Source organism: Silene latifolia, chromosome 6, assembly GCF_048544455.1.
Source record: "Silene latifolia isolate original U9 population chromosome 6, ASM4854445v1, whole genome shotgun sequence".
NCBI lineage: Eukaryota > Viridiplantae > Streptophyta > Magnoliopsida > Caryophyllales > Caryophyllaceae > Silene > Silene latifolia.
In genome coordinates this window covers 7,541,677-7,613,765 of record NC_133531.1, presented here as the reverse complement: position 1 = coordinate 7,613,765, position 72,089 = coordinate 7,541,677, and the positions used below count along the sequence as shown (strand labels likewise).

The following is a 72,089-nucleotide window of genomic DNA, read 5'->3' as shown; positions in this document are numbered from 1 at the left end:
TATTAATAAAACTCATGAATGCAAAAAACACGTTGGAGGTCGGAGTTTTCACGGCTACTCCCTTCTTACCACTACCCTTGCTCTCCCCAATGATGCAAAGGTGCAATTTCATTTTAGACGGATCTTTTTGGCATAATATACTTAGTTACATAAATTTATTTGAAATAACACAAATTCTCAATTGTGGCGTTACAAGCTCCTGATGTCTGACAATTGATTAAAACTTCTCATGACTAATTAAAACAATGTCAAAAAGGGAAGGTGACTGTAAGATGTCACATATACCTTTTTGTCAGAAGCAAACATAGCTGTTAAAATAGATATCCTATAGTACGGAGTAATTGTTTTGATAACAAACGTGATAATGTACTTATATTTAGAGAGATTAATAATAAACGATTCAATGAATCGAATGAAGTATTATTTAAATTTTCTACTATGATGGAGTAGGATGTTTACATTTATTTTGTTTTTGCAGATTGTAGCAATTGACATAGATAGAGAAGCTTATGAGGTTGGACTGCCTTTTATTAAGAAGGCTGGTGTTGAGCACAAAGTTGACTTTGTCCAAGGAGGGTAGGAGAAGGCAGGTGGGGAAGATTGAGTTCATGGTTCAAGAGTTTTTCATGGAGAGCTTCGAGGGTAATCGGGTCATCACGAGCTCGAACTCCGTCGATAACGGGTTGGTAGGTTTTGTAGTCAAGGCCTTTGAGGACCCTGTCAACAATATCCTCATTGTCCAACGCCTTACCGAGGAGAGCAAGGTCCGTGACACAGGTGGTAATGTCTTGCATATGAAAGAGAAGAAGACAACTGTATGGCAATTGACACAAACATGGTTGCTACTCTTTGTGACAAGGTCTCCTTCAATCTTCATCGTCTGCATATTTTATCTTATCTATGTATTAATGTAGTTACTTCGAATGTTGTAATGATGTGCACGTACGTTTGCCTGGATTTTTCTTCTGAAAAAGGTTGATTTTGTCCGATCCTTATAATAAGAAAGCATATTCGGAGGTATAACTTTTGATAATTTTATACTTATTCCGCCTCAGTGATATGTTTCTCTATTACTTTTGACAAAGATCGGGGAAGAAAATTAAAATCATTTGTGCTTGTGTGGGCTAGCTTTGGAGTAGACATGAGACATAACACGATGGATAGTGTGATTTTACCCATTCCATCCTTCGATAGACTTTGGGGCTTGGGCGACACTAGCCCAGTGCCCCACCACCTCACTCGCAACCGTATATAGTTGTAACTAATTTTTAGATCCATGAAAATCACGGAATTTGTCTAGCTTGATCATATATGAACCGATGAACATTATTAATATTACCTTTATTTTAGCTCTGATCTGATTTTGTTGACAACTACTCCGTACTTAACTTTAATTACAAATGTTAATTCGTATTCTGTATTACTCCGTAGTTTTGAGTTTGTTGGTGAGTTAACTTTCTTGTCAATCATTTTCACCAAGTCGATTAAGACACATAATCTATATATATCATGCATATTTATAAACGGGAAAAGATCCTCTCCATTACTTTTTTTGGTAGATATTTGAGAAAAAGTCCAAATGAATTTGGGAACATATAATATGATCAAGTTAGCCCCAACTCCGAAATAATGCACTTTCTAATATCGGATTTTTTTTTAAAAAAAATATGCCCTAAGGGCAATTAATATAAAGAATTGAATTAATAAAGCACATTTTCAGTTTCCAATGCTATACTAGTTTTACCCCGTGCAAAGAATGCACGGATTGTTTTTAAATTTTTTTTTAAAAATTATAATAATTTCTTTTTGATGAAAATGATGTTTTTCGTTAAAAAAATGTTCATATAAAAAAGAATTATTTTATATCATTTTTCTATTTGTATCTTTCAATAAATTTTCTGGTTTATAAATGTATTGTATTATTTTTAATGTTGTACGGGGTAATCCGAAAACTACCCTTTAGGCGGTTCATAATTATTGGCGTTAACTGATGATAAGAGTCATAAGACTACCACATCCAAACCAATTCTTATACCATACACCCAGGTGTATGGTACTTCCTACTCTCACTATTAAAAATAAAATAAATAAAATTAAAAGATAAAAATTCACTCACATGATTAAGCAGTTAACAACGCTTACCATAAAACCCTTTTTCCTCCCCTTTCATACCTAGATCTTTCATACTTCCAAAAAGAATAATGCATAAAATTTTATTTTATTTTTCATTCAAACCTATTAGTTTTGTATTCTTAGATTTGTATTTTGATTGATAATCTTCTAACTCATCAGGTAAGTGTATTAATTGAATGAATTTTTATATTTTGTCTCTTATTATTCATGGTTAGTTTTGTTATTTTAGGAGTGTGATTCATCATATAGCAGTATCATATTCACTTTTAATTTAGTGAATATGATAATTTAGTTTGATGGTCATATTCATCATATGACACTATTATATTCAATTTGAGTTTAGTGAATATGATTGTGTAATTTGATGAATATGTATTATGGAATGTCATATTCACAATGTGACACTATTATATTCACTTTGAGCTCAGTGAATACGATAGTATAATTTGATGAATATGAGAGATTTAATGTCATATTCACTCAATGACCCTATTATATTCATTTTGATTTCGGTGAATATGGTGGTTTCATTTAATGATTATGAACTATTAACTTCGCAAATTTAAGTACGACTAGATGAAACTATAAATTTGATGAATTTGATATGATTTTAAAATTGATAAGTTGAGTAATTTGGAAAAGAAAAAGAAACGTAGAATAAGTAGTGGGTAGTTATTCATGTACTGGTTAGTTAACTATTTTTTTTTTTTTTTTTTTTTTATCTTTTTTATAACTCCTATGGGAGTATCATGCTCCCTACTCCTGGGAGTAGGATATAATTTACCCATCCAAAGAGTAGGATATAATTTACCCATCCAAACTGTAGACAAATAACATTAGGCATATTATGTGATTATGGTCACTAGTCACTACTTTTCACGTATGTACGACAGTACGAGTACCACTTAATCGTCCACTAGTATAAATAGAGTGCTTTTCACAGTTTATCTGACCACCCCAAAAATTCCAAAATTACAGTTGAGGCTCATAGAGCTCTTACCATTTGAGCTAACTTTTATTTTTGTTTTTACCGCAATTAAAAATCTATGTTTTGTATTCATACTGCCCTTTTAGGGCCAACAATAATATGTTATCTTTCATTAATATGTTATCACCTTATATAATTAGTGACTTGTATATATAAGGACATATTTAGAACCCGATTCGTAAATATCGACGACGTTTTTCATAAAAAAGACGTCGACTACCCCTACTCTCTCACTAACAAACCAACTCTCCTCTCTAATTCAAAAAACCCAAACAATAACATCAATCCACCAATTAACCACAGACACTCCACACCACCATACCACCACGGTTCCTGCTGGCCGCCGCCGCCACCAGCCGTCCACTGCTTCTACCACCACGACAACAACTACTTCCACCACTACCATAACAAGTAAGTCTCTTTTTTTTTTAATTTTTTTGTTAAAGTTAGCTAAATTATTGTTTTTAATTGTTTGTTTCCCTTCCCCTTTCCTTATTGTTGTTTTTAATTGATTATATGACTTTAATTTCGTTTTGTAATTGAACTAGTTAATGTGTTAGGTTTTATTAAAATTAATTCAATTAGTTTTGAAATAGGTTAGTTATTCTTGTAAATTTGATGTTAATTAGTTAGTATGATGTAAATTTTATTATTGTTTGTACTTAGGTTGATGTTGTTTGCGAAAATAGATTAGATTTTGAGTCGATATTGGTTGTTGTTAAATCGAATTTGGTCGATTTGGGGAAGAACCATGGCAAACATTGAACAATCACGTTTGGCCATGGTGTCGAACGTAGAAAAGGCACGTTTGGCCGTGGTCAAACGGTGAAACTAAACGTTTGGCCATGGTCAAACATTTGGGTTCTACGTTTGGCCGTGGTCAAACGTTTGGTTTCTACGTTTAGCCATGGTCAAACCCAAGAACTGCACTTTTGGCCGCGGTTAAAAAAAAAAAGTTTGACCATGGTAAAAAAAAACGTTTAGCCACGGTCAAGCAAGGTTTTTTTTTGTTCAACCGCGGTCAAACAAGGGGCTTTTTTGTTCGCCCGCGGTAAATTAAATTTTTTTTTTTAAAAAACCGTGTTTTATGCTATTATTTGCCGATTTTTGTTACTTTATATGATATTTAGTCGATTAACGTGTTTTCTAACAACTTATAATTTCCTAATGCAGATGGCAGATCGCAATGAGGGAGGAAAGACAATCATAAATGCTCCGCATCCGCCTAACATACACGACCGTACCGCTGGGCGTAATGTTACGGGCTCGAAGCGTCGTTTGCGAGTTAAGCAGGCCCACAAACAGCCACCCCCACTTCGAGAGACGTCTGGAATGGTTATGATGCCTAATCCCGGTCACGTCGTTAGCGAGTTGGAGGAGGCGAGGTCACGGGAGGTTGCTGATAGAGAGGATGAGCCGTCGGATGACGGTTCCGGGGAGGAGGAGGAGGATGCTGGAGAGTATGTGGTCCAATCGAACCCGCCACCGCTGAGAGTGTTGAGTCTGAAGTTGGGCCGGGATAGTAGTGGACGTCATTCGAGTGTTAGAGAGTCCTCTAGCACCGATAGGTCGAGGAGGGATAGTTCTTGGATCCTGAGAGAGCCCGTTCCTGGTGGTCCTAGGAACCCTGCCACCCTACGGAGTTTTGGTGGTCACGTTGTGTTCAACAGTTGGTCGGACCCTAACCCGGAGAATATGAGGTCGTGGATCAAGCTCTACGAGAGGCCGAAAGCTGCGAGGGAGATTAGGCACATGGTTCTCACTGAGGGTGTTGCAGCTAGGGTACAGGCGAGCGGGCTTGGGGTTTTAAAGGAGTGTTTTACCACCGGTCTAGATGATAACCTCCTTAGTGCTTTTATCGAGAGGTGGCACCCGGATACTAACACTTTCCACATGCCTTTTGGAGAGATTAGTATCATGCTCCATGATGTCCAGCATATTCTTGGGATAGCTGTTAGTGGTGATCGGGTGCTTGTGGGCGGTTCGGGCGAGGATGATGACAGTGGTCTGAGGGGTAAGATTGCGAGGTTTTATGGAGTTCCTGAGTCCGATGTTGTACCACCGCTCTACAAGAATGGCGGTTTACTAACATCGGACTTGAGGAATATTGTTTACCTAGGGAACGAGCATGACTCGTTACGGGCTTACCTCTTGATTTTACTGGGTCATACTCTTTTCATGGATAAGAGTGGTGATAGGGTGTCCGCTCAGTTGTTGCCCTTGTTTGATAGTCTTGAGCGGGTGGGTTCATATGCTTGGGGTGCAGCTTGTTTGGCTTACTTGTACCGACAACTAGGGATAGCATCGCGCCGAGATAGTACTGGTGTTAGTGGGTGTCTACCGTTACTCCAGGCGTAGATATACGAGTACTTTCCCAGGTTCCGACCCGGTGGTGGTTTCTTTTTTGAGGACCGTCCTCTTGTTCAGGCTTGGGCCACCTTGTCTCGGGGTAAGGGCGATTCTCATACTTTTCAGATGTATCGTCATAGTTTGGACGATCTTAGGTCGGAGCATGTCCGATGGTTGCCTTACGGGGACCGTCCTCAGGGAGCTTGCAGAGTATCGCTTTACTCGGGTTTTATCAGGCATCTTGATATAGTAGAGCCGTACCAGCCGGATCGGTGCATGCGTCAGTTTGGGTATATTCTGGCTCTCCCGGTCTCGATGCCTATTGCGGTGAGTGAGTCTCGGCCCGCGAACGGGACTTACAGGCTGGACTTCGGGCAAGAGTAAATGCTTGCGGTGAGTAAATCCTATGATTCTACGATTTTGCGATCCAAAAATGCTTGACCGATCCCGGATCCTACGATTCTATCATGTTTGTAGAATCTTACGATCCTATCTATTTATAATTTTCTAGAGGTAGAATCATAATACGATTCTACGATCTTACGATCCTACGATTAGACTGCATAGTAAACATATTAAAATATATTTTTATATAATGACATCGTAAATTCTAAATTTCATATAAGTTGTAGAAACATGTTCATGAAATGATACTAAACTCATTAACTATCGATATTTTGTGTATAAATAAGTGTTTTGATCTTCAATTACATATTTTTACCAAATAAAAAACTATATTTAGTGAATTTGTAGAATCTTACGATTCTACGATCCGATTCTACCGATTCGATCCTACCCTCTCCATCGATTCAAAGTAGAATCCCGATCCTGACAACATTGAATATAATAAATTTGAAAAACTTTATAGTTAGCTTTTTTATGGCAACTTTATTAACTTATATGGTCATTTTGGTAATTACATTTGATGGGGCATATTCTGCACCGCTGACCAAGTCAACACATTGAGCAAGGTCAAAGATATCCACAGCAAAGTCAACGACTTAGACAGTCTAGCCGATGCAACCCATCGGCCTGTCACCTGGGTGTCGGCCTGGCAACTGGCCAGCCGGGGCACATATCCGCGTACTCATATCCAAGACCCTCGGCCGGCCTGCCATGGGTCCATCGGCCGAGGGTAGAACGGTCTTTCCACCTGCTAGCCACTTGGCCACTTGGCCACTACGTGACAAAAGGTGAAAGTTTATAAATACTCCTCAACCTTCATTGAGGAAAGGATCCATAAATTAACCTAAGAATCACTATTCACCTGGTAATATCTTCCTTATCTCTCTACAATACATATACTTAGGCCAAGCAACAACTTACCTCTCTAAGTTTACTGACTTGGGCGTCGGAGTGAGTACGCTCGGCCAAAGCCGAGCCTTCAGTTTGTTCATCATTTCAGGAGACCGCAAGGAGGATTCAAGCAAAGACGTCATTCTACAAGCCACGGGTGGTAACAATACTTGCTCTGGAATTACACCCGGAACAACATTTATAAAATGGTCACTTTGGTAATTAGATTTATGAAATAGTCATTTTGGAAAATAGTTTGAGTTAAACGGCTATTTGGGCAAAAGACCCATATTCATGGTTCACAATACTTCACATGGAGAAAGATCAGATGGTCTTCCTTCAGTTCATAGACTATACAACTGGATGTACAATGCTATTGTACATCCAGGGTTATTTTAGTCTTTCTCTAATACAATTATTAAATCCTAAAATAACAAACCTAAAACAAATCAAACGTAATCCCTCTTCTCCATAACTGCTTCCCTATTCTAACTACTGATCTCCATCTTCTTCTTTTATACAGATTAATCATCTTCTCCCTCTAAATTATTCAATCGACTATTACAACTCTCATTCTTCAATCAAAATCATTAAGAAATTAATCAATTTTTACCATCAATGGTGGACGGAGCTTTATTGGCTGATGACCGATGGCTCGAATTCTTTATATATCCATCTTTTTCCATTATGCCTTACTTAATCATCCTCTCCCTCTAAATTATTTAATAAGCTATTATAACTCTCTTTCTTCAATCGAAATCAATTTTTACTATCAATGATTGATGACTGATGGCTCGAATTCTTCATATTTAAGCTCGAGTTCTATTGTCAATAACGCATCTAGTATGTGTAATAGCTCGACTTCTTAGATGACTTGCAAAAGCCTTGAGAAATTCAATTGGCAAGTCACGCATCAGGTGGAGCTTCAATGGCTAATGACTGATGGCTCGAATTTTTTTTATATAAGCTCGAGTTCTATGTTCAATAACACATGTATTATGGGTAATAGCTCGACTTCTTAGATGACTTGCAAAAGCCTTGGAAAATATAATTGACAAGTCATGTTTAATATCATACTATTTAGCAACAGATCAATAAGGATATAAAAGTAACTTAAAACTAGGTTGTATATAAAATTTCAACCAAAAACTCTACATTACAATTAGAATCAAAAGATTCTATATAGACTCAAAATCTCATGTAATTAAAATGTTGTTGAACCATTAGTAGATGTAATGCCAAGAACTCGAAACATATACTAAAAATATGAAGAATTGTTGGAATGGGTAAACATAAGCTCAAAATATATAGCTCGAGTTCTTTATATATTAGCTCGAATTCTAGCCAGTTGTATAATGAACATTATACAACTGGATGTAGGATCCTATTTGTGGTCTTCCTTGCTAGGTCTTCTTTGCTATGATGAACAGTTTCAATATTGCTACAAATATGGCGTTATACACTCATTAAACTTTTATGGTTATAGTGAAATTGTAACTAATTAATTATACAACTTTTCCTAAATTACCCTTTTTTTTCTAATTAGTTTAAAATTCAAAATTCAAGGAAGAAAAGTGAGAATACCAAAGAAAATTACTACTATTAATAAACACGAGATGGGTCTGGCCTTACCCGCGGTGGAGGAGAGAAGTCTAACTCACAAGCCCAAGAATGCTCTTATCTCCCAAAACCAATTGGCAATGGGAGAAACACCCCTAGGCCTTATAAGATAGACAATCTCTCTCTTTTTCACCGATGTGAGACTCACAAGTGGATTTATACTCCAACAACTATGCCCCGGGTGGCGCTTATTTTAAGTGTCACCCGGTGACGCCATTTCATTATTCTTGTGCAAAATACAAAGGATTGAGTCCATTATTCTTGTGCAAAATACAAAGGATTCAAAATCCTTTGTATAAATAAAACGGTCATGTTTATGCATGTAATTAGGAGTCCAAATAATGGAATGGACTCCTAATAAGTACGGGGTTGTGTAACTTTGGGTCGATTGTTAATAAGTCGTGTGTAAATGACAGGACAAATTCAAATTTAGGACAGTGTTATTCATCATGCCACAACCGTTTTATTTTAGATAATTTCATCCTCTTTTTTCTATCCTTACCTAGCAAATCGTACCATTCATGATAATATGTTTGCAATTATATTTCTCTATGTTTGTTTGACTTATAATTTAAGCAATGCTATCAAAATTGAACCAAATTTAACATATTAAAATAAGTAGAGCTTGAATGCCTTATACAGGTTACAATGAACCTTAATCAATTTCGGCTTTTCGGCCAATTTAGATACAAAATTATACTCCCTACTCTTACAAGTTCAAATTTATCTTCTCGGTTGTTAAATAATAAGCTGATCGAAAACGATTAATATAATCAAGTAACGAAAAGTAGAGACAAGTCTGGTAATTTGATTTACGCGAAAACCAATAATGTAACATATATATTGAAAAGAATTACGGAGTATTATTTTGGAATTGCTAAAATAAAATAGGAAGATTATATCGGGATGGAAGAAGCGACAAAGTCGTTAGAGACGGGTGTCCAAGGCATTGAAACATATCGGTCACTTTGGGTCCTGGGTCTGCATGCAAAACTCCCGTAGGTTGAGATACTCTTTTGTGCAATACCGAAATTTCTTACTTGCATCAATCGCGACACGGGCTTTGCAATATTCGCTGGTCTCATCTGTATTGCAGTATTGTACTAACTTCGAAGACTCCAATCAATATTATATATTAATTCCAGAAATCAAGGGACTTCAATGTAATTAAATAAATCTACACAAATTAATTATACTATATAGTTTTTAATCACTAGCGCCGTGTGATGGACCTGAACAAGGGACTTCAATGTAAATATTATATAGTTTTGAGTTGAAGTATAAATTTAGAGAACATCAGAATATGGTGAGTTTCCTTAAATAAACAGGCCATACTTATGGTATTAATTAGTATAAAGATAAAGATGTTAATTATTTAACATATACAAATATAATATAAGTCGTTATATTTTGGAAATTATTAAAAAATAAATAAATCATTTTAGATTTTCAAAAAAAATAATATTCCCATAATTCATTAGATTTGTAATTTAATTAGTAAATAATAATAATTGCTCTTAAATAATATTCTAATCTAATATTTCAGATTTATTTAAGTATATAACTTTAATACAACTATATAATCATCAACTAATATGATAGTAACCACCCATGTAAGTAGTAAAAGCAACAATAGTAGAAACAGTAGTGAAAGTCATACTATTAGCAACGAGAGTAGTGAAATTAACAGTAATAAATGCGGGAGTAGTGAAAGAAAAAATAATGAGGGCGGGAGTAATGAAAGTAATAGTAGTCGCAACATATGCAATGAAAGTAACAATAGAAACAACGGAGAGAGTATGAAAAATTAATTAACAATTCGATTATTAATTTATTTAAATATATGAGTTTGACAAAACTAACGGATTAATCGTAAAAATAGTAGGTAGTTAAAGAAACAACCGTAACCAAAAAAAGTACTGAACGTAATAGTATTAACAGGGGATGTAGTGAAAGTAATACTAATATTAACAGAGGAAGTGGTGAATGTGTCTCATAATTTGTTGATTAATTTTACATCTCATCATAATTTCAAGATATAAATTGTAAATGTATGTGTTAACAAATTTAGTGAATCATATTTCATATAAAATAAATTTTAAATTGTAAATAAAGGTAGCCCGGGCGTAGCCGGGCATCAAACCTAGTTTATTAATATTACTAATGACTTTGTCCATTATGCGACCACAGTTCGCTACCAAATAGTCAAACTTGAGATAATGTGTCATGCATTCCTTCACCTCATCTTCATCAAAACGTAGATTTATAAATTAGATTACAATTTCAAATTGTATTTTATAATTAAATCTTATATGTAACATCGAGTAAACAAATAAACACAGCACACATAAGATAATCGGAGGGTTACATCTGCACGCACACAAATAACTTTTATGATGCTCTTACAAAAACATATACTCCCTCTTATTCTCTAACATCTTCCACATTTCCTAAAACAACAAATTCACTAAAATCTTCCACTTTCCTTATTTGTCTATAATTTGTGGTTCTTATAAGTTGTGACCCCACTTTTTCTCTCTTACTTTTATTTTCCTCCATTTTCCTCCACATATTTCACTCCTCTTAAAAACACCCCAAAAACCAATGTGGAAGAAGATAAAGAATAGGAGGGAGTAATAAATTGTAATTTCTTTAAACTTTAATTCCTGAAAATATGAGTAAGTTGTTTATTTAGTCTCCCTAAATAGGTTGGTACGGATATCAGTACCACCCTAATTTAAAATAATATAATAAATATAATGAAAGTTTTAAGCTTTAATTTTTACTTTAAGATTATAAAGGTCTCCGAGACACTTTTTTGGGTCTTGTTGCAGGTTTTTCTCCGAAGCTTCATCAATTAAGAAAAGTAAAGATAAGTATTATCCTTCGACCAACGCTGTTCGTCCATTCAAGACTGTTGTGGATGGTGAAATTGTCTTCCGTGTCCAGTCAACCGTACGTCACCAACACACTACTATGACCCGATGTAGCTACTTTGTTATCCTAGTTTACCGTGTTAATTATATAAGTGCGTTTGACCAAATGAGTCAAATGCCACATGTATGAGAACCTTTCTTTACCGTTGTAAAAAAAAAAAAAGATTATAAAAGTCAAGAATGTAAGTAAGTTAAATATTACTCCGTATAAAACGCCAAAATTACAAAGGTCAAGGATGTAATTAAAATCAAATATTAGAAATTATGATTAGAAGTTAAAAAAAAAAATCAATTGTGGAATCAATCAAATTCGGTATTATTCAGCGTAGGTGAAATCTACACGTGTATGATTATTAATTAACTGAATGCAGTGGCGGAGCCAGGATTTGAACTTAGGGGGCGAAAATTTTTAGGGGGGGCGAACGACTAATTTCATAAGGCACCCCGAAAAAATTTCGAAAAATTTAACTAATAACTTCGAAAATTTCATCCGCCAGGGGGCGACCGCCCCTGCTAGCCCCCCCTAGCTCCACCACTGACTGAATGTTGATTGTTACATCATATTCATGTATTTTTGTAGATGAAGAACACTACTCCAAATGAAACATGAATGTACATTGTAGATAAACTATTGAATTGTATGCTATTATTCATGATTGTAAGTATTTATGAACATAATAGATAAATAAATGACTAAGGTAGAAAAGTAGTTAGTTTACCTTCAACTTCGGCTTTGGTAGTTGCTGTTGGTTGGGCAGTAGCTGTAAGAACATGAATAGCAAAGCTGCAGGCAACAACAAAAGTTACTACCATCATCCCACTAAAGTGCTTTCCCATTGTGCTAGATGTATATATGTATGTATGTATGTATGTATGTATGTATGTATGTATGTATGTATGTATGTATGTATGTATGTATGCAATGAGGGAAATGTGTGTAAGTCGTCCTCTACTTATAGTTTCACCAGTTAGCGTGGAGTTAAGAGTAAATATATTTAAAAAAAGTGAAAGAGAAGAATACAACTGTATGACAATTGACACAGACATGGTGGCTACTTATTTTTTTTTTTTTGGTTACAAGAAGCGGGTTCAACCCAAAACAAGATAAACGGGAACTAAGAAAGAAAGCAAAAACAAAACAAAAAACAAACGTCTTAAGCAAAGCATAAAATTAAACATAAGGCTTCTCCATCGGGACGATTCTCGGCCAAGCGACACCACCAATGTCTTGCTGCATTAAACGAGTTAATTGAACAGGTAGAATGTTCGGTTCCCAAATGACCGTTTGTTGGTCTTGTTCCACTCCCACATTCGCCAGCCAATCGGCACAATTGTTAGCCTCTCTATAAATGTGATGTATCTCAATCCTCCATGGATGATCATTCAAGAAGCACTTGCATATTTGAACCATATGCGCATGAGCTGTAGGCAACTCGTCTCGTGCATCTAACATTGAGACTACCACACTTGAATCCGTCTGAATGATAAGGCGCCCAATCTCATGTTCCTTAGCAAGCATCAATCCTCGTTTCAAAGCCATTAGTTCCGCTCTCGTTACCGTCGCCACTCCCAAGTTCTCTGCAAACGCGAGCAACGCATTACACTTGTGTCTCGAAATATGCCCCCCGCTCCCGGTGGGGGATTTCCTTTGGAAGCCCCATCAATATTGAGTACAATCCAACCCTCCGGTGGCGCTACCCAGCGGACAAAAATCTCCTTATATCGCACTTTATTGGTCTCCGCAATTAAGTCCCGTGATTCTTTTGCATGCCTAATTTCCCAAATTCTCTGCATAAGGAAAGAAAAAATATTGTTGGGTATCTCCCCTGCTCGACCAAAAGTCCTATAGTTCCGCCACCTCCAAATCCACCAGACAATGATTGCAAAACACGTCGGCCATGTATCCATGCCAATCGTTTTCCGGACACTGAGGTTCGACACGACCCAAGACCGTACTGAATTAGCTTCAAAAAAGTTGCTCGGTATGGAATTCAGAAGCAGATTCCACACCTTCCTTGCTTCCCTACAATCCCGCACCAGGTGGAGTGTTGTTTCCTCTTCTTCACCGCACCCACCACATACGGGGTCATCACAGAAGCCTCGCTTAGCTCGATTGACATTAGACATAACTCTATCATGTAGAAGGAGCCATAAAAACAGTCTAAGTCTTTGGGGTGCCCATGTCTTCCAAGGTAGCTTCCAAAAATCCTCATGCCCATCATTAGGTTCATCACGAATGAGTCTAATAGCCGACTTAATAGAAAATCGACCCGATGGTGTAGGTGACCAGTACAGAGCATCGTCATTATTAATATCTGTGATTACCTCATATGATGCAATAGTCTGTAAAATATTATTCGGGAGGAGATCCGCAAATAATTCCCATTTCCAACCTGTGTGCTCATCCCACATTTCATCCACATGATAATTTTGCACTTCTACTGGAATTTCAGTTATCACAAATTCACACAGAGGACGATTTAAAGCCCAACGTTGATCCCAGAAAAGGGGGTTGCGTCCATTCCCGATGTCTGCACTTATTCCCTTTCGTAGTGTATCCACCCCTTCAACAATTCCTCTCCAAACATTAGAGCATGATTGTTTGGGTTCGAACATACCCAAGTCGCATCTCCCTTGGCAGTATTTGTGACGAAGTACCCGAGCCCACAAAGGATTAGGCTCAGCTAGTATACGCCATCCAAGTTTGGCCATGAACGCCGTATTCGCTTGTCTCATAGATCGAATTCCGAGGCCACCCTCCTCTTTTTCTTTCGTGATAACATCCCAGGAAACAAGGCTAAGTCCTCTCTTCTCTTGGTCCCCTCCCCAAAGAAATCTCCTTGCCTTCTTATCCAGATCATTGCAAGTCGTACGGGGTAGCCATGCCGTCTGCATCGCATAGGCTGGAATGGTGGATATAGTGGATTGGATAAGTGTCGCTCTACCTGCTAACGAGATATGCTTCGCTTTCCAACCTGTCAGCCGTTTATCTACCTTTTGGACAATATAATCAAAAGTGTCCCTCGTAACTCGGCCATTTATTGTTGGCATACCCAAGTACATACCCAAATCCTCCGTCCTCTCTATTTGTAAAGTATTCGAAATACCTGCTGCAACCTCATCATCTGTATTAGCCGAGAAATAAATCCGTGATTTATCGCAGCTGACTTTTTGACCCGAGGCTAAACAGAATTCGTCCAAGATATTTTTAATACACACGGCCTGCATCATTGAGGCTTCTCCAAAGAGGATAATATCATCGGCGAAAAATAAATGAGTTAAGGACGGTCCCTCGCGACTAGTTTTGAACCCTTTCCAATTGTCTAGGCGATGTGCTTCCATAATTAATTGGCTCAATTTTTCCATACACATCGTGAACATGTATGGTGAGAGCGGATCACCTTGTCGAATTCCTCTAGTCGGAGTAAAATTTTCAGTTCTTTCTCCATTCCAAAGTACATTTAAAGATGAGGATTTGATGCATTTCATTATGACCCGCTGCATCCTTTGTGGAAGGTTCATATCAGCCAGTGTATGTTCTATGAACGGCCATTCAAGTCGATCATAAGCCTTTGCCAAATCTAGCTTAATGGCCATATAACCTCGACGGCCCCTTTTCCCTCTCATTGAGTGCAAAACTTCCTGAACCAAAATGATATTGTCCGTGATTTGTCTTCGGGGAACAAAACTGCATTGCATCGGACTAATGAGCACGGGTAGGACTGATTTTAACCGATTGACTATCATCTTCGTAATGATCTTAAAAGATACATTACAAAGACCAATCGGTCTGAACTGAGACGCCGTGTGTGGGTGTTCAACCTTCGGAATCAGAGTAAGGAAGGTCTCACATAAACCATCAGGGAAAATCTCCTCATGTAGTGCTTGAAACACCATTCGGCACAGGCTCGGTGACACAATCTCCCATTGGGATTGGTAGAAAATTGCTTGAAAACCATCCGGACCCGGCGCCTTATATGGGGACATTGGATTTAGGGCACTCTGTATCTCCGTTACCGAATAGTCTCGAGCAAGTCCTCTTTGTTCCTCCAATGTCAATTGTGGGAATGAACCAGTTAATATGCCATCCAAATTGACTTGTGACACTGGTCCTGCAAATGATTCTTTGAAAAAACTTAGGACCAAATTCTTGATCTCCGTTGTGTTCCAAATCCATCTGCCCTCATTATCTTGTAGGCCTTCAATACGATTTTGTTTCCTCCTTATGATTGTACTAAGGTGGAAAAATCTTGTGTTTCGATCCCCGTCACAAATCGCTTCCATTCGGGATTTTTGGAACCATAGTAGCTCCTCCTGTTTAAGGACTTCATCCAATTGTGCTTTGAGTTTCATTTCATATTTGAAAAGATAATTAGGTTCTCCTCTCGATAATCTATTTTGGACGCCTAATAGCCTTCGTTCCAGGCTCCTTTTACGTTCAAAAATATTTCCAAAAACCTGTTTATTCCAATTTTGCAATTTATCCGCGAAAGCATAGACAAATGGAATAAGAGGTTGTTCATTTTGCCAATTATCAGTGACAAATTGAGTGAATTTTTCATGGCACATCCACGCTGCTTGGAAACGAAATGGCTTAAGCATTGAAGGAATAGGTGCAAAACCGTTCGTGTTAATTAAAATTGGACAATGATCCGATTGGTTTTGTATAAGATGCCGAAGGGACCCCTTAGCAAACAAAACCCTCCAAGCCGAATTGCACACAGCTCTATCCAGTCTTGCCCAACTTCTCGTGGCTGGGGTATTGCCTCTAGTCCAAGTATAAGCTGGTCCCGAGTAATCAATGTCCATTAACTCGTTGGTCTCCAACCATGCATTAAATCTGGCGCATCTTCTTCTCATCCCGTCACTATTACTGTTCCTCTCATGTACAAAGCGGGTATCATTAAAATCTCCCATAATTAACCAAGGTCGGTTATGGGATTTGGCAAAATCTTCCAGGTTTTTCCATAATTCTTCTTTTTTAATATAGTCTGGACTTGCATAGACTGCCGTGTAAAACCACGGTATTTCGCCAGTACGTGATATCTCGACAGTAATATGTTGAGAATTGTGAATAATAGGGTTGACATTTACCTCCTCGGGCCTCCAAAAAAGCCAAATGCCACCACTGAAACCTTCTGCTTCAACCCGAGTCTTTCCACCAAAATTGATTTTGTCACAGACTCTTTGTGCTGTTGCACCACTGATATGTGTTTCAACAAGAGCTAACACTTGAGGTTTGTTGATGCGGATTAGCTCCTTAAGCATGGATAAAAAAGCCGGGCTTTCTGCTCCTTGCACGTTCAACGTCATAAGACTTAAGGGTGGACGTTGATTAAGATGGTTAGAAAAACGATCCATAAAAACAGTATGGGGTTTCGTGACCGAGGACAGATACGCCTCAGATAATTTGTTGAGTACCCTCATCAGCTGAGGAGGGACCTTTACTTCCATGAATAGGTCGGCCGAGATCGAAATTGGAGGAAGGACTGCCTCTGTCTCCACCTCTATCATGTGAGCTAGTGGGATTGCTACCGTCATCGCTGGGTTGTCCATCGGGGAGTCTATGAACAGGATCTTGGATGGGGGTATAAGGGAGTAATGGGTTACTGGTACTGGGTAATTGTGGTTCATGGTTATTCGAAATTGAGGAGAGAACTAGTCGGTTTTGTGCAGTTTTCTTTAGAGGTTTTTTGACAATTTTATAGGCCAAAGATATCTTCCTATTACTATCCCTATTTTCCTTATTAAAATTGGGATGTCTAGGAATTTGAGTTCTACTTGATGGGAAATTGTTTTTTGGGAATTTTGACTGAGCCGAATCCTTAACAAAAAGATTGTTAACCGATTTTACAGGAATTTGCACCAAGCTGGTATCTTCAAAAAATTCGTCTTCATTCACTGCCATCCTAATCATAGGAATAATTGTATCTTTATTCTTAAGATTATTTCCTAAATCCAGGGATTGGCTTCCTTCTTTGCTTAAACTTTCCTTGTTAGCTGGTATAATAATCTTCGGAATTGATTCTTCCACATTGATGGAAATATTTGATAAAGATTTTGGATTTCCTAAAGATTCGGTTTGACTTGCCAAAAAATTATCCTGACCCATATCCGCTTCCACATCGGTTCGACCATTTTGTTCTTCCACTTGAATTGCATCATGGTTGCTGCTCTGTTCCTCTGCTTCAAGTTGACCCAAAACGTCATATCTCGACCCAGAGACTCCCTTAGCCTTCTCCCTCAGTGGCTCTGCCGCCCTACTCCCCTGCTTAATTGCCTTACCATTGTTTAAATGGATCGTCCTTGAAGTTGATGCTCTGTTTGGGTTTTGGAGAATTTGCACAGGTTGCTTCTCCGGTTGCACCACTTGATCAATGCTCTTTTTTGTGGGTTCTATTCCCGTACTCTTGCGACGGATTGGTTTTTTGACGTGCATCCAAGATCCAAACGTCTCAGTAGGGACAACTCTCTGCTGGTTTGCACCTGTTTGAACTCTTAATCTCTCCCCTTCACCTACATTACCCCTTTCCTGTGCTGAGGCCTCTTCGGAATTGGGACTGAATTGTGGACAAATGTTTTCGTTATGTCCTAATCTTCCACACTTGTAGCATATTTGTCTCAGGCCCTCATATTGAATTATCCAAACTTTACCATTCATGCGAAATTTGGATAACAATGGCTTCGACAAATCCACCTCGACACTCATTCGAATGAATTGACCTCTTTCCGCAAGTGCAGTAGGTTTGTCAATTCTTATCACCTTTCCTACTTTCTCCCCTATTTTCCTCAAAATGTCTTCATGATAATATTCTACTGAGAGGTGAGGAATTCGAATCCATGTCGTTAATTGCTTGATGGGTTCATCAGTTGCAATGAAATTAGGAACCCATTTCCTTATGGTGAGGTAGTGATCCCCTATCATCCATGGACCTTGCGTTATAACAAATTCATAATCCTCGCTATTGGTAAATCGAGCCACATAATAGGCATGCCCTACATCCATGAGGGTGAGACCTCCCTTCAGAGACCATTTCTTCTTCAACTGACGGAGTAAAGTAAAGTAGCCTATGTTCTTATCAAACATTTTGATGATAAGAGTATCATTCCAATGTATACGGCTTTAGAGAGAGAAAATGCTCTCTCAACAAGAAAACCCTAGCGCCTCAACGCCGGAGGACGATCAAGCCACCCGATCAACTAAGAAAGTTAAGATGCATCAAGAACTGTAACACCCCCATACTCCAAGTGCCTTACCAGGACCACTCAGGTATGAAGACATCACCATCTCGGTCGCCCGAGGTATGATAATCAAATAGACAAAACGGAGACAACATTTATTATAAATAGTTTAATGATGAATACAATCCTCGAAACCAAACTGAAAGTACAATACATTATTCCAAACTCATATACTCTCAAACCCAACTGTTTTACATGACTCGAAGACACAAACGACTGAGAAGCCCCTGAATCAAACAAAACAACCGTAGGAACACCATTAACAAGAAATGTACCGGTGATAACGTGCGCATCTTCCTCAGCTGCCTTCTTGTCCATCATGAACAACTTGCCATCGGTCTTCCGCCCACCTCCCGGACAAGATCGGGCGATGCGGTCGGCTTAGCACCCGACCCTTGATTGTTGTTGTTGTTCGTCGGTGTCTTCCGATAAGAATTACCGCCGTTGCGGTTGCCTCCACTCTGGTAGCTCGACCTCCCGGTTTGGCCATGATCCCGCCGGTCTCGTTGCTCGCGAAGCTCTGCGCAGTCTCCGGAAAGATCCCGGTGCACTTGTGCACTCATGTCTCTTGTGGCCTACGCCACCACAACCAAAGCAGTCACTCCCCAGCTATTGCTCACACTCCCACGGCCTCTCCCAAAGGAAGTTCCAAAGACTAAACCCGGACCCGAAGAAAAAACCCCTTAGATTGATTGTGGTTGCCTTTCTTGAAATTAGATTGGCCACCACCCTCGCTCTCGACTTCCTCTTCTCTCCACCGACCTCTCCCGAGCCATCTCCACTAGCCTCTCGGCTCTCCCGGCCTCTCATATGCTTCCTTTACATCAGGAAGGACTCCCACGGGTAACTTATCCATAATTTTCGTGGTTAGCCCTCTCTCAAACCTCAAAGCCGATTCTCCTCACTCAAACCCATATCCTCGATATCTAGATTTCTCATTGAACTGCCTGTAGTACTCACCCACGACATCTCGGCGAGTCATCTTAAACTTGTCGAACTCCTCTCTCAACTTACTCCTCACATGTTCCAGCACGAACTCCTTCCTCACAGCCCTACGAAACTCCTCCCAAGGTATAGCAGGTAACCCCTGGTTGGTATATATCTCCTTGGCACTCACTTTCACTGAGTCCCACCACTTGCCAGCTGCCTCCCTCAGATAAAATGCAGCCTGATCCACTCTCATCTCATCAGGACAACGAACTAAATCTAGTATGTTCTCCATCTCCCTCAGCCAACTATCTAGAAGATTAGGTCCCTCAACCCCCTTGTACTCCTTCGGGTTAAACCTCGCAATATAGAGGCTGACTTTAGCATGGTCAACCTCCTTCTCCTTACTCTTATCCTTGTCCTCATTCACTCTCTTCAGGGTCTCAGTAAGAGCGTCCTGGTGCTCTAACATCTTGACGATGTCGTCCGTAGTCATAAGCTCAGCTCTCGCATACAAGGCATTTCTCTTGGGCGGCATCTTGAAGCTATACAAGAAAGGGATAAACATAAACACACGTACTAGACCTCAAAACACGAAAACGCGTTGCCCAGCACCTACTCGATCGAGTATCCAAACCCACTCGATCGAGTAACGGGCTACTCGATCGAGTGCCCCCATGTACTCGATCGAGTACCCAAACTCCAGAACCAAAAAGACCTTCTGATCTCTAACCCACTCGATCGAGTATCTAGGCTACTCGATCGAGTGATTTTCACTCGATCGAGTACCCCTAGTTACTCGATCGAGTGCCCCAAAACGCGATTCTGGACTCAAAATCGTCAAAAACCTACCCGATCGAGTCAGCCTCACACGATCAAGTACCACCCATACGTAATAGCTACCCGCATATTACGTCATATACTAACATGCTAACTTTATAAATCACATTATATCATATCAATCATGCTATTAATTGCCACGTTGTAAACATTCCATCATGCTATCATTTCATCAACAATGTCTATATATATATATAACATCACTTTTCTTTTATCTCATCAACTTCCAATTCGAACATACGACCATCAACACATTCCATCACATTGTTACGCAAGTTACTAAGCACACACATGACTCAACACACACATTCCCCCATGTGACCGGTTCAAAGTTGTAGGGCGACCCCTTGCGACTTTAGGACGTCTCCCAAGCCTTTGCACTAGCTCCTACGACTTTTACCCCGGGTTCATTTTAATTGACTCCCTATGTTCATTAAGTTCATTGGTTACAGGTTTCAGGATCGTCGCTCTGATACCATTTGTAACACCCCCATACTCCAAGTGCCTTACCAGACCACTCGGGTATGAAGACATCACCATCTCGGTCGCGCCTGAGGTATGATAATCAAATAGACAAAACGGAGACAACATTTATTATAAATAGTTTAATGATGAATACAATCCTCGAAACCAAATCAAAGTACAATACATTATTCCAAACTATCTCGTTCTCAATCGAAATGTAAATAAAAGCTAAACTACAGCGGAAGACTCTATCGTCATGTCGTGGCCATCCCATCTATCCCCGTACTCATCTCTATACCTGCTCAATATCTGCTCACCATCCCCGAATGGATCACCGCAGGTTTTACAAAACAACACCGGGGTCAGTACTAATCACACAATCAATATAGATAACAATAATAAGACAAACAGATGACAAATGACGCCACACACACACACACACCACCAACTCCCATCATCTCAATACTCGACCGTCCACTGGACCACCACGCTGGGGGACCGCAGCCGTTCCCACCTAAGCCCCGCTCATCGTACGAGCGATAACCCTGTCCATTAATGTGCACATCCCCTCTCGTGGCGGGTTCCACGAAGGCGAAACTAGGGCGTGAGATCACTCCCGCAAGTGACCCCACTCAGCCGAGAACGCATCTCGAGAGCCAAAGAAACCACACACAATCACAATCACAAACACAATCATCATATCAAACAACTAACTACAAAGACATTACCAATATCCCATTATGGGACTAATACGAGTAGAAATCCTACCGGAAAGCACAACACGCAGACGGTACCTACAAATGATGTATCAAAACGGCTCCTCTACGAATTCTCCTCCTATCATACATAACACATAAAGACTACCAATTACTTACTACTCATAAAACCCCCAAACCCTAAATTAGGGTTTGACCAAACCTAGCAAAACATTATAAAAATTATGCTAGAAGCTTACCCTCGACGCAAGGAATCCAACGACGCGAACTACGATACAAACCGACCGTCCCGAACTCCGGAATTGTCAAGAACGCGATTAGGAAGAAGAACCGATTGCTTTCTCTCTTAAACAGGTTTTAGGTTTTGTAAAAAGTGATTTAGAATAAAGACGAATATGTTTAAATACCTAAATCGCGTAATTAACAAAACCCGAGAAAAACCCCGATAAACCTGGACACTCGATCGAGTACCCAAGGTACTCGATCGAGTACCTTCTCTCGATCGAGTGCCCCACTACTCGATCGAGTGCCCAACAGGTCAGAAACTATTTATCTTCGCAACTTGCCCTTACTCGACAGAGTAAGGGCTACTCGATAGAGTACCCCCCAAGACATAAATACGGAGTATTACAAGAACAACCTATCAGCCCCATGGAAATGGATGCTCAACCGTCTGAAAGGTTATCCCATGGAAACAATACAAATAGTCAAGGGTTTAAACACTCGTACAAGGATTCTTTGAATTTTGGATCATCCCCGTCTTTTGCGGTTAACCATGGATACGGCTTTAGGGTTTCTAATAACGAAACCTTTGAAGAGGATTCAGATGATGATGTAGATGAGAATGGAGACATTAATGATCCAAAATGTCCAACTATTCTTCTGACTAAGGAGGAGAAGAGGAAAATAAGACAACAATGGTGGCTACTTATTGTGACAAGGTCTCCCAGTTAGTTTTTGTGCACTGAATAAAATCCCGATTTATATAATTGCTTGCAAATTATGTATAAAAGGTAAAATATTCGAGAGTGACAGATTCGAAATGTATAAGGCATAGTTCAGGCTATAAACATACACAACATTGATCTTGGAGAGGCTTAAATCTGAGTTCCTTGGGAATTTCACCCAAATTTTAACCACTAGACTCTATCCTCACGGACCTTCTGAGTATATTTATACGTAATACTCTCTCCTATTCACTATATTCTTCCTTATTTCCTTATTCGGATTATTAGGGTTTTCTTCCCTATTTTCTTTTTTGGGTTGATTTGTGTGGTTCAAATTAAATTGCATGTGGGGTAGTGTGTTTTGTGCGGTCCAAATTCACTTTCTTATTTCTTGTGCAAAAAGAAAATGGGAAGAATATAGTGAATAAGAGGGAGTATTATCTAGGAGTATATTAAAGTCGTACTTACAAATGTGTTAATGATGACCATGTTTGCGTGGATATTTTCGGTTGACTTTTGTCATTACAATAAAAAGAGAAATATATCAGGGTTCTGTTTGGTAAAACTGACTAAAAAGGTACCTGAAACCTGAAAAGGTACATGAAACCTGATAAGGTGACTGAAATTAAAAAGGTACCTGAAAAGCTAGCTGAAAATTGTAAACTGATAAGGTAGCTGATTAATTGTAAAGTGTTTGATAAACTAACTGAAAAAGGTAACTGATTTTTTGTAAAATGACATAAAAGGACATTACTAATTATAATAAATTAATTTAAATAAAGGGTAAATATGTAAAGTAGAACATTTCAGCTACCTGAAACTTTAAAAAGCTACCTGGAGTAGTTTTTCATTTCAGGTACCTGAAAAGTCATTTCAATACTTAAAATGACTTTACCAAACAGCACTAGGTAAAACAACTATCTGAAATATTAGTCAAATCAGGTTGCTTGGTCAAATCAGGTACCTGAAATGTCTTATCAAACATAGCCCAAATTTAAGTTTTTAACACAACTTAATGTTGATATTTTTATTATTCGAGTCTTTTAATAATTTGTAATACACAAATTTTATTGTACGACTATTTTACATATTTTAAAAATGGTGCAATAGATAATTAAATGTGTACTAATTTTATTGTAAGTCTTGATCATAGTACTAAACACAATATAAATAATAATATGTAATTAAAGATATAATTTTTAAAAAAATATAATAACTGAACACAATATTTTATCTTTGCTATTATTAATCATATTTATCTAAATTTTAAAAGAAGACCCGTGAATTTCACGGGTTATAACCTAGTTATCTATATTAAAGTCGTACTTACGAATGTGTTAATGATGTCCATGTTTGCGTGGATATTTTCTTCCGAAATAGGTTGACTTTTGTCATTATAATAAAAAAGAGAAATATATCTACTTTTTCCATCCAACCTTCTTTTCTACCTTTTCCTCTCACAATTAAAATATCATTTATTTTGCTTGACTACTTGTCTTGTGACCCTACTCGATATATATTAATTAAGTTAGTTGTGAGAGGGTGAAGGAAGAAGGTTGGAGAGAAGGTTGGTAACACCCCTCTAATAAAAAAGCATATTCGAAGATATAAATTTTGATAATTTACTCATTCATTATGTCTTGGTTATATGTCTACATGCAAAAGCGAATTTGGAAAATTTTCTTCTGGATGTCCCAAGGAAAATATAATATTCGGAAATTTCCCATGGTACCCTCGAATTTTGGCAGATTACACATGGTACCCCTCATTTTAAGTTTCTACATATGGTACCCCTGTATTTACGTTTTTCTTTCCCAAAATACCCTTGACAGACTTCCGTCATAACACCGTTAGTATTATTGACTTGAGATGCTTTTTTTTGTTTTTTTTTTTTGTTATCTAATACACTAATCCTTATTTTATCAAACAAATAAATACACATCAATCATAAAATCATCCATCCCTCACTACCACCATACCATCACCACCAAACTCCGACGAACACCACGCGCGCCATTGAACACGTCAGACTAACCACGCACAAGTCAGCCCCAACCCACCCCTACCACTTAAAATCCTTATCACAACCACATCCCCATTCGACATACCCAATCGTAACATACCATTTGAGCCAGTCCGTCACCATCAGGGCCGTCCCTGGCATTTTGGGGGCCCTGTGCGATATAGAAAATATAGGCCCCTATATATTAAGAGTAAATTAGAAATTACCGCTTTTATTACTTACCAGTTTTTAAAATAGGCCCCTTTTATAATTTTTTTTCTAAATTACTCTCTTAAGATTAAGATGCATGTCAAATTGCTTCAAACTCCAACTTCAGCCATTTATTCCGTCTATTTATGAACTTATTACGTTTGTGACTCAGTCAATTTATACTTTGAAAGCTATAACAATGGATAATAAGTTCAAAAACAGACGGAATAAGTAACCTAATTTGAGTTTTGAAACAATTTTTGATAAAAGTATATCTTAAGGGAGGAATTTTAAAAAGAAAATTAAAAGGGACTTATTTTTGAAACCTAGTACGTAAAAGAGAGTAGTTATTAATTGACTTATATATTAATAATAGACCTACATAAATTTATAGAATTTATTTAATTCTTAATAAATACTAAAAAAACAGTTGATAAAGTTAAATAATGTTATACTTCTATAGCACATCACTAAACACCCGTAGTAATCGTGGTTGAGTGTACAAAATTTCACATAAAGATGCAGAGGTTCGATCCTTGGTGGCAGCGGGTTTATTAATTTTTAAATGAAAAATTAAAATTGAAAATTGCCAGTATAAGGGCTCGAACCCTGGTTGTTAGGAAATGTGGAAACAATTCTACCACTGAGACGGCAAAGATTTGATGAACAATTAGCGCGCAACTATAATATAGTATTGTTATTAAATAACTCAGCGTCATATTGGGCCCCCCAAATTTGGGGGCCCTGTTCCGCCGCACGGGTTGAACACCCATTGGGCCGGCCCTGGTCACCGTTCCCAATCATCGACAAACACCATATCAGCATCGCTGTTCTTCCTTCCCCACCACTAGACTCAAATTTGGCCGACAAAGACAATTCCCGACTTAAAATCATCTGTCTAAGCCATTATCACGATTACTTATTCAAAATTGTACTCCATTTTTTGTAGATCTAAAATTAAAATCATATTTTTTAGAGCTTAAAATAACTAACTCGATAGAGAAGGGATATGCGGTTTGAGGTGGGCTTATGGACGGCGACAATACGCTAGAGTGACTCGCCGGGAAAAGGGAAGCAGTACAGTGGTCGGATTTGTGTCGAGGTGGTCGGATTTAATGGTTCTTCTTGGGGGAGGTGGAGGGATGATTAATTGATTATGATGGTGGGAGAAAATTAAGATGATAATGGTGGCTAATATGGTGCTGGGCGGAATACAAGGACGCGCACAAGACCTTTGTCGGTGTCGGCGCTCCAGTTATGACTATGAGTGGTAGTCGTGGGAGTCTTGTGGTGATGGTGTGATGGTGTGATGGTGTGGTGGTAAGGGATGAGTGGGATTAAGGTTGAGGTTTGTTTATTTGTTAGATAATATAAGCATTAGTGTATTTAATAACAAAAAAATAATAAAAAAAGGCATCATAAGTCAATAATACTAACGGTGTTATGACGGATCTCTGCCAAGGGTATTTTGGGAAAGAAAAACGTAAATACAGGGGTACCATATGTAGAAACTTAAAATGAGGGGTACCATGTGTAATCTGCCAAAGTTCGAGGGTACCATGGGAAATTTCCGAATAATATTTATTTTTACATGAAAATATAAATTTAAGGGTTAATTGATAAAAACTACTAACTTAACTTCTCATTTTCATAATCACTACCAACTTAAAAAAACTTCCAAAATCACTACCAACATATTGACTCCGACCTAGTATCACTATCAAATGGCCGGAAAACCTCATTAAACTTGTGATTTTCAAATTTCCCTCCTAAGATCTTATTTTTTATTCCCAAACTACCCCTCCCCCCTCATGTTAATTAAAGCACATACTTTCATATTATCACATCATATATCTCACCCCCGCCGCAGTGCCACCATCCACCACCATTAGTCCATCATAAACCCGGCCCACTCATCCACCACCGCAATAGCCGCCATGCGACCACCATACAATATCACCCTCTCCACTAAGAAGATTATATATAGTCACGTAAATTATGGTCCCTATCAGCACACAAAATACGGAGTATTACAGCCAACCTAGGAAAATCGTAGTATTACAGTTTGTACGATTGATATTGTGATTAACTGTTGTTCTCGGATTGGAGTTTGGTGTTGGCGTTGTGATGGTTGATGATGATGTTCGCGAGGTGGGTCCTCGGCTGAGTGAAGTCATTTGCGGGAGTGGCTTCTCGCCCTCTGTGGAAGCCGCCACAGGAGGGGATGTGCAGATTAATGAACAGGATTATCGCTCGTTGATGAGAGGGGCTTAGATGGGTACGACCGCGGTCCCCTACTGGCAGGGCTACACACTTTAGTGTGTAGTCAGTTACATGATGAGATTGGGAGTTGGAGATGGATTGTGATCATCTGTTTATCTTTATCGTACTTTGTCTTATTTTATTTATGCAGTGAACTGACCCCGTTGTTGTTTTGTAAAATCTGTGGTGATCTATTCGGAGACGGTGAGCAGATTGTGACAGGTAATGATGGTATTTAGCTATGGGGACGAGATGGGGAGTCATCACTTCGAGTTTAGCTTCCATTATCACGAGATTAGCTGTTTTAGATTTCAGTTGTTTTGAGTGGTAGTAAACATTTCTTTGGTTTGGTTTTTGGAACTTGTAATCGTTAACTTTAACTTTATACTTAATTAAATGTTTTGGAATGGTAACTTTGATATACTAGTCTCGGGAAACCGAGATGGTAGCAGTCTCTCATGCTAGGGTGGTCTTAATAAGGCACCTTTGTATGTGAGGGTGTTACAAAAATACGACATGAAATTAACGGGTTAGGGTTGAACCTTGATGATCCATTTATGTAAGTGGGTCGGCACGAACACGACACGAAATTTAAATAGGTCGGGTTTGGGTTGAAAGGTTTGTGACCCGTTTACATGTGACACGAACACGAACTCGACACGACTCAATCTGTTTGCCAGGTCTAGTTACAACTGTTCATATTACTTGTGTACTGGTTACAGAATCGCAATTGGCGTCGTCTTTGCTCGCTTAAAGTTTTTAAATTGTACTTAATTCATCCCATCCCCCTCCGGCTCTTAAGCACATGGTCTATAAACTCAACAATTTCAACCTTATATCAACTGACAATAGAAGTAGTTTCTTGGTTTATAAGCTAGTAGATGCTCTTCTAATTCGTTGATATAAGACATTGATATATTTAAAGTTATCCTCGTAATATCCCGTCATTTCAGAAAAAAAAAGTTGTATTAAAATATTCTTACAAGTTCATACAGCCACTCCGTAATAAACAAAGCTCAGACTAAAGTCTAAGCTAGCAGAAAGCCATGCAAACTTCCACTTAAATAGTAAAACAATAAAATTGCGCCATTAAATGGTAGTAATAAGTTCCACTATTTCTCTAAAATGTTCCCTTTGCTTTAAAGACACGTGTTAAGAGAACTAAAATGAAATTTTTTATAATAAATATCATGGAAAATCGAAATAATAACACTTTTTTAATTTCCAATGTTATATTGTCAATTTCCTTTTAATAGGATATTAGGCCCATTAGGTCCGACTATCATTAGGGTTAGGTTACAAGTTACGACGGCATGATTTAACATGGTATTAGAGCCTCTTTCTTGAGGACTCTAAAAATTTGTTTCCGCTATCTTGCCGGTGAGCGAACATGAATAACGCTCACCGGCGGGATATATCCTAGTACTATAAACTTCAAAAAAAAAAAATAACAATAATGATCTTTGTTTGTTTGATGCCGCGTTTCAATTGTCAGCACTTAGTTTTTCTAAGCACAAGAATGCTTTCCTTATTTTCCCTTCTATGGTGTGAGATTTTATACTGATTAAGAATCTTCTATCCTCTTTGAAATTTACAAGTCTTCTACTTCGTTTAAGATGGTACAAAAAATTGACTGGCGAGTTACGCAATTTTAATCACCATGATGGTGGTTTAGATCTATTTGGAGTTCGAAAAACTTAGCGTTCTCCAAATATTGAAATTGACGGATAATTTTCCGTTTGACTGAAATTTGTTTAGGTCCGATTAGTGTTCCTAGCAAATTATTTGATATTCGACAAGTCCGAAAAGCTTAACGTTCTTGTTCGAATAAATTTTCTACGAGTCTTATACTCGTTTATCTTACCTACCTTTGAAGACGAAGAAGAAGATTACCGAAGATCGAAGAAATTGAAGATTTCATTTTTTTTTCTTTTTATATTATTTCTTTTGTGTTTCTTCAATCGTAAAGTTCGTACCTTTACTATTGCGGGAGGGTATTAGGATACTAGGCCCATTAGGGCTGGCTATCATCTAAGCTTTGGTAGTGACGGCTACGTCCTAGGGTTTTAGTAATGCTTAGAGTTTCTTGTAAGGTATTATAAATACCGATCATTCTAATGATATCAATAACACAACAACATTATTATCAATCAATACAATTCCCTTATGCATTCATATCTCTCTCTATAATCTTAACACTTTTTAATTGTCTTAATTAATATGTACCCTTAAAATACATTTTAGAAAACCGTTTTACGTATTGAGAGGGAAATTATTTGGAATGGCTAAAAAAAAACAAAAATAGGAAGATGATTTCGGAATGGAGGGAGTACACGGATTAGTTATAGAGTTGTCAAGGGATTATAACATCGGTCACCGCACTCACCGGTCCGGGGGACGCCATGCAAGAGTCACGTATTTCGAGATATCTTTGTGCGCAAGCGCGATATGTTAGCTGCCCACCTATAATAATTATGTCTCGGTTTCTGCAATCGTCGATCTTTGTCCAATCTATAATGCAGTTCTGGATATCTTCCGAGCTGAAATAATCCAATGCACGAATGATTTGTTCCATTCTGTCGTCATCGCAGTTCCTAAACACACGACGCTCACTTGTGCTCTTCATATTCATTGTTATGCATTTTTTCACCTCATCTTCATTAAAACCAAGATGATCAATTAGATTACATATTCAAATTGTATTTTATAATTAAATCTTAAATGTAACATCGAGTAAACAAATAAACACAGCACAAATAAGATGATAGGAGTGCAAATGTAACCCTCTTGTCTAATGCGTTTGAGAGGCTCTGTTCTAAATGTCAAAATGAGGCCCCGTAAAATATAAGGAGGTCGTATTATATATTTTTGTATAAAGCAATACAAAATTTCTTTTTTCATTATTACTATTATCTTTAATTACTTAATCAAATAAAAATGTTTTTCTTAAGAAAAATACAAGACTACATAATATTAAAACATTTTTTAAAAGATAAAATTAAGCTTTCTATTAAGGGTTTTTCTAAAATGTGCTCAAAGGGTATATGATAAGACTTATTCAAATATAAAATAGTTGTCATAATTAATCTATTCTCTCTCTTAGAATATTTCCTCACCCAATCATTTGTGGAGAAAAATCAGGAAGGAGTGATTGTAATTAAGACAATTTAGGAAATTTGAAAAACTTAATGAAACAATTAAGATTAACTTATGCCTAAACTATTTCTTATCATGTGCCTATTAGGCATATTTTAGAAAAACTCTTCTCTTGAATAATGCTTTTTTTTAATCAAACTAACTGAAAAGGGAACTGAAACCTGAAAAGGTAGCTGGAAATTGAAAAGCTAACTGAAACCTGAAAAGGTAACTAATAAGATAGCTGAAAATTAGGAGCTGATAAGCTAACTGATTATATATATAAAAAATGTTTGGCAAATTAATTGAAAAGGTAACTGATTTGGTAAAATGACGTAAAAAAGATATGATAGTTATTTAATAATATAGATTTAAGGGGTAAAAAGGAAAAATCAAATCAAATGAGGTACCTGAAAGGCTGAAATCTCAAATGCTAGTTTAGGTAGTATTTCATTTCAGATAGCTTATTTGGCTAAATAAGCTAATTGTCAAACGCTTACAAAAAATAAAATACCTAAAAATTTGATCAAATAGTTATTTTGACCAAATAAGGTACATAAAATACATTGACAAACCGAGCCTAAGCATTTTAAAGCTCTTTATATTATGGGCCCCAATTCTAAAAACTTGTGCAAAATACTTCTCAAATGCTATAACTCTATGGGATATCATATTGAAGATAGCTCCGGCCAATGACGGATCTTAGAGTAAACAATATGGCGGACTGAGATTTCAATATTTAAGTTGATCGAAACTAACGGGGTTAAAATGATGGAATAGTTTTAAATTGATATATGAAAACCAAGCGGGGCAGGGCCGCCTGCATAACTAAGGTGCTCTACCGACTCCAACCCAAATAGAAGTACCACATTGTTGAATTAGAAACAGTTGAACAATATAGAATTAGAAATTATTCCACTTATTATATCAACTAGTGTAGTTCCCGTGCTAAAGCACGGTAATTTTCGAATTTATTTTATAAAGAGACGTTCTCAAATAAATTATTTGTATAAATGAACTATAGTTTTAATTAAATGTTATAATGTACTAAATATAATATTAATAAGAGCTAAAAAAAAGTTTGCTGTCATCAAAAGACATTTAAGTAAGTTATTTTATTACTATTAAAAATAATGTTAATATCATTACATGCAACTAATTTATGACATTAATAATACAATTAAGTTAGTTGTATAATCTAATTAAAACGCGTATTGACCTTAAAGCAAAAATCGGTAAAAATAGTGGGCTAATTCAAAAATTTGGGCTATTAATAGCTTTTACTTCGACAGGTGGGATAGAAAAAAAGTGGGTTATTTATAGGGTCCACAATTTACAATCCATCTAATGTTATGGTGTTAGTATCCAGAAAAATAGGCCCAACTGAATAGAAGTTCTTTAGGCGGGAAAACTAAGAGAATTTTTATTCTCTTAGTAGTAGGGGAGATGTGTTTGTAAGGAAAATTCTTTGGGCTTTTGAAATGAACTTTATCTCCTTTTTGCTGGTGTGACCTATACTAGATCCGCCAGTGAAATTTAGGCTCCGTTTGGCACGACACTTCAGTTAGCTTATTTGACTAAAGTAACATATTTGATCAAAATTTCAGTTACCTGATTTTTTTGCAACTGTTTGGCAAATAGCTTATTTGGTCAAATAAGGTACCTGAAATGAAATGCTACATCGGGTAGCATTTGAGAAATCAGGTACCTGAAATGACTTATTTTCCATTGTGTACCCTTTATTCTATAATATTAAATAATTTTCATATCCTTTTACGTCATTTTACCAAAATCAGCTACCTTTTTAGCTAGTTTGCCAAACACATTTTTATATAATCAGTTACCTTATCAGCTCCTAATTTTCAGCTACCTTATCAGTTACTTTTTCAGGTTTCAGTTAACTTTTCAGTTTTCAGCTACCTTTTTAGATAGTTTTGCCAAAGAGAGCCTTAATGCATATGTACTCCTTTGTACGTAAAAGATTTATAATATTATAGTGTATACGATTATACGAAGGTAAATTAAGATGATGAATTGGAATTTTTATGGTGCTGTAATAATTTAAACCATTTGTAAAATAACATAATAGTATTTTGGAAATATGATTTTGTGTATTACTGCCTTGTTTCGAAAACAATTTACAATGACGTATATATAGGATACACCAAGACTACAAACCCTATATCTTACCTAAATACAAAAGATACGACATACCAAAATTATCAAAATATATATATCGTAATACCCCCCCTCAAGTTGGAGCGTGTGGATCAATAACGCCCAACTTGGATAACAAATGCAAGAACTCGCGCACGCCTAAAGCTTTGGTGAGGAGATCAGCTACTTGATCAGACGTGTGCACATAAGTCGGCAGGATCAATCCATCTTGTATAGCATCGCGCACGAAATGACAATCAACCTCAATGTGTTTACTACGCTCATGGAACACGGGATTGCGCGCAAGATGAAGAGCCGCTTGATTATCACAATGCATAATGGCAGGACTATTAACAGGGACATCAAGAAACTTGAGAATGCCACGCAACCATTTGACTTCACATGTTGCCGCGGCCATTGCCCGATACTCAGACTCAGCGGAAGAAAGAGATACGGTATGTTGTTTCTTAGTTTTCCAAGAAACGGCAGAAGTGCCCAAAAAAATGCAGTATGCGGTCAATGACCGACGGGTCAAAGGACAGCTGGAATAATCGGCATCACAATAGACGGACAAATCGAGAGACGAATTGGACTTAAAAAACAGACCTTGACCGGGGCTATTTTTCAAGTAACGAACTACGCGCAATGCTGCATTCCAATGCGTCTCTCGTGGCTCGTGCATAAAACATGACAGAATGTGGACACTATAGGAGAGATCCGGCCGTGTATTAGTTAGATAAATAAGGCGGCCAACCAAACGACGATACGACTCCGGATTTTTGAGCACGGCATCATTAGCCATGGCTAAAGTATGACGCTGCTCTAAAGGAACACTAGCCGGCTTACTCCCAATCAAACCCGTCTCCGTCAAAATATCCAGCGCATATTTACGTTGACAAAGAAAAATACCACTCGAATTTCGCGCAACTTCAAGCCCCAGAAAATATTTCAATTTGCCGAGGTCTTTCATGTAGAAACAAGAACTCAAATATTCCTTGACATGGTGAATAGCTTCCTCGTTATTACCACCAATAACGAGATCATCGACGTATATCAAAATATATATCTCGACACCAGAGACACGATAAGAAAATAAGGAATAATCGGACAAACATTGCACGAAACCATAAGCCAAAAGCGAAGCCGAGAGTTTAGCAAACCAACAACGTGAGGCTTGACGAAGACCATATAAGGATTTTTTAAGGCGGCATACTTTACCTGGCGCATCAACGGAATAACCAAGAGGCAGTTTCATATATACTTCCTCCTCCAAATCACCATGAAGGAAAGCATTATGGACATCCATTTGGTGCAATTCCCATTTCCGAGCTGCAGCAATAGCAAGAAAAATACGAACGGTGACCATTTTGGCAGTCGGAGCAAAAGTGTCAAAATAATCAACTCCCTCTGTTTGCCTATTTCCGAGTATCACGAGGCGTGCCTTGTAACGTTCGACTGTCCCATCGGCACGCAATTTTATTTTATAAACCCATTTATTTCCAATGGCCTTTTTGTCACGGGGAAGATCGACAATTTCCCAAGTGCCATTGCGAATTAAAGCTGCAATCTCGGAATTCATAGCTTCTTGCCAACGCACATCCTTCATTGCTTCACGGAAACTTGTGGGTTCCACATGATCATCAACTGCAGCAATGAAAACACGGTGTGCCAAAGAAAATTTATCGCTAGACAAAACATGGGCTAACGGGAATGGCATACCTGAAGAGGACGTGTGGCGTGACGAGCTCAAGGAAAGGCTATTGCTTTGAACGGAAGGGAGAACACGAGCACCACTCGACACATATTCATCACGGCTATATCGAGACCAAGGAACATGTGGACGTTTACCTCGGCCCAATTCTTCCTCAGAGGGCTCAACATGCGGCTGTACAATATCCGTTGACACCATATCAGCTCCATCCTCTGTGACCGTGTCAGTAGAAGGTGTAACCTTCTCCACCCCTCCAACATCACCAAGAATAATCTCAGCGTCTCCAATCGAGTCATTAATAATGTCGACTCGTGGTTGACCGGTCGAGACATCAGCACGCAAAGGAAAAGAAGATTCATCGAAAACCACACCTCGGGAAACAAAAAATTCATGAGAATCCAAATCAAATACTTCCCAACCTTTCTTACCAAAAGGATAGCCAATAAAAACACATCGCCGACTACGCGGGGCGAACTTGTCACCATCCTTTCGAGGATGTCGGGCATAACATAAACAACCAAAAACCTTCAAGTTATCATAATCTGCCTGTTTTCCAAACAATATTTCAAAAGGAGTTTTTCCTTCTAAAAGGACGGAAGGAGTTCGATTAATCAAATATGCAGCAGCTAAAATACATTCGCCCCAAAATTTAATGGGCAAATTTGCTTGGAAACGTAAAGCACGGGCCACGTTAAGAATATGACGATGTTTTCGTTCCACTCGACCATTTTGCTGCGAAGTACCGACAACCGTGGTTTGGTGTATTATTCCAAGCGTATTAAAATAAGATTTCAAACACATAAACTCCGTACCATTATCAGTACGCACCACTTTGACATCCTTACTAAATTGTCGTTTAGCCATAGCAACAAAATTTCGTAATAACTGAGCAACTTCATCCTTTTTTCGTATCAAATAAACCCAAATAGCACGGGAAAAATCATCGACAATAGTAAGGAAATAGAAACTACCACAAGACGAAGGTGTACGATAATCACCCCATAAATCACAGTGCACCAATTCAAAAATATTTTTTGCTTTATTTCGACTAACAACAAACTTATCACGAGTTTGTTTTGCTTTCAAGCAAATATCACAAATAGAAGAGGAATTGTTTTTATCACACTTTTTATTGACGAAAGGCAAAAATTGAACTACCCGACTTGAAGGATGCATGCCCAAGTCTACGATGCCAAATACCAGCGTCATCTTCACCCGTCTTGGCAGCAAGAACTGTGTGTGTTGTTGCTCCCTCAAGCACATATAGCCTTCCCTTTTGCTCACACGTACCAATCGTCCTCTTCGTTGTGCGGTCCTGTATCACACAAGATTTACCAGTGAGATGCACCTCACAATCAAGTTCGACATTTAATTGATAGACAGATATTAGATTACAAGTAAAATCAGGGACAAATAGGACATGGCGTAAAATCAATGTATCGCTCAAACTAACAGTCCCTTCTTTGGATGCAATGGCGGTTTTCCCGTTGGGCAAACTCACATTACGGGGCGAAATATTTTTAATTTGTTGCAATTTATCTAGACTTCCTGTCATATGGTGAGTAGCTCCGGAATCAACCAACCAACAATCATTATTATCCGTCTTACCATTCATTCGCACATTCGAAGTGGAAGCTTTATTTTGATTGACATAGGCCTCCCATTGCTCCTTTGGTACTGTGACATAGTTCTCTTTAGACTCATGATTCGGATCATTCGACGCACTTTGTGTCGCATTAGCAGAACCGCCAGAACCACCTCTGCTAGCTCCGTAACCTCCATGACCTCCTCTATTTCCGCCACGACCTGCTCCTCTCTCACGCCACCCTTTCGGGTAACCGATAATATCAAAACAGCGAGAAATAGTATGGCCAAATTTTTTGCATTTCTCACACCTAGGCCTTCCACCTTGAGCGTCTCCTTCTGGCTTCACCGCATCATCTACCTTGGCAGGAACAGGCGAGGGCACGAACCTGGCTGCAAATCCCATAGGTTCGCCTCTGTTCTCGCCTCCTCTAGCACCCAAATCAGTCACCGTTTTTCCTTTCACGCCTTCTTCTTGAATGATAGTGGCATAGGCTTTATTAAGTGACGGTAAGGGTTCCTGCAAAAGCAAATTAGAAGCCACAGTAGAATAAACAGATGAAATTCCTAAAAGGAAATCGTGAACTTTGCTTTCGTCCCGCTTCGTGTCTAATTGTTTATTTATGCCACACTTACAACCACCGCAACTACACACGGGATTACGATCGTACTTGTCAAGATCATCCCAAAGTTTCTTGATACGGCCATAATAATCAGTGACCGTCTCTTTGTCTCCATGCTTGCAAGTAGCTATCGCACCCTTAATACGATGCAATTTCGGACCATTCCCAACACTGAATCGATTGTGGATATCGTCCCACAAAACTTTGGCTTCTTCAACATAAGTAATCGATGAACCAAGACCCGGTTCAATCGTATTGAAAATCCAATTTACTATCATGGCGTTCACCATGTACCAATCTTCAAGGTCCTCGGAATCCTCTGCCGGTCTTTTCAGCGTGCCGTCGATAAAACCCACCTTCTTCTTTGAGCGAAGAGCACCTCGCATTTTGACAGACCATTCATCGTAGTTGTCTCCTTTCAATTCGACGACGATTAATTTATCGCCTGACTTGTCGGCAGTGGAAAGGAAATAGGGACTTAATTTCTCACCAGGCTTCATCTCCTCAGATTCAGAATCGGAATTCTTTGACGTAAGAACTATCGCCTGTATTCGGATTATCGTCGACGGTCGTGACAATTGGAACGTCGGCGTCACCACTCATAAGATGCTAGAAAACCCTAGCTCTGATACCATAATAAACACGAGATGGGTCTGGCCTTACCCGCGGTGGAGGAGAGATGTCTAACTCACAAGCCCAAGAATGCTCTTATCTCCCAAAACCAATTGGCAATGGGAGAAACACCCCTAGGCCTTATAAGATAGACAATCTCTCTCTTTTTCACCGATGTGGGACTCACAAGTGGATTTATACTCCAACACACCCCCTCACTTGTGAGCCCACTAAAAGATCGGTCTGGAGGGACTGGACATCCTCACAGCCGTCACAGTGCTCACTCGACCCGAGGGACTGGACTTCCTCATCTTTGGCCGGAGGGACTGGACATCCTCACGGCGGGTCGGTGCACATAAAGGCTCAGTTTTAAACACGAGACCCAGGTCTTTTTTGCCTTGGGCTCTGATACCATGTAAAATAACAGAATAGTATTTTGGAAATATGATTTTGTGTATTACTGCCTTGTTTCGAAAACAATTTACAATGACGTATATATAGGATACACCAAGACTACAAACCCTATATCTTACCTAAATACAAAAGATACGACATACCAAAATTATCAAAATATATATATCGTAATACCATTATTGTACTCTCGATTCTAATCTTCATTTAGTTAAATCTCGAATAAGACGCAAAAATTGATATGAAGTACAACTAATTGACTATACAAAGAAGTAGTTAGATACCTTCTGTTGGTTGGGCAATAGCCGTTAGAAGAAGAATAGCAAACCAGGCAACAACGAAAGTTGCTACAATCGTCCCACTAAAGTGTTTTCCCATTTCGCTTGATAATGTTTGTTATCTAATAATCGGTATGTATGTATGTATGTAATGCCGGAAACTTATGTAGGTGTCGTCTACTTGTAGACGTTAAAGAATGTATAAAAATGTATTTAAAGAAGAAGAAAGTTTCTACTCTTTGTAACGAGCTCTCCATCTTCTGAATTTCTGTCTTTATCATTGTACTTTTAATGCGTTAATGTTGTGCACGAACGGTTACATGGAATTTTTCTTCTCAAAAAAGGTATAACTTTGTCATTTCAGAATATTTGAGTATGTTAAATGATAAAAATAGGAATAAATATAATAGTTGAACTTCAACCATTATTTTAGGGTTCTATCAGATATTTATTACTCTCTTTGTCCCGGTAAGATGTTAAACCGTTAATTTAAGGCGTCAAGTACGAATAAGAAAAAGCATAACCAAATTGAAATATTTGTTTTCTTCAACCATTAATTTAAGGCGTCAAGTAAGATGTTAAAGGCTTCGTAAACAATAAGAAAAAGCATAACCAAATTGAAATATTTGTTTTCTTTTCAACAAACATCGTTTTCCATTCAAATTCATTTTATATAACCCCACTTCATCTTCAATATTCATCTTTTCCCCTTCTTCCCCACTTTATCCTCAACATTCATCATTTACTATACTTAAAGGTATAAGAATAACTAGAAAGTTGAAGGATACAAGTTGAACTTTTCTAAAAAGAAGGGGTACGTACAGTTTTGAGAATAATTTCAAGGTCTCTCTCTCTAGTTTTCTCTCCCCTTTCTCTCTAAAAAACAAAGGCCTAAATCCTCCCTCTTTGTTGCCGTCGTTCTCCTCCTTCCTCCCACCGCCACCCATTAACCCCCTATCTTGTCGCCGGGGATGGGGTCTCTCAAGACCTTTCTCCGGCGACCCGTCTCCTCTCTTCCGATTAACCCTCCTCCCCTTTCTTACCCACACCCGGTTCTGGATCGTACGGGTGCCGCCTTCCTCTCGGGCCTGCGTGGTGTATGTGGGCTTTTCGGGTCTTATCGGACGAGTTTGTTGAGGTGGTGTGGCAGGGTGGTGCTTGGATCTGGCGGTGTTGTGGGTTGGTAGGGAGGCGGTGGCTTCCGCTTTTTTTCCTGTGTTCCGCTTTGTTTCCTTTATGTTTTTGCTTAATTTCCGCTTTCGTTTTTGTTTCGTCTCTCTTTCTGAAGGCTCCGTCCCCGTCTATCGGTGGTGTCCTTCTCTCAGTTTGAGAGCTTTCGTTTTCTGGTTCGTTTGCAGTTTTATAATAAGTCAGCAGAAGATCAGCGTCGTTATAGATCGTTCTATGGTTTTACATATTTTGTCCGATTCATGGCTACAATCAATCACGTCAGAAGAAATGGATACTCGTCAAGGAAGATTCGGAGACCCTTTTATGGATGAAAGCCTTTTGCGGCGAATCGATGATAGAGACTCTATTGCAGTGTTTCATTCTTTGAACAAGAATTTATTTCCTATGGTTGTAATCGATTTGTATCCGATTGAGCTTGGCATATGCTGTAAATGTCGTATGACTTTTTATAAATGATAATGATCTTTTTCCAAAAAAAAAAGGAGGTACAAACGAAATTACTCAATACCAGAGGGTACAAATGAAAATTTCCCAAAATAAAACTAATTAAAACTGAGTGAGTACTAATCAATGCTTTATTGTTTTCTAAAGCCCAAATAACATCACTTCTTCCATGCTGACAATAGGCCAATAAGGCCTCCATGTAAATTAATGGGCTGCTTGTTGACTTGGCCCAAGTGTTCGTTCTGGATTAGGACCTCGATTAGATAGATAACTCTTGTATAAAACCACGTTACACAAGATTTTGCCTAATTAATTTGTTGACACAAGACCCAGCCAACACAGGGTTGTGTATCGGATTGACGATTGTGTCTCGGTCAGTAGTCGAGGACTCGAGGCAATGGATTATATGACTATTTATAGGGTAATAACCCTAATAATGTCCAGTTTCCTTGCGTATTCAGGTCTTACTGGGCTTCTTTCCACAATCCGCTATCTAGGACTATATTCTTCCTGATCTCCCTAAAATCTCCCTGACCATATTTAGCGTGCGGGCTCCTTATGGCCATTAGTTTTCTCGGCCCAATTCATCATACAAGTTCCAACAGGCCTAATCCCCCTTTGGCCTAATATGCAGAATTTGGCCAAAACAGTTAGCAACGACTGAAGTATGTAGCTCTATAGCGTAGACAATTATCTCCTCTTTTTTCAATTTGAATAGAACCGAGTCAAGGGACAATAAAATATGTGGACCATGAGAGTATATAAATATATAACTGCTTTCAAATTAGTAAGGAATAATTAGGTTGTTGTACAACTCCATCAAAATCTTACAATGCCCTTCCTTACCTTATAACTACATCAAAATCTCCAACACACGGAGATACGGAAAACCAATAAGACTTATTGGAAAACTGTTATATAACAAAACAGTCTGTCTCATTATAAACGGCCACTATCCGTTTATAGCGATAGACGGATAGTGGCCCTCTCACAAAATTAAAATGGGAGAGCAAGTCGGAGTACCCATTTCCCATCCACTAGCACTGCCCACTTTTATTTGTATTCATATTGCCCTTTTAGGGCGAACAATAATATGATCTTTCATTAATATGTTATCACCTTATATAATTAGTGACTTGTATATATAAGGACATATATTTAGAAAGAGGATCGGTTTCGAATAAAGATTTCGAAGTCATTTTCAGTAGGATCAAAATATAATAAAAGAATATTATATACGATAACCTTAATATTCTTAAAAGTTACAACAACCCTCTGATAAAAATCAAATCGTTGAACACCATACTAACGTCTAGGCACGCAAAGAGCCATCTCGACGTTCACACACATAGTAACTTAGAACAATAAAATTGCGTCACTAAGTAATATTCTAGGCGAGTATGACAATATTGGATAAAACTATTATCCAATATTGTCATACTCGGCCTAGAATATTACTCCTAAAACTTTAACATGAGTAGAATAATACTGGATTTAATTAAACATCTTGCTAATTCCCTTTGAAAAAATTATAGTTGACTCGAACTCCAAAATCGGACGCCTTGGGTTAGGCTGTTAGGATGGTGTGCAAGACTTACGTAACTCGTTATATTTTTTTACGCAATTGCTATTGGCCTGACTCGTAGCTATCATACGCAGCTCTTGGTTATTGCAATTGTTGGTACTGCTTGCTGCATTTGTAATGCAATTCTGGATATCTTCGGAGCTGAAGTCGTTGATTTTATTCACTATTTGATCGCAAAGCCCAAGCAAATCTCCATTCTCACTGTCATCGACCTTCTGTGTTATGCATTCCCGCAACGCAGCTTCATCAAACCAAGTTGATGAATTAAATTACAAACTTATTAACACGGAGTATAATATACAGAGTAATTCAAAAACATTATTCGGATTTCGGCCCAATTTCCTACTAAACTTTCAAAGAAAACAAAAATATGTTGGTGTCGTAAGCTTCTTTTCGTCTCAATCATTTGTTTGCCTTTGATTAAAACACCTCTCAAATAACTGAGACGGAAAAAGTAGTACATTGTGGTCGTATAACTAGTTGGCTATAAAGAAGCAAGTAATTAGGTATGTACCTTCAGCTTCGGCTGCTGATGGTTGAGCAGTAGCTGTAAAAGCATGAATAGCAAAGCAGGCAACAACGAAAGCTACCACGATCATCATCCCACTAAAGTGCTTTCCCATTGCGCTGTATGTATGTATGTATGTATGTATGTATGTATGTATGTATGTATGTATGTGATGCCGGAAATTTATGTAGGTCGTCCTCTACTTATAGTTTCACCAGGTAATGTGCAGGTAAGCGTAAATTTATTTAAAAAATGAGAAAGAGAAGAACACAACTGTACTCTTTGTGACAAGGTCTCCCTTCATTTTCTGCATAATTTATCTTATCTATATTAATGTCGTACATCGAATGTGGTTATGATATGCACGTTTGCCTGGATTTTTTCTTCGGAAACAGGTTTTGATAATTTTATACTTATTCCGGCTCCATTATATGTTTGACTATACTTTTGACACAAAGATGAATGAAGAAATTAAAAAGGAAATCATTTTCAACGGCACAGCAGAGTGTGCTTTGGTGGTTGGGCCAGTTTTGGAGCCTAGACGACCCGAGACAAAACATGATGGATGGACCGGGGTTGGCCCATTCCATTCTTCAACGAGCTTTGGACCACACGAGCCCGGTTGGCTATGGCCCACGGTCTAACTCGTTTCCTTGCAACTCGCAACTAGAGATGGCAACGGATCCTGGACCCTATCCAGATCCGCGGATCCGGACCCTTATGGGTAGGATATGGATCCTAATTTTTTGGACCCCGTGGATATGGGTTGGATATGGATCCACTTATTTGAAAATGGATCTGGATATGGATCTGGAAAATTTGGATCCGCCGGATATGGGTCGGATATGGATCCAACGTTGGTGTGGCGGATATGGATTTGGATCCTATCGGACCCTACCCAGATCAGGTCCATTGTCATCCCTACTAACATTACACAAACACAATACACAAGTTGTAAGACTTAGAGATGGCAACGGATCCTGGACCCTATCCAGATCCGCGGATCCAGACCCTGATGGGTACGATATGGATCATAGTTTTTCGGACCCCGTAGATATGGGTTGGATATGGATCCACTTATTTGAAGATGGATCTGGATATGGATCTGGAAAATTTGGATCCACTGGATATGGGTTGGATATGGATCCAACGTTGGTGTGGCGGATATGGATCTGGGTCCTTCTCTCCATTGTCATCCCTACTCGCAACCTTACATATATGATTAGGACTAGTCAACTGTACCAAATTTTTTAGCTCCGGTCTTATATATTTTCACCTAAATATTTTTTTCCTGTTTTGGGTCCAGTTCGATTTTGGACTGATGCTCAACCCTACTCAGGCTCAACTGAAAATGGGTTAGTTATGGTACATTATTGTTACGCTGTGTTACTATATGGCGTTTTAAAAGAAGTATAAGGACAAATTTGATGTTAACAAGATCGGTTTTTCTAACATGTTTATATCATGAGAAATTGAAATCCAAACTCATGCATGATTATCATACTTAGAGAATTATTGTTGTAAAACCTTCCTTTCTTAGCATCTTAACATGTGCTGAAAAAACCCTAACACGATTTGAACCTTAGTCATGACTAATACTTCCCATAACTTTATTAGCACAGTAGCCTTCAATCTTTGCGGTGGATGATGGCTTTATGAACCCTAATTGTAATGTGAAATTAAGAGTGTGTTTACACCCATTTTTAGAACCTTTTAAATTTGTTATAAATCGGGTCTGTCAGAGGCGTAGCCAAAATAGCACGAAATTTACAAAGGATGATTTGGATCCACAAAAGAAAAAAGTGTGAACATAGACGACTGTCTCCTTCAATTAAATCGTTCTCAAACAACCTAACACAGCTAGGGTGTGATTCTAAAGGGACCCATAAATTAGCCTATGTTTTTTTTTTTCTTTTTGAAGGGAAATTAGCCTATGTTATACGGAGTATACTACATAAGTCAACAAATTTAGCTTTTGCATTTAATTTGTAATTAGATTGCACCAAATGACACCCAGAATTTGCTATCATTACCCTACAAGCCTACTTATAAATTCCAAATCACTATCAGCTAGATAATGTTACTTTTGCCGCAATTTAACACCTAAAAGTTTCAAGTTTTTCTATTTGTATTCAGATTAAATGAATGTTCACCTGTAATGCTGGCGGCTCTAATCCATATTTCCTCACAACATATAATTTTTCATGTTTTTAAATATAGTTATTTTATATAGCTATTAAATTTTACGGAAATGGGTTTAGGCCAGTTTATGTGGTATACATGAATTGGTCATGACTGGTTCGTAATGTGTAAACCACATCAAATGGCCAAGGCCAATTTCGTGTTTCTCACACGAAAGGACCAGGATTTTTTTTTTTTCAATTTTTCTTTTTCCATTACGTTCGTCTTGTGAAGAAAAAATTTGTCAAAAACGGACATGCCAGCATAGTTATGGTCGTTTAAAGTTTTTTTCGTTCTTAATCATCAACTCTTTGTTCTAATTTAAATCGTTATTAATTGGTTTTCGTTATTAGTTACCGCTTAGTAATATATAAAAAATCATTAATTCGATAATTCAACTTTATTTTGTTAGATCATTAATTTTTTTTTATTATGTACATTAAGTCAATGAAATATAGGGAATATTAAAGAAAGAAATAAAAAGGATAAAATCAGGCTCTATTTGATTAAACTAACTAAAAATGTAACTGGAAACTGAAAAACTAACTAAAATCTGAAAATGTAACTGATAAGGTAACTGAAAATTAGGAATTGATAAGATAAACTGATTATATACAAAAAATGTTTGACAAACTAATTGAAAAGATAACTGACTTTGATGAAATGACGTAAAAATATATGATAATTATTTAATACTCCTTAGTATAGATTTAAGGGGGAAAAGGAAAATCAAATCAAATCAAATCAGGTACCTGAAATCTCAAATGCTACTCTAGATATCATTTCATTTCAAGTAGCTTATTCGGTTCAATAAGCTACTTGGCAAATGTTTACAAGAAAATAAGTTGCCTAAATTTTTTGTCAAATAAGCTACTTTGACCAAATAAGATATCTGATATGCATTGCCTAACACAAATTTGTAATGTCTAGAAGCGTAACAAATACAAAAGGGGTGTGATTTAATCTAATAAAAGAAATTGAACAAAATGAAGTCTTGAATTGAACGAAAACTTAAACTAAAGCTAGCTCAAATCGAGTCAACTTACTCTATCTGAAATTAAATTAATTTACCCATTTATCATAAGTAGGTAAGAAAATTGTTTCATTATCTTACATTTAGTCAACATGCATGGAGTAGTATGTGAATATGTTGTTATTCAATTCACACAAATATTTATGTAAGACAGTTTTATACAAATTTCTCGCAATGAAATTTTTTAGTAACCATTTTTACATTAATCTGATTTATTTAAATCTATTAATTATATTAGCGTAAAATCATCTTATACAATTTAAAACTAACTCCACAATTCAAGCATATTATACACTTGTGAATGAATCTTCCTTGAACACCACTTCCAAACAATTATTTACTACTAAAAAATATTCATACAAGCAAGGCATAATAAATGCCAAATAAAAAAAAAACCAAACAATTTTCCGACCAACAATTATGAGTATAGATCATCTAATTTCTTGGGAAATACCAAACATTTTTTTCCCACCAACAATAGTTATTATTACAACATTCTTACCAATTCCCTTTTCTACTCAAAGAGCTATCTTCACAGGATACTTGTCAATTGAATCAAGCCATGGGTTTGTCTTAGACATACCCACCTCAACTTCTCTCAACGCCTTCCAAACCGCGCTATTACACTTAAAACCCGACCCAAACGCAATCTGCCAAACTCGATCACCACGCTTCACTCGTCCCTTAGCTTCAGTGTAACTCAATTCATACCATAACGAACTACTAGACGTGTTACCGAACCTATGAAGTGTCATTCTTGATGGTTCCATGTGCCAATCACTTAATTGCATGTTCTTTTGCATTTCGTCTAGGACCGCTCGCCCACCCGCGTGTATACAAAAATGTTCAAACGCTAATTTAAAGTCCGGAATGTAAGGCTTAACCTTAACATGTTTTAGGACTTTTCTCCGAACCAATGTGACAAAAAACATAAATTGCTCGGACCAGGGTAACACAAGTGGTCCGAGCGTAGTTATGTTAGTTTTAAGTGCATCCCCTGCAACCGCCATCAATTCACGTGCTAGGGACACGCCAATGAACCCCTTGTCATCTTCTTTTTGATACACACAATTGAAACTATTTGCGTCCGAACCCTTGTGGGTCCGGACAGTGTGAACCAGCTCGTACTTTGACCTTGACTTATCTTCTGCCTTATTAGACAATAAAACAGCGGCCCCACCCATTCGAAATATACAGTTACATAATAACATGGACCGGTCGTTACCAAAATACCAATTTTGCGTAATATTTTCGGTACTAAAGACCAATGCATAAGAATTCGGGTTGGCCCGTAATAAATGTTTGGCTAAGTCGATCGATATTAGACCCGCACTACAACCCATTCCACCTAGGTTAAATGTCTTAATTGTGGGTTTAAGCTTATACCGGTTCACTATCATTGAAGAAAGTGACGGGTTCGGGTTAAATAGACTACAATTCACTATTAATATGTCAATATCCTCGGGTCGGACACCGGTTTTTTCTAGGAGTGCATCGACCGTATTAAAGATGACAGACTCCGACTCAGCACGAGCTGAGGACATCGAAAAATTAGGCGGTTTAGAAGTAATACCCTTAGCGCAATACGTCTCGTCCCCTAAACCGGACCTCCTCGCAATTTTCTTTTGAAAATTTACGGTTTCTTCCTCGAACCCACCGCTATCTTCAGTTAATTTCACGAATGACTCGGTCGACAATTTTCTTTGGTCTTCGGGTTTGTAGCATGCAAAATCAACTAAATAGACCGGTCTAGGCCTCTTAACCCAATATAGACCAAGAGCTATAATCAACACAACAAAACCGGTAAGACCGGTAGCCGTATCCCGGTTCATCCATAAATCAGAAACCCGGTCCCTTCTTAGACCGGTAAGTTGAACCAAAGTTGAAATTAAAAGAGGCAGAGCAACTAGGAAAATAATGATAGTAGTAGGAGCTTTGCATGAGTAACTCCCGTACCCTAATTTCACGTACTTAAGCTTTACCGACTGTAAAAAATCGGGTAATTTACGACGGATTTTGATTACAATCGACGATTCGTCTTTGAAATCCATCTCCGCCATTAATCTCTCCTTCTCCATGTTTATACTCGTCATTTTTTGTGATTTCTTAACTTTTTGTCTAGGAGAAATTTTTTTATAAATCTTTAAACAAAGATATATAGAGCAAATAATAATGTGTTTACGACTTTACGTTAATGATAGTCCAATAATCAAATGTATGTGACTATATAATAATTTGATTTATATTGATGTTATATATATAGAAAGGAAGAAAAAAATGAGTGAGAGAAGTGATAAAAGAGGAAATGTTGTGAAATTGTGAGGTATATTAGGGTTCATATATATAGGAGTATATATAAGTATAAGGTGATTTATTGTGTGTTGTATAAAATAGAAGATGAGCTGCAAGAAAGCTGGAGAAAATGTATGGTATGTAAGGAATTAAATGTGGGTAGTTTCGGAATTGGATAGATAGCTCAACCACTATATATAACTTTGAAACACAAGCTTAATTTTTTATTTTATTTTTTTGACCATAAAATAGGTAAACTACTAAGGTTTAAGGTTTGAAATGTTGTTTGTAAAAATAAAATTATAATAATAAAAACATTAGCTAGGTTAAAAAATAGAATATGTTGGGAGTGTGACATGTAAGAAAAGTGGAAGCAAATAAGCAATTGACCAAGGAAAAGTGTTTGTGTAGAAGGAATAGCTAAAACAATAGATTTCGTTCAAGTAAGCCTGGAAGTAAGAACAATAATTTGGCTTAGCTTTTACATTGGTGTCATTTTCTATAAGGGGGTAAAATTGTGAATGTTTTTGGTGATACAGGCGTTGTTCGTTCTGACTTAATTTCAGTTCATCGATATCTCAGCTCTATTCAGTTTACTTTAGTATATACAGTTCATTTACCAATTTGCCATTCTCCCATTGATTCCTAGCTCAGTTAAGTTAATTTCTTCATAAATTAAATCTTATTTCAGCTTCATTCAATTGAGCTAACTCTTACTTCATATTTACCTTTTTTCTTTTTTTTGTGAAATACATTTTAATCACAATATATATATGTGAAAAAATTGTTTTGGACAAATAAAATTGCGATGAGAGTTAATTTTTTAGATTGTAAGCATATCTCGTATAATAACTTGACGGGTCAACCCTTTCTACACATAATAAGACTTTTTCGACACCATTAATTACTTTTGAATAATATAACGAGTTCATTTAATATTAAACTTGTTTTTCTTTGAAAAGCAATAATTACTTAACAATATTATGCATACCGATATAAATCAGCAGCTTTACAGGATTTCGACTATTTACGTGGTGTGATTGTAGGAACAAAATCACAAAAGCAATTTGTTTAATTATTGTAACATGTTTGTTAGCGGGTGAAGTCATAAAAGGTAATAGTATGTACTTACGAGTATTATTTAGATTCATTTTCGGTCAAGAATATATCCACATTTATGGTTTTCTTTACCTAAAAAAAAAACATGCTCAAGTTGATAATGGACCCACACGGTAGTTTTTATAAGCAACGTTTAAGACTTTAAGTTATATAAGTTTATTAATTAAATAAAGAGCATATTACATAAGACTTTTATTTGACCTTTCAAGTGGAGAAAATGAGAGGTGTACAAGTAGAAGTCCTCCCTGTTGGTGGGTGGGTTTTAGGTGACTGGTTTTATTGTAGAGCATTCAATTCGAATTTTTTGTGGGGTTTTAATTTGAATGGCGTAGAAAATGATTAAAGGATTCGGTTATATACACCTGAAACCCGAAATTATATGTACCTGATTACGAACCTGATTGATTATGTACACCTTCTGTTCTAATCGTTTGTTTACTTTTGATTAAAAAGAATAAACAAATGACTGACTCGTTATCACTCTTAAATTGAATTATATAATACGGAGTAGTTTATTTACTTTTGGAAATTAAAATACTTAGGTCTTAGGTCAACGTATTCCGGCCAATTAGTTAGTTACGTTGATTTGGGAAATTGATCCAATCTTATTTACAGTACTTGTTTGTCAAACGAGCTCCCCCATCTTTATTATTGCTACATTATGGAGTTAGTTGTGCGTTAAGTAGCTAACCAAACGTTAGAACTAATAAAATATGAAACAGCATAGAAAGAACTTTATATAAAGTTCTTTTATTATTATTGCTCTATGCAACTTTTATTTGTATATACACTCACCATTCCAGTTATTTATTTAATTATATTTTCATGTTATTTATAAGAGATATTTTAATTAAGGATAAATAAATAATTAGGACGGAGCGAGTATCATATCTCAAAGTCTCTCCACTATACGTTATGACTTATGAGTAGGTGCTTTTATTTTGTTATCTATCTACGTGAGTTGTATTTAACCTGTTACAAGTTTGTGAAAATATTCCCGACATGGGGAGATTTATTATCCATATATTTGCACATTTGGTCATCACATACATCATGCATGTGTATTTTTTAGTAGACATGGCCACGTTTAGTTGACAGTTGATAGTCCATACTCTGTACTTGATAGTGTGAAAGCAGTTGAATATGCGAAACAACGAGTAAAGACTAAGTCCACACTGAATCTACTAATACCAAATTGCTTAGGACGTAGTCTTATCAAGTAGAGTATGTAGTTCGCACATGCACTGACATGGTTCAACATCGTATACATTAATTATCTATCATCACAAATTCTCATTTGTGACGAGTAATATCCGTCACAACCTTGTAACGGGTCAAATAAAACTCACTTGCATAGATTAAGACAAGCCTTTTGTAATTCCTTAAGCAACTTTACTCTTGTTTTTTCTAACAATATGAGTGGTACTTGAACCGTCACAAGTTTGTGACGGATATATCCGTCACAGGAGAGATCTATTGATCTATCATGGTATCCGTCACAAGAGAGATTTACTGATCTTAATCTTCAAGACTTTTTACTACGTGCAACATGCAAGTTCAATTGTTTTCTAAAGCGGCGGAGCTGAAAGCTGACGTTAGGGGGTCTGAGAAATTTTGAACATAGCAAAATACTCTCTACTACTAATGTAATAAAGTAAATTAGAAAAAAAAAAATTAAAATTTTCAACTAATAATTAACAATTCTGAGAAGTTCTTATAGGGTTTTACGTATTTGGAGAGATTCGATTCTGGGAACTAACGTCCATTGCACATTTGTAGTTTTGTACCTCCGTGTGTACTAATCACTGAATCAAGACATCTTCGATATCATCACTACATGAAGCTGAGGGTGTACCGTGTTGTCGGTGTACAATATATGTAATGAATACCGAACAAGGTCAACGGAGGTTATGGGTAGGCTAATATGGGCCGTGATCACCGGCCCATACTATTTGACTTTAGAATTTATAGTTAGGATGTTGTATGAGAGAAAACCATCATCCTAATACATTGTTCGTTTTTAATGCTTGTTGGTACGGTCGTATGGGTCACAACATTGTGTGTATTTGGTAAATGAATTTTGCGTGTATTCTAAGTTGCAATGTCCTAAAACACTAAAAATATTCATTGTATACAATCAAGCATTAATAAACCCGAATTTAGGACTCGGGAATGATCTGTAATCGACCCGAATCAATAAGACTCGACCCAAATGTTTTGTGCTATTCGAAAGAACTTGATAATAATAGCCTCATAGATTTGAAAGAAAATGACATGGACCCAAAAAGACCAGACCTTACCCGAACTAACCCAAATTCTCGCAAAACCTAAAATGACCTAATCTGAAGCCGACGCGGTTGACGGCTCTATGCCTCTACATGCAGATGCCCGACTACCGTCAACTAACAAACTTATTAAATTAATGAGAGACGGTATTCATAATCTAGGTTCAAATCATGTACGAGATGGTTTTATTTATAATTTATGATTATAAAAAGTGCGAAAAAGTTTACTTAATAATATGTGAAGAAACCCAAATTTACACATGTGAGGGTTGTCCCACATTGATAAAATAGGAGAAAAATTACCACTTTATAAGATAAGCGCCTCTATTGCCAATTGGTTTTAGAGTTGAACCATCTTGAGCTTACGTTGTGAACTCTTTCTTCTCCGTTTGGGTGCGGTTCAGGCCCGTCGTTGAATTTAACATAATATGTAGGGTGTAGTTATGTACTCCCAAAACAAAAAAAAAAAAGTATTTGCTTTAAAGAAAAAAAATGTTGATATAAGTTGATTTTTACATGATACTTTAAAGCAAATACTTTTTGTCTGTTTCGATGTAATCTTGCAGATAAATGTTGATTAATTAGATACTTTTAAAGCAAATAAAAATGTTGATATCAAGTTGAACCATTTTAATTTGACGTAAATTGAGACAAGAATCAACCTGAGGTAGTGACTGTTTGTCTGTTTCGATGTAATCTTGCAGATAAATGTTGATTCTTGTTTCAATTTACGTCAAATTAAAAGTGCCTGATTTTTATTACGATCATGAATACTCCGTAAATTCTTTGTTTGCAAATGTGCATCTCGTCAACATCCATCATAAAATTAAATAATTAATCCCCTCTCCGTTTTCGACATTTTTAAGCAAATTTTCAAATTTGTACTCCTATAGATAGGGGTGTGCAAATTTAGGTCCGGACCGGAAAAATAAACAGGATCGGACCATTTGATCTGAACCAAACCCGGACGGAATTATTTTGGTCCGGTCTTCTCCTCATTTTTTCAAGGTTTGGTCTTCGGTCGAAGACCGGTTAATTTAGGTCCAGGCCGAATGGACCAAATTTCACGTTTTTAATGACGCAACATTAAAATAGTATGAGTCAAATTAATATTTAATATTTAAAAGACATTATAAATTAGTATTGCCAATAATTTACATAAAAAGAGTCTAATTATTTAAATGTATTTTATTTAGCGGAATTAAAATGTAATATCGTATAAGAAATAGTGAAAAAACTAATTTTAGGTTCATTTCGGTCCAAGACCGGACCAAATATTTCGGGTTTGGTCCTGTCCAAGACCGAAAGTTTTAGGTCCGGTTTTCGGTCTACTAAATTTTTATTTTCGATCTTCGGTCTGGTCCTATTTAGTCTAATCTTGGACCAATTCTCAGCCCTACTGGCTATAGAGTATACTAAACTACTAAAGAAGATGGCACACATGCTCACCCTTGTAAATTATACGAGTATAAAAAAAACCATGTGAATAATATTTGACCCGTTATAAGGAAGATTTACTGAAGTCTCCGTTACAAATGAGATTTTGTATTATATTACTAAGAGTCTATGACCTTTTACTCTTTTTAGACTCAACCATCCATATACTCTTCATTCCACTTATATTAGAGGACGTCATTTGAAAGACGATCTCTGAGTAAATTCATTATAAGTAGACTATTTTACGATGTAAGTTACGTCTCACGTGAAATAAGTAAACTTAATTAAAAGTGACCAAGTTAATGTAAAATTATCAAACTCGATTTAGATATTTGAATTACTCAATTATTTTATCCACTAAATAAGCTGATAAAATGGACACAATTCTAAGGTTCGGTTATTTTTAGCTGAAAGAAGCTCACCCGAATTAAACTTAATGAAGCTGAGCTAGAGTTGGCAATTGGCCGTGCTGGGCCGACCCACGTGCTGGCCCATCGTGTTTTCCTCCAAAATTGGCCCGATCCAAGCACAGATATTGGGCTGGCCGTGCTGTGGCGCGCCTGGCCCACTCACCCAAACCCCGCTAGTTTATTTTATTTTTTATTTATTTTAAAAAAATTGTTTTATAATTGCTATATTTTTAGTATTTTTTGTTTAATAAATGATGAATTGCTATATAATTGTTTTATAATTGCTATATTTTTACTATTTTTTGTATTATAATTGCGGAGTATATTTTTAGTACTTTCGTAAGAGATGAATTGAACACAAACTTCAGAAGGCCCAAATGAATTTAATTCTGGTATTCGGTTGGCCCAATCATAAGTAGGCCTTGTGTTTGGCCCAGTACACCCTGCTACTCATGCATATGGTCCATTGTGTATATGGATATTTATGTGGATTGGATTTTTGTGTGTTGGCAAATAAAACCAGGGATTTAAGTTTGCATTGGAAAGGTTGGGACAATAATAAAGTAAATTGGATTTCCGAGTCGCGGATATATTTTCGTCCAGCAGCTTTTCTATAGGATCGTTTTATAGCATAAGATTGACCCAAAAGACGAGACGCTTAAACATAACATTTAATTTAATTTAAAATTAGTTTAACAACACGAAATTTTATGATAAAAGCTAACATATTTAAATATACAAGTTATTAATATAAAATTTTAGGTTATCAAAATAAAATATTTTTCTTACAAGTCTATCAACTAATTTTTCGGAGTTTTTGGTTATTTGATTAAAAAAGGGGTTTATAAGTTAGTTGTTTGGGTTATGGGCTGGTCTTATGCTATAAGACATTCCTGTAAAACAATTTGTGATTTCCGTATAATCAATTTATTATATGTTGAATTGTTATCAACCCTCTATAAATGGGTAAATAATTTCGTACAATTCAATTTTCACTAACTTGCAATCATAGGCTTTGGTATACTTATTGTTCATGGTTTATTGATGGTATTTTACATTATTACGTTGGACCGATTGCCTCGTTCAAGGAAAGGTGTCCAATTACATGACATGGTGCAAAGTATATATACTCCATCTGTTTTATTGAATTGTTTACATTTTTAAAATTCTACTCACATATTTTGAAAACACGCAAAACAATTACATGCATTTTCTAGAAGTTAAGTTTATATTTATTATTTTATTTTTCAATTCACAAAAAAACTGAAAAAGGGGTAAAGCAGTAAGGCCGTAAGGGTAACGGTTTTACTAGTGACTTCCTCAATGAAATAAAAGAGTGACTTCCTCAAAGAGCATAGCATGCACATTAAAGAGTATGATTTCATCCTCTTATTTCTTCTCTTTCATTCTATATTTTTGATACATCATACTCTCTTTCTTTTACCCCACTTCCACTATCTCCTTCCTCTTTTTCTCTTTGTACCTACATCAAAGAGGATGTTACCCTCCTCTCCTCTTTCACCATTTAAATACAATTTTTTCTCTTATTTGGCACAAGGGCCAAGACAAGAACATCTTCTATTTATAGAGGATGTCTGCCTCTTCAAAGAGGATGCTAAGAGTATGTACCCACATTGAAGAGGACATTCTCTTAGTACTCTCTCTCATCTAAGAGGATGATCCATCCTCTTCAATGTGGGTGCTCTAATATGTAAAACTGCATATGGACAAATAAGTTTATATGGCTAACCAACTATCGTAGTTGGTCATATGTTGAACTATTATTAAATTGTGTCGAGTAATTTTGAGATATTAGAAGTCTTAGACCCTATTCTCTTGGATTAAAACTGACCTGATCTGAATTGTATTGAACTGAACTGGATTTATAGGATCTGAACTGAACTGAACTTATATGATCTGAACTGAACTGAAATTATAGAATCTGAATTGAACTGAACTGAACTTTTAGGATCTGAACTAAATTTATAGGATTTGAACTGAACTTATAGGATCTGAAGTCGACTTTAGTTAAGTGACTTTAAGTCCAAAAGAACGGGGTCTTAGACCAAATGTGAGTAATGAATGACTAACAAGTTTGTTTTATTTCAAAAATAAGCAAAGGAGAATTTTCCGTAGAAGAATATTAAACCAACATAAATGAAGAAAATTCAAATGATATCTCCCCAGATATAGCCGGAGTTTAGCTTGAAAACAACCATTAGAACGAAAGATGAACCCTTTGGGAACTAATTGTTTCCTCATGGACAATGCTACGGCGACACCGGGTGTTACACAATCTCGGTAACACCCTAATTAAAATAATCAAATAATTATAGATATTCAAGTTAGTTGAGATTTATGCGTACAATATGGAGGGGCAGAAAAGTAATCCTATTTTATCTCTATTTCCAAGAGCCTAAGATTAACACTGAATTTAGATCAAGTCCTTCGCCTGTTCTGTTCTTATACAAAGTTTATACAATCATACATACATATCCATCCAATCTTTCTTCCTCATACAACTATACAAGGTTCATACACATCTGATCATGGAATTCAAATATTGAATACAAAAATAGCTATAATTTACTACTACAAGCAAACAAGTATTTGACCATGAATTTAATGGAATCGGTTTCTCCAATAACCGTCACCGTGCAATTTTATTAATAATTTAAGTTTGATCAATTAATTGTGATTTGATTTGCGTGGTATTTTTTATTATCACATTCCAGTTGAATAAGTATATTTTGCATAGTTTGCTCGTCTATAAGAAAAAATAAAATTTTGCATAATATATTATTAACCTTATGACGGTGGCGATGGGTATGGTGGTTGGCGTTGAAGAGCGTTTAATTGAAGATGTCACTATTATAAGGATGTAGTATTCCATTTATGCCCTTAGACAATTGATTTGACTGATCTTTGGAAAAATATTAAAATGTCACTACATTTACAAAATTACCCTCGGTGTTACCCAAAGTCGGTAACACCAGGTGTCGCTATCTCATTTTCCTTTCCTCATCCAATAGCCAAGTCTTTTATTCCATCAAAATCCACAATTGTCCACAAAAAAAATTAAAAAAAAAAAAAAAAAAATCCACAACGGTTAAAAAGTCAGTTTAGTAAACATTACTAAGACAATTGTATTGTAATTTGTGAAAAATCACATGTAGTTCTCCCACATCGGATAAATAGAGAAGAGTGATCTAGTTTATAATTTAAGGGGTTACTCTTCTTATTGTCAATTGGTTTTGAGATGGAACATCTTTGAACTTATAAAGCGGACACTCTCTCCTCCTAGACGGGCGCGGCCCAGGCCATATGCGATCTAACATAATCCGCAAAACAATATCAACTAGCTTAGTTGGTAACCCCATGAAACTACAAAAATTGGTACTTGTGAATTGGATTCAAATCACGTCAGAATTAAAATCGCTCTAGTCTATATCATATCATGGTATTTTACATGATCATTTTCTCTATATAAATTGGTACGACGGCTTTATGTCGTCGACTTTTGTAGATTTTTATCATTAATAAAACAAAACTTTATTGAAAATATTGTCTTATAATACCCCCCCTAAGTTTTAGACCTACACCTCCATGCCTTTTTCTCTTAAGTTTTTCATTCTTTCTTTATGAATCTCAAGGCAACATAAAACTCTAGTAATAAATATTTAAATTTCCAAAATCATATACATCACAAATTAACATCTCCTACATTGTGCCGATTTTTCGGCCTAGACGAAAACTCCAAGCCATTCATGGGAATTGAGAGGAATGTAGTAAATAAAATCACAAAAAAAAGTTGGAACAGATATATAACATGTTTATGCATGTTTTTAGTGAGCATAATTGGAGGGGTAATTTTGGTATTCTGGCAAATAAAATTTCACCCAAGAAATAAGGAGTTATGGATGGTGCCTTTAGGTTTAGTAATTTTTACTACACCTCTTCTTCTTTTGCTCATCTCCATTGGTGTTGATGCTTGTTGTCCCATGGGAGAACAACTCGACGATGATGTTCGACAAACCAACCCTGGAAGACATTGATCATATCATAGAGGAAGTGATCTTATGAATTTATGATATATGATGAGATGGATTATGTGAGTTGTGTGAACTTGGTAATGTTTTATACTTTTATGTAGTTCATGAATATTTTTGATTATGTGTATATGAGAAATGTTTTGTATTTCGGTTAGTCCAATGTAATTATATAAAGACGAGATTTGAACTTAGGTCATTTCATACTGAAATTGAGTTAAGCCTAAGAGGTTATTGAGTCGGAGTGTGTAATTTGACATATTTTTCAGTCTCTAACATATTAGGTGAGACCTATTTTTAGCATTACGTTCATAGGAATGACTAATGAGATAATTTTACGTTTCTATTTTTAGCAGACGTTCTAAAGGATGATTCATGTCAGCCGACCCCAAATTATTTTGGGATTAAGGCTTTGATAATATTGTTGTTGTTGTTGTTCTATTATATCCATCGACAATAGATGGGTGGCATTACAAGTGACAACTCCAACTGAAATCATGACTTAGTTATATATAATTTTATGTTTTTAGAAGAATTTGAACTTATTTGTTTACCTTTCTTATTCTTTATGCAGATATTTTAATTGAAGGTAAATAAATGTTTTGAATAGAGAATAGATATGTAATAACATGCTTAATAAACTAGCCTAATCATATTACAGACAGCATAGCGAAGTCATGATTGATGGATTCTTTATAGGGAAGGCATAACGTCACTCCGAAATTACTATGCCACTCCTGTTTGTAATACGGTGAATAGTAACATGCCCTTAAACTTAGCTTATATGGTTGTGGACTTGTGGCATTAACAAAAAAATGCAATGACATTATCATTTCCCTCTTTATAAGTCGGTGTTTGGCCTTGCATAACTTTACCAATCTGAATAACTATTTGGCTTGAATGATTAGTGTTATTTAGGAAAACACAAATTCTCATTTGTAAAGTGTCACAAGCTTGTGACCGAGAAATGAAATCATTTTATGATAAAATGAAACTATAATTTGAACTATTACATGATAAATAAGAAGTTGTGAACGGTTACTTTTATCATAAAAAGATCACATTTCCTCCGTCACATTTTATAACCCATCACATGAGAGTTCAACTGTTGCAAGAGAATCATATCAGCCAAAAATTCGAGTTCATGGTTGCAACCTAGTTAACGATTATATACTTATATAGCTTAACTTACCTCACGGCTCACGTTAGACTTGACGAGTGAAGCGCGCAAAAGTGTGTTATGAAGTATGAACCATATATAGTGATATTTATAGGAATATCTATCATATCATATAACGGTCTTACACAAGACTAACTGTCGGAAATTAAATCAAGCTTATGTTAAAAGAACTAAAATTCCCTACAAAAGAAGAGAAAGGAGAAAGTTAAACAACAAAAAGTGAGGCAAACAGCATAAGTGACAAAGTGTGCAGGGAACATTCATAGATTAAGCTCCAAAAAGGCCTTATTGTCCCTGCCTTCCCCAGTTGAATGCTCTCCTAATCTCCTATGCTAATCGAAACTAATTAAACCAAATCATTATCGTAAACTTAATTACAAATAGGCTTTAATCTTCAAGGGTCCCTTTGTAAAGGACAGGTCTAACTAAGGCAGCTTCACATTATCACAAAATCACAAAGACGAATTTACCCCTTGCATAAACAAGGACATTGAACCAACCTGTTGCTTAAAATAATACTCGTGATACTTTTGTCAAGCACGAAAACCAATATAAGACGGTCAACCAACCCATTAACCCTGTGATTAATAAACCAGTCTCATGCGAGACGTCTCGTATCAATAACAAGGCCACAACCCGCTAAAAACAAGGCAACGAAGAAATGTGAGTGCTGCGTAATATGGATCAGTTAAGATGTCCACATGAGGATATGAAGAAAATATATGGATCTAAGTTGATCTCACTCACTTGTGCGAGACCATCTTATACAAGACTCAATTGTTCGTATAATTGTCATCTAGCCAGAAAGGGACGGTGCTAGCATCTAGATTTCTAATTTGAGGTCTCAACTCAAGAGTTTAGTACTATTCTTCTAAGTTAAATAGGAAAAAAGAAAATATATTTTTAGTAGACTGCCTGTTGTTTTTTCATGGTAGCAAAAAAAAAATACGAGCAGAAGACGTATCTAACCCAAGGGACTAGAAGGAAAACTATACTATGGTAAGTCCCAAGAATGGATGAAACGAGTATAATAAGACGGGAATAATCACACAAACTGGTATACTATGGTACAATTGTAGCTGAAGCCACCTCAGCCTTACATTGAAGAATCCACCCTTGTCAAAAAATCACAAAGGGGATTGTCTGGCTAGCGGGAGATCTAATATGATTTGAGTACAGGTAATTTACACTCACCAGTTTACTATGACTCAACATCATCCCGCATTGGAAAATATGTGCCTTGTAATGAGGGGATACTGCCCAAATCGTCCTTTGAGAACACCGGTAGAAACCACAACGCCTTTTTCGTGCCAAAGACCTGAAATTTAAGAAAACAGAAAAAAATCACATATTGAGGGGGAAAAAAGAGATCAATCACCGAAGAATTAGGGTTTTGCTTCTATCTAAAAGCTTAAATTCCTCGTCATGTATGGTAAAAAGTAGGCAGAAATGGCTCATTATCTCGTTGGGTCAGGTATGTCTGTAGTTCTGTACTCAGATTCGAATAGGGTCAAGTCATTTTTGTTACAGGTAAGGAATTATTGAGCCATTTAAAGATAAAGGTCTATCCAAGATCATCAAAATTCGGGTCCAAAGTCCGATTGGGTTAATTAGGTTTTCCATCACATTCTCGTTATTCTCTGCTCAGGTATGGGTCTGGTAGCATTAGTTTTTGCCAAGTCTAGTACGAATTATACAGATGAAGCATGCGACAAGTACGATTTGGTGGAAAATACGCCAAATCAAAAGGTTTCCAAACATACCAACATGAGAAGATCAGAAGCTACAAGAGTGGTGTATTATACTATTACCTGCTCAAAATTCCTTTTCCAACCCAAATCATACTTCCACCTGCTTGCTGTTTCCTTCTTCTCTCGCTTCTTCTCATAAACCTGTAAATAGAAGTTAGGTTATGTGTACAAGATTACGTATCTTACTAAGATCATATTTACAGAGAAAGGAAGTGACGAAGTTTTTTTTAAGACATTTCATCTTTCATCTACAGTAGAACCTAATGCAGTTAATTTTAAAGAACGGATTGTAGACATGAGATATTTTATGTTCTGTACCTCAATAGTAGTTGTATTGCTCCAGATAAGAGTTGCATGCATAACAACGAAACAGAGCATACTGAGGGCAAAAGCCAAATTAAGAACTGCAATTAAAGTAAAACATACTGTGAGATATGCCAGAACGGCCCAGAAGGATGCAAATGTCTAGTAAGTCGAAATTCCAATGAGTTTACATTTCATGTGAATTGGCATGGTCATGCCAGATGAAGAGAAAAGAACATACCAAATGCCAAAACCATGACAGCAAGATTCCCCGGAGAGCCAGAACGCTTACTTGCTTCGCCAAGTAGGTTAATAATATTAGGAAGCAATACTAGTGTGTCCAATGTCGTCTCTAGGAGGGTATAAACCTGGAAAAAAAAATTAGATGATGAAAATGAAGAAAGAATGTGGATTTCATAGATCAAATAATTCATTTCATGCTTTCTGTGAAAATAAATCTAAGTGAACCTCAAGGAATGATGAAGTTGGCAATTTTCACAATTTTCTGTCCTCCCCAGATAAATATTGATATTTTCAACTTTTCATTTACTATCAAAGTTTCAAAAAATATTTCGGGTTCTCTCAATCTGATGAGTTGAGGAAGATCAATAACACAGAGGTCTCATTGCCAAATTAACTCATAATGATAATGTCAAGATATCAATTATTTCGTTTCATCTCAAGTATTTACACATGTTTTTCATTTTGACTATAAAGCAGGACTCTGAGGGCAAAACATTCTTTCCCTGCAGTACGACTGCCTAAAGACCTAATATACTACTAAGACGAGTTGAATGCGCAGTTTCTTTAGACAACTACGTAAGATCCATAATAATATATAAATATCCTTTCTGCAAGACGTGGCCTTACAAGGAACAACAGGAAGAACTTGTAGTTGCGTGCACCAACACAATTCACCACCCATACACAGTGGTGATCCATCTTGAGAATGCACCTTTGGCCTACAGAAAACAGAAGAATGTAATCAGCTAAACGATCTCACTGAAAGTCAAAAAACAATGATAATTTGCTCAACATTTCTCAGTGGACTGACAACAACTGTTGTCTAAATTTACACATCAATAAGCGTTGAATTCATTTTTATTTACATTTTTGTTTGAGCATTTACAAGTTCAAATATGTCCAACAGTATGAACAGAGTGGACATAGCATTTTCGTTCGAGGAAACTAACATTTCAGCCTAAAGAAAGCAAGTCAGCATAGTTACAAGGAAGGTCACTTTACAAACTCATGAAAGTGAACCAATTCAAAAACAGATCGAGTAGCTTACACACAGAACAATGGTGGCAACGAGGTGGCTTTGCATTTTGGCATTTCGTACAATAAGCCACAGCTGGTCTTCCACCTGATGGTGGCCATGTAGATGCTAACGACTCGGTAGGAACATTATGTGCCTGGGAAGATGAAGAGCCCTCCTCCAAATCACCTTCAAATATTGGTCTCCAGTTTTGAGGAACAGAGCCAGGGTCTTGAAATACAACCATAAAGTAGCTCCAGGTTAACAGTACAAGCTACAAAATAAGTGGTCTACATAAAATTAGAAAAAAAGGCGAAATGAGTGATTGAACATGTAGCATACTCAACAAACAACCCTTTGCTTAACTACTAAGGGAAAGAAAAAAAGGGGTAGAATATCTTGTGACGGAAGGGGAAAGAAGAGAGAAAATCCTGATTTGGATTACCTCCAAATGGAAGAGAAAGAAAGGGGAGGGAGAGACGTCCCATTACGAAGGATAGTGGAAAAAGAGGAGACATTCCCCTCGAGATTTATACTGCTCGGAACTTCGCAAGGAAAATGATTACGAATGAAGGAGGGAAATATTGTGTGGTTCCAACCATGTCCCTTGCCTGCCCTGACGGCCTTAGTGCCTTCCATTATGTTATTTTTAAGCTCCTCCATTTTACTCCCCTCTCCTTCCCTCTTTTTCACTAAACCAAGTACTATCAAAGGGTAGAGCATATGTCCGAAAAAATGGTCAACCAACAAAGCATCTCAAACCGAAAACTTCATATACACTGAAAATGAATCAAGTAGCTAACTCGCAACAATTCCGATACTTTTACTAGTGCAAACTAAATTTCATCAATAAGCCTCAAAGATCAATTGGAAAAGATGGTGCCCTCTATGTTATAGTAAGACGGGCTAGACGGCATCCGAGGGGTTGTATTCAAAAAACCATTTCTAGATAGAAAAAAAAACTCATCCTACCTAAACTTTGGATACATCTTTGCTTGTGCACTAATCCACAAGATAACAGAAAACTATTTGATGTCTGACTGAAACCGAAGATGGCAATGGCATTGGAATGCAGGCTACATACACATAACTAACTCTTGACAACTTCAAAAATAGCAATAATCACACAACAACAAAACATATATTTACCACAATTCACATCCAAATCATAAAACCCTCAAAGTAACCAACTTTATACATGAAACCAAAAACCAACAACAAAATTACACCAGGAAAAACTCGAAACTCACTAAATGTAACTTAAAAATGACCATTCACAGCTTCAAAGTAGCAATAATCACAACAACAAACCACACATTCCCACTACAATGCTGCATTTAAATTACAAAATTTGAAAGTAATAAACTTTATGACTTCCAATTGTACAACGGTCTTACACAATAATTAAGCGCAAATACATTCAAACTTTCAAAGTAATCAACTTTACACAATAAACTTGCAGAATATAAAAATAAAAAACTAACCAAAATGTGAAAAACAACAATGATGAATGCAGAAGGAACAGCATGAACACCACCATGAACCAATTTGGGTCCCCAAGAAATAACAACAACAGCCCAATAACTAATAACAATAATACCCAGAACCATAAAGATCATCAAGTAACCCAAGTACCGTAACCCGGAACAGTACTTAAACGGGTTGAAAGCCATGGGTGTGGTGGGTTGTTTCCGGGTTGACCCGAATTCTGGAAGTATTAGAGGATGATTATGGTGGATGTTTCTGGGTTTGAAGAATGATTTCCAGATTTCAGAAGCCAGGTTTGATTGAAAATTGGGAATTGGGTTTTGAAGGAAGGTATATTTTGGGAGTTGGGTAGTTTTTTAATTTGATTATTAAGGTGTAAAGAGTAATGATTTGGGAATTTTGTGGTGGCAAAATTGGGGAATAAAGTTAGGGTTTGTTTGTTTCATCAGTTGAATGACGGTTGACTCCTTTTTTACTGTTTGCAGCCGTTTTACCGTTGTGATAGGTAGGTGACTTTGCAAAAAAAAAAAAAAAAAATTAAAATTAAAATTTCGGTTAATAGCCCGTAAGGGTGGAGTCTAGTGGTTAAAATTTGGGTGAAATTTCTAAGAGACTCGGGTTCAAACCTCCCAAGATCAAAATTTTGTGGAGCATTCTTGACCTGAGTCCATGCCTAATATACTTCGAGCATGTCAGCACTGAAGGTAGTGGCTGCGGGTTCTCTCGTCAAAAAAAAAAAAACGGTTAGTATCGTGAGCGTATCCATTTTATAACTAAAACGAGTCTTTTTGAATGGTTACTAATAAAAAAAATTCAATTGTTTTCATATTTAGTAGGATATAATAGTAGCGTAGAGCTGTAAATGCGTAGCTATAGATTTAGATAAAAGTTTATGCTAGATTGCTAGTGTTGGGCTGTTGGCTACAAAAGAGATGAAAAAAAAAAAAATTATTTCATAATTGCTGGGATGAATTTGGTATAATCACATTTAAAAAATTGGAATCATAGTACATGGTAGAATGCAGTTAACGGCTAAGGCAGAGAGTAAAAGAGTAATGTGTTCCGACATGGTATTTCATTATGAGACAAGATCCATCGTCTAAGGCATAGACTAAAAGAGTAATGTGTAACACATATATTGTCAAATTTAACATGGTAGAATGCAGTTAACGGCTTTTCTTAGTATGAGGTAAACCTTAGTCCATTCCACTAATAGTTTGTTTAAGTTTTCTTTCAATTCCGACATTTTTCCTATATGTTGCATAACTTCTTCAACTCTTATGGATTCCCACCTTCGATCACAGGTAATCTGAACTGAGTACCCAACTCGTACCTAAACAACACCTGAAGTGAAGACCCGAGCTTAACATATAGCCAAACTTAACATAAGGTCCAGAATTAGTGAGAGGCATGAGCGTTTTTAGTAGGGTTCATGGGTGCCGTGTGCAGTGGTTTATATGAGATTGCTAGTTTGTTTTAGATTAGGGGATAGGAGTTCAAATCTTTCTCAATTTTCGTCTCGATAAGGTCCTAAAAACGCCACTGGTGAGAGGTGTATAACTCCGCCCCATATATATTGTTATAAGTTGACCATTATGACTCGTGTCACAAATAACTTGATAATAATTGATTCGAAAATAATCCGAGACCACTTCCATAAAAGGTTTGTCGGATGTGTGTGAACTCGTGAAGAGGGGGGTAGAGGAATTGAGACAGAACTGAGAAGAGCACGTGCGTGTAGACAGTGAGAAACAAACAATGCCGTGCATTTCGCCGTGTTTTGCACTAATCATCTTCTTTATCTAAACCCCTCTGCATTTTTACACTTTCTCTCTCTTCAATTCCCTAAATTCTCCACGATTTTTCCCCAAATTAAGGTACTCAACTTCTCCTTCTCTCTAATTCAACCATCTACTCGCTGTTTAATTGCTGATTATTGCTTTTAATTAGGGTTTTATGGTTTTGGATTTAGGGTTTAGGGTTTGTTTGATTTTTGCAGATTATTGGATTAATTAATTATTAAAGGGGAATAATGCAACAACAAGCTTCGCCTTCGATGATGCCGGTTATGTCTTCGTTTCCTCCGGCTAATATCACCACTGAACAGATTCAAAAGGTAATTTTTTGTTTTGTTTTTGAGGTTGATTTTGATTGTGTTGTCGATACGAGTTTATTAATAGAACGTCATATGACACTTGCGAAGAATAGGTAAAATCCAAGTGGGTAGAAGTTGAATATCACTAGTTGAAAATATATGGGAAATGTTTGATTAATGAAGTAGCTGAATTAGCTTGTTGATTCTGTTCCGACCCGGTAACGCTTATATGTAGTACCAATCTAAGAAAGATCACGCTTTTATGACTCGGGTTTTTTTTTTGGATAATTTTTCTTGTTTAGTTAGCAAATACGGTTGGAAGAAATGGAGCGGGAGAGAAATGGAGGGATCTATTTTCTATTCACTAAATCTAGTCAAAATCCCTTCAATATGGAAAAGATTTGAAAGCATAACCGCATTTGTTCTATTCACCATCCGTCCCTTCCTTTCATCTCCCTTTTCCTCTTCAAATGCTATCTTAACACACCGTAAATATTAACCATAACCTTGTGGAGGACCTCTTTATTTTTTGTCATTCGAGGAATCGAGGGGATAGCAGTGGTGGTTACTCTTGCTAGGAAGGTCATGGGGAGGAATTGAACGCAAGTGAAGAAGTTTAAGTTTTATACGAGATACATGAATCTTGTTTGTGGATTGATGTCATATCAAGCAAGAGCCTCAGACTGCTTGACTTTGAATCCGTGATGTTGTATGGGAATTATTTACTGAAGAAACCATGGATCATGGAAGTAGAATGGTGGCTGATAAAAAATCACTGAATTATTGACTGAATGGGGTTATAATGATGCTGATTTGGAAACACGTTGTTCTCTTGAAGAGGAACAGAGACACCGGAACCCTTATAGGCCTTGGATGACTATGCTATCAATCTTTTGAAAAGGGCGAAGGGGGAAGAGATGGACCAAAAATATCGCTATGTATTTTTTTTTATGGTATCTTTATCATTACGGTCCTCTTTCAAAATATGCATCGGCAGTATGACATAGTAGGAAAGTCAGTAAGTACAAATTGGTAGACCAGAAATTAATACTGCTGACAAAAATGACAAATTTTATGAGATTTGAACTTTCTAAAATCAGCTCGTTTCCTTGGACTTCCCTGAAAACAATGTTCCTAAGCAATAGCATATCTCATGTGGGCGTGAGCCAACCATTCAAACGGGTTTTTAAAAGAGTAATTTATCTCAGTGTCGTTAAGTGGGACTAGGGAGGTACATGAGAAGCTGCCTAATATACTTGTGAATTGTTAGTACAATATACGTGCTGAGTTTAGTTGTCTTGCAAATTGTGCATGCTACCAAAATCCTTAGACTATTGGCTACACAGTGCAGAGTTGCATACTAGTTGACCGCTTTCAGTTTTGAATATGACTGGATTTCATTTTTTTTGTCATTCACAGATCCAGAACCCACCTTAATAGACCCAAAACAAACGTTTTTTCTCGGCTGACTTTTCTGAGTTTGATGCAGTATCTTGATGAGAACAAAAAGTTGATCCTAGCTATAATGGATAATCAAAATCTTGGCAAACTTGCTGAATGTGCCCAGTAAGTTGCTGTAGTTTTATTTTCTACCTGCTGCTGTTACTTATTTTATTTTAACCAATCACTACCTTTATCTGAGTGGGGACTAACGGTCATTTGGTGCAATTCTCGGTTTTAATTTAGTGTCTATTCAAAACTCTCTCTTTTTGTTGCTAACAAAGGGTTAAGGTTGTATATATGACTATCATTACCCCGCAATTTGTTACATCCCTTGAGGCGCTGAGGTGATTTTGTTGTTGCAATTCTCGGTTTTAATTTAGTGTCTATATTTTTTATTTGTCACTCACTTGGTCTAAGATTGGTACGGCTCACTGCTCATCCCCTATAAAAGCTTTTTTCTGCCTGAATAGGGAATAAGACAAGCTACTTCCAGTTAGAACTTTTGTATCATCTCTGCTAATCCAGATAGGAAATGGAATTTTGAAGTTGCTTTCCTTTCTTTTCTTTATGTGCAAAAGCTAAGATACCCTTATTTTAAAGTTTTGGGCTCCTATGTAATTAATTAATTATCCCGTGTGAATGTGTGATTGCACTGTAATAGCCAAAGTTATGAAGAGTAGCTTATTTGGGAAGTTCGCAATATGTAATTTGTTGTTGGCATAACTTCAAGCTTTTAACACAAGAGAGGGTCCTGAAAGCTGACTTCCCATCTTCGTCTCTCTAAGGCTCTTCCTGCAGTGATCCCAATTTTTTTTTGGAGAAGTATTCTTTTGAAATGAGTACAGCCGTACAGGAATGGGTGTTTAAAGAGTTTAGAGTGATCCTCAAATGGTTTTAGGGCTTCACATAGCCTACAAAGGATTGGTCATGAGTCATGACCCAGTGTCGTTGCCTACACCAATAATAGAAGAGTGCCAATAACTAAGAAGTACTCCCTCTGTCCCGGTCATTTGTTGTCCTACTCCATTTTGGGGTGTCTGGGTCAATTGTTGCCCTTTCTATTTTAAGAATGCGTTTGATAAGCAATTTGATCATTCACACTAAATTTGGTCCACTTGTCATTTAGTTATTGACCCTCACCTCTTTCCTTGGTCTTTGTGCCAAAACCAAAGGACAACAATTGACCGGGACGGAGGGAGTACGAGTAACTAATAAGTAATAACACAGAAAATTGGTGGTATTATTTAAGACCGTGTAAGGATATGGCTGTCTAAAGAGTTTAGAGTGATCCTCAAATGGTATGAACCACTTTGGATAGTAAACTTAAAGCAATTTTCTCAAAGATGTTTGCATATCCCTTTTGGTAAAATATGTCTTCATCAGGGATCCCGCCTACGATTATTAGATTTATTATTGAGGCCTTAAGTAATGTTTGAGGAGGCTTGTGTCACTTTATTTTGTACTTGGTGGTATCTGATTGTTTTGGTGGCAATTAATAATTTAAGATTCGATTATACATACTGTTTGGCCCACGATTAATGTTTACTTTCAAGTTTCACCTGAACAGCCGACATTTAAATGTTGCAGATATCAAGCACAGCTTCAGAAAAACTTGATGTATCTTGCTGCTATTGCCGATGCTCAGCCCCAAGTGGCAACCATGCCTGCCCAGGTATGCTGGCTTGCAATATCTCCATATGATGATGATTCATTGATTTTTCTGCCCTTTATTTTTGTGCCATTTAATTTCTAGTTACATTGGAGCCAAAGGACTTGATATTCTCGGTCTCTGAAATATGATGGATGAAAGCTAAATGGCTTACTAAGCTGTCTTTCGATGCAATTCACAATGCAGTTTCCAACATAGTTCATTTGGAGACAATCTTTGTGCTTTGAACTGTAATGTTACATTTATCCAACTACCTTGCCATAGGCGGGAGCCACTGAGGCAATGGGTGACGGCGTAATGCTGTTTATGTGTATGTATGTTCTTTACACTTTCTAAGAAAGTTCTACCTGCAGATGACTCCTCATCCTGCAATGCAACAAGGTGCATATTATATGCAGCAGCAAGCTGCTGCAATGGCTCAACAGCCAAATGCATTCCCTCCGAGGATGCCCTCACATGCACAATTTAGTAGTCCACTTCAAATGCATGAACAGCAACCGCAACAGCAACATCAGGTGCACCAGCAACACCAGCAAACAATGCCGAGCCAAATGAACTTCAGGCCCACAGGGCCAAATAACGGAATGCATGCAATGCAATCCGAAGCCTCCCTTGGAGGTGGCCACAATAAACCTGCCCATGCAAGCGATGCTCGTGGGCCTAATAAGCAAGAAGGCACCGAATCCGTGTCCAGAGGTGATGGACAAGGAAGTTCTGCTGCAAGTGGCGAAGAACAAAAGTGATGCCTTTTCCGTGTATTAGTGTGTGATTGTTTATAAGTAGGATTACTTATACAAGATGTAGCGCCATCTATCCCTGGCCTCATCTGTGGTAAGTTTGACATAGACTAAAATTCGTCTTTTCGTTTGTTTCCATTAGTAGTGAAAGTGTAGTAGGGAATGTAGGAGTGTTGTGTTGTTTAGACTCGAGTTCTGGGATGTTATTGAGATGAAGTCTAGCAAACGCCGCCTTTCACAGTTTCAATTGTGAATGGCGGTTGGTCATTTCTCGTCACCCAGCCTTTAAGGTTTAGTTGTTGAGTGTACTTTAGTTGGGTTGGTATGGAGTTACCTTTGTTGTCTATCTTCTTCGGTTGTAGTAGTCGAGAAAAGTTTAGCAAAAGATGAACTGTGGAAGCGCTTGTTCAGAATTGGCATTTTGTTGAAAATGAAATCCAGTTTATCAATTCAAGGTCGTCTTAATCGACAGTCAAGACTGCCTTTTTCTTTGAAGGGATCCTTCTCTATGAGTAAGATCGTCTTTTCTTGAAGGGATTAATACTTGTAATCTTTCTTCTTTTTTGTGATGAAATCTCGACATAGGTTTAGCCTCCTATCGCCTTTTTCCATTTTTGGAGTGGTACTTGATCTATTCTCAACATGAAATGCATGACATGGGCAAAGAAGGAAATAATGACCATGTCGTAGGCCCTGTTCTTTTGGACTGAAACGGATCTGATCTGAACTGAACTGAATTGAACTTATAGGATCTGAATTTATAGGATCTGAACTGAACTTAACTTAACTTAACTTATAGGATCTGAAGTGAACTTAAGTTAAGTGACTTTAAGTCCAAAAGAACAGGGCGGTAGGCTCAAATAGATTTCGTTCCAAAACTAAATCATCATAGAGAGCCCTAGCACTTAACCGCGGACCATGTTGGTCAAGACTCGAGCAATCAATACCTAATCCTTTGCTGCAAGTTTCTGATTAATTATATGACATCGGTAACTCGACTTCCCTTTTCCTTTGTGAGTTTTGGCAATGTCACATTCATATATACGTGTAAGATTGACATTTCCGAGTTAAATTATTGGAATGATTATCTCTACTATACAAATTACTGTTAAAACGAATAGGTCGTCGAGAAAGTTACTTGTGAATTATTATATTAACAATAATGAGACGATTGTTCAATCTCTTGGAAGAAGTTGAAGATTTCTGATGGTAACATACTAACATCTAGTTAAAACTTAAACATGTTGCTTATTCTTACAAGTTAGTCAGTGGAACACGCTTGATAGGATGGACACTTGTTAACAAACACCATTATTTAAGTTTTGAACTTATTAATTCCGGTTCTTATAAATTAAGTTCAGTTTAGTTCAAATCCAATAAATTCAGTTCATATCTAATCAGTTTAATTCTGCTAAGTTTAGTTTCAGTCTAGGTCTCCATTAAATTCGGCTCAGAAAAATTTCAGTTCAGAAAAACAAGATCTTAGTCGCCGAGTATAGGCTAATAAGGCTATTATTAATGGTATAGTACTATAGTCAGGGATGTTTGATGCGTATGGGGATATTTTTAATTCATTATTATGTGTTCCTTCTTACTACGGTCTACAAGTCTTAAATTATAAAGTTATAAATAAAAGAAATACGAATGCGAAATAACACTACGAAAAGTACAATTTAAAGACCTCGCATATTACTTTAATAATAATGAATATCTTTTTTCCAAACCATGTACGTATATAATTTTTGTAAGTTCAAATAAAGTAAAATTTGAATATAAACTACGGGAGTACATAAGACAGACGTAATCATTTTATACTTGTATTAGATGTATGTCTATTACTAGAATAATAGAATAAATAAATATTCATTTATTATAATAAGTCAATGATAAGTGATCAAACCATCTCAATCTCATCAATTTTTTTTTCTTTTGGGGTTTTAAAAGATTTCGACTTTCGTTTGAGAGTCTTGTTTTTTTCCCTTGTTATTTTGGTTCGATATTGGTAATATGAAAGCCGTTGTCTTTCTTTTACCGCTTTCATCCGCAAGAATGTTATGGGTTAATTTCAATTAACCTAGTTTCCTTACCTTATAAAAAAAAACATATAAATGTTCGACGAGGACAAAATTTGTGTACCTTGTTGAGTGTTGATAGAATCTTAGGGTGTGTTTGGATTAACAGAGTTGGAGAGAAAAGAAAAGAAGGGAAAGTAGGGGATTTAAAATCCCTTGTTTGGATAGCAACTAAGTGTTTGGATTGAGGGATTTGAAGGGAAAAGAAAGGGATGGAGAGTAAGGGATTTAAAATCCCTAGTTTGGAGGGCAAATGGGGGTGGAGGGAAATGGATGGGGAGAGATTTGGAGAGATCCAATTTCCTTCCTCCTAGCCTAATCAAAATCTCTCCACAATAGGCAAGATTTGGAGGGAAATGTTATCCAAACAACCACACTCCATTCCCCCTCCCCTTCCCTTCTCTCCCTTTCCCTTCCCTCCTTCCCCCTCCCCTCCCTTTCCCTCCACTTTTGCTATCCAAACAAGGCCTAAGGGTGGAGAGAAATGGAGGGGGAGAGATTTGGAAGGATTCATTTTCACTCCTTCAAGCCTAATCAAAATCTCTCCACAATAGGCAAGATTTGGAGGAAATTGTATCCAAACACCCACACCCCATTCCCCCTCCCCTTTCGTTCTCTCCCTTTCCCTTCCATCCTTCCCCCTCCCCTTCCTTTCCCTCCAACGGTTTTTTCTAGCCCAACGAGCCCGCATGCCAGCCCAGCCCGCCCCTCTACCAAGGCAGTGCCCCAAATTTCCGGCCCAGCCCGGCTTGTTCCGCTAAAAATTCAAAAAACACAAAAAAAACACTGTATTGGCCAGGCCCGGGCCAGACATTATGGAGCCCAGCCCGGCACAGCCCAGTCCGGCCCCTTTTTAGTGTCGGGCCTGGGCCACAAATTGATAGCCAAGCCCGTCCCAACCCAGCCCAGCCTAGTGTATACCCCTAATCCAAACACACGCTTAGTGTGAGCTACATAGATCATATGCATTATGTACGTAAATGACGGAATAAATATCGTAAGAAATATTTTTTTTCATTTACAATTATGTCAAAACTATTTACGGAGTATTATTTAGAGAAAAATAAAGAAGTGTAAGTGTAATATTCGTGCTAAGAAAACTAATTTCCATTCTAAACAAAAGTTAATACAAATTATTAATTTTTTTTAATAAAAAGCATTGACCTAAATTTATAGGTGACTAATTTTTTTGATTTATGGTGTTATTACTTTTAATTTATCTCGGATTCCACTTAAATAACCTCGCTCTTTAAATTAAGTTATTGTAAAATCAGGTGTTTTAGTATTTTACCTTAAAAATTGGTGCTAATGAAGTTATTTATTGATTTATGTAAGTTATTTTAAAGAGCAAGGTTATCTAGGTAAAACATTAAAACACTTGATTTTAAAATAACACCCGTTTAAAACGATTTTATATCTGGATAATTTATAACTACAACATGGATGTTTTTCTATTTTTTTCCTTACCTATATAATACTCCAAAGTCCAATCTTCCTAACTTACTTCTTTTAAGTCGTCATACCTATACCACAACAAGCAAGACTTCACATAATCATGAAAGACGATCATAATCATAATCATAATCATATCGATCATCGTTATCATCCTTCTACAAATTTCTACCATAGAAGACCGCACTTATGGATACAAACCATTAATTGCGTACGCCCTTATCGTAAAACCGTCTCATATATACTCATAATTCTCCTAACTTACGCCCTTGGTTATTTTCACGCCTCATCAACACCGTCTAAAATTGAAACTACGGTTACCCCATTAACCCCGGTTACGCCTTTAACCACGGTTAAAACAACCTCCACAATAACTGACCTAACCACTCTTACTAACTGCCCAACCGCCAATAACGACTATATCAAATTCAACCAACCATGTGGAAAACCGGTTCAACCCGAGTTAATCCGGTCCATGATAATAGACCGGATTTTCGAGGGAATTTCACCGTATGAGAATTTCCCTCCCGAGCATGTGGCCCACCTCCTCGAACCCAAAAAAGTCAAAGGATGGGGATCCTACGGGGCTGTTTTCGAAACCCTAATAATAAAAACCCGACCCAAAACCATTATCGAAATAGGTACCTTCTTAGGCGCATCAGC

At 37.1% G+C, this 72,089-nt stretch overlaps 4 protein-coding genes across 5 annotated transcripts in view; 2 read left to right on the top strand and 2 right to left on the bottom strand.

The window, feature by feature from the left end:
* Nucleotides 1–44,688: 44,688 nt before the first annotated feature.
* Nucleotides 44,689–46,840, bottom strand: LOC141586204 (3-ketoacyl-CoA synthase 1). Its single transcript, XM_074407350.1, has one exon. It carries the CDS (start codon nucleotides 46,477–46,479, stop codon nucleotides 44,905–44,907), a length of 1,575 nt encoding a protein of 524 aa, XP_074263451.1. The 5' UTR covers nucleotides 46,480–46,840; the 3' UTR covers nucleotides 44,689–44,904.
* An 11,315-nt stretch (nucleotides 46,841–58,155) lies between these two features.
* Nucleotides 58,156–62,416, bottom strand: LOC141586202 (putative protein S-acyltransferase 12). The gene is made up of 7 exons (XM_074407348.1): nucleotides 61,955–62,416; nucleotides 60,504–60,744; nucleotides 60,083–60,174; nucleotides 59,454–59,580; nucleotides 59,228–59,313; nucleotides 58,970–59,050; nucleotides 58,156–58,476 (listed from the first exon to the last, which is right to left on the bottom strand). Exons 1-7 carry the CDS (start codon nucleotides 62,141–62,143, stop codon nucleotides 58,360–58,362), a joined length of 933 nt encoding a protein of 310 aa, XP_074263449.1. The 5' UTR covers nucleotides 62,144–62,416; the 3' UTR covers nucleotides 58,156–58,359.
* A 1,228-nt stretch (nucleotides 62,417–63,644) lies between these two features.
* On the top strand, nucleotides 63,645–68,351 carry LOC141586201 (GRF1-interacting factor 2-like). Of its 2 annotated transcripts, none has more exons than XM_074407346.1 (5): nucleotides 63,645–63,835; nucleotides 63,958–64,074; nucleotides 65,543–65,619; nucleotides 67,084–67,168; nucleotides 67,519–68,351. In XM_074407346.1, the coding sequence occupies exons 2-5, from the start codon at nucleotides 63,991–63,993 to the stop codon at nucleotides 67,906–67,908; spliced, it is 636 nt and encodes a 211-aa protein (XP_074263447.1). In that variant the 5' UTR covers nucleotides 63,645–63,835; nucleotides 63,958–63,990; the 3' UTR covers nucleotides 67,909–68,351. The 2 variants fall into 2 exon arrangements, with proteins under 2 accessions (XP_074263447.1, XP_074263448.1); XM_074407347.1 differs by having other exon boundaries at nucleotides 63,705–63,835; nucleotides 63,931–64,074.
* Nucleotides 68,352–71,493: 3,142 nt separating this feature from the next.
* LOC141658527 (uncharacterized) overlaps nucleotides 71,494–72,089 on the top strand; it is a 1,271-nt gene continuing 675 nt past the window's right edge. The window contains exon 1 of the mRNA XM_074465461.1: nucleotides 71,494–72,089. This exon is cut by the window's right edge and continues 675 nt beyond it. Within this exon, the coding sequence (XP_074321562.1) occupies nucleotides 71,530–72,089 (560 nt within the window). The 5' untranslated portion in view covers nucleotides 71,494–71,529.

Bases quoted from the DNA above. Each gene is read 5' to 3' on its own strand.
- LOC141586201 (XM_074407346.1), top strand. From the start codon at position 63,991: ATGCAACAACAAGCTTCGCCTTCGATGATGCCGGTTATGTCTTCGTTT. The intron at 65,620-67,083 runs GTAAGTTGCTGT...TAAATGTTGCAG, and splicing joins AAACTTGCTGAATGTGCCCA to ATATCAAGCACAGCTTCAGA. The intron at 67,169-67,518 runs GTATGCTGGCTT...TTCTACCTGCAG, and splicing joins TGGCAACCATGCCTGCCCAG to ATGACTCCTCATCCTGCAAT.
- LOC141586202 (XM_074407348.1), bottom strand. From the start codon at position 62,143: ATGGCTTTCAACCCGTTTAAGTACTGTTCCGGGTTACGGTACTTGGGT. The intron at 60,745-61,954 runs GTTAGTTTTTTA...CTTATTTTGTAG, and splicing joins TTGTTGTTTTTCACATTTTG to CTTGTACTGTTAACCTGGAG. The intron at 59,051-59,227 runs GTACAGAACATA...TTCTATTTACAG, and splicing joins GCAATACAACTACTATTGAG to GTTTATGAGAAGAAGCGAGA.
- LOC141586204 (XM_074407350.1), bottom strand. From the start codon at position 46,479: ATGACGAGTATAAACATGGAGAAGGAGAGATTAATGGCGGAGATGGAT.